The 72,089-nt window shown below is 44.6% G+C and overlaps 1 long non-coding RNA gene across 1 annotated transcript; it reads left to right on the forward strand.

The window, feature by feature from the left end:
- The first annotated feature begins 5,431 nt into the window (after window positions 1-5,431).
- On the forward strand, window positions 5,432-42,196 carry LOC146833848 (uncharacterized). The gene is made up of 5 exons (XR_014960276.1): window positions 5,432-5,550; window positions 5,648-5,837; window positions 17,739-17,809; window positions 34,680-34,729; window positions 41,074-42,196. It is a non-coding gene; the product is annotated as an uncharacterized LOC146833848 (long non-coding RNA).
- Window positions 42,197-72,089: the final 29,893 nt, after the last annotated feature.

Below are 72,089 nucleotides of genomic sequence, written 5' to 3' on the forward strand. Positions count from 1 at the left end.
AACCTCATCCGGTTCAAGATGGCTGCGGAGCGGAAGTGACGGCTCCAGCTGCGGAGATCTGGGCCACGGAGCACTGCATCGACAAGCGGAGGCAGCAGGCTGAGGCCCCAGGTCAAACAGGATTACTTTAGAAGCCATCCCAGAGTCATTGGATGATCATCCAACTACTGTAGAAGTCATTTTCACATCATCAGACATCATCAAGCTCTGAGTTTAGAAACGTGAGCTCGATGATTCAAGGATGACTTGAAAATGAGTATCTGATGACTTCACAAGGTGTAACTATTCCTGATAACTTAAGGAGGATTTAAAAATCAGTATCTGACGACTTCAAAAGGTGTGACTATTCCTGATAACTTCGGGAGGATTTCAAAATGAGTATCTGATGACTTCACAAGGTGTGACTATTCCTGATGACTTCATGAGATTTAAGAATGAGGATCTGATTACTTCATATGGTCCGGTTGTTCTTGATGATGTGAGGATGATTTGAAAATAAACATCCAAAACTCCACAAATATCATTTCTTTTTAACATGATGAAATTGCTCCTGATGTTTTAAGAATGATTTGCTGATTACCCCAAGAATATACTAATGCAGCCCGGAGGACAAAATTAACATATTCTAACAGCTAATTCATGCACTCATTCATTGGTGGGGCCCATAACACCAACACGCTCGTCACTCAATCAATCTTACTCTAATCTGTAACACAGGAGGGGAAAAGGCGCTGAACATGTGGGTACCTTATTACCTATCAGGATTAATTTGCTTTACATTATATACACATTCTATATACAGCTTAAAAATCCTGACTTTAACATCAAGGCACTCCACTATTTGGTAGATGGACCAACTAGTTGGACTGGTTGATGGTGAATTAGAACCACCTAAAACACAATTAAAGCCTAGTAAACATTTGTTATTTTCTGCAATTAATTTAAGAACCACAGACTCATTTCTTATTATTTCAATGTTATCTTACCGTTAATTAAACTCTTAAATTGTCATTTATTTTCTAGAGCTTGTTATTTGATCGTTAAATTTATTAAAGAGAAAAATATGAACATGCAGAAATTACTCTTCGACATAGATTTTCAGAAAAGTACATTGAAACGTTACCCAATGAAAGACGATGAAAGTTTAGATCAAAGAAGGAGTTATCTGCATTCTCAAATGAAGTCTCCCTAAAACAGGCAGTCCAATCCTCACCAAAGGATCAAACCGGTGTGCGAAATACAGGATACAAAGTAGTAAAGTTCATTATTTCAGCAAAGTCCGAACATCAATCCGGAGCATGGACCAATTCCACACTCAGACTGATAGCAAAGAAATTAAGAAACACAAAGAAATAATCCAAAGGTATATGCAGCCACAACCAAGACCTAATGAATTAATCAACGAACAAAAGCTGTTGCAACCAACCCTTCCAACACCAACTCCCAATTACCAACATAATGATTGACGAGATGATTTTTATATCCTCTTCTGCCTTACTTCATTTTGGATATAGTAACTTTAGGGGCAGACCAAATGTTCTGATTGGACAATTCAGGGTTATCCGCGGGTTATTAAAATGTTTCCCAGCGCAAACTGGTTCTCCATAGAGACTTTTCACAAAGTTCTAAAATCGACACTGTCTGTTCCTTTCCCAGGCGGGGAAACAGTAGTTGTATCCTTTCCCAAGGTAAAAGAGTCCTACAGTTAGGTCCTCTCTTTGGTTTTTTTCTTGACTCCCATTTGGCCACCTTCTGGCTTGCGGTCAAATTAACAACTTTCGGCCTTGGCAGGGAACACAATGTCAAAGGTACTAAACGAGTGTTCTTTAAATACAAATCAGCATACAGTGTGCTTCACAAGACTATGAAAAAAAAGACACAGGTAAATATGTTGATTTTTTAAAATTTTACATCAGTTTTGTTTATAATAATCCGTATTAACAAGCATATTGTAATAAAATGTTCAAAACGTTAATTTTGATTCCACTTGATCTATTGTAGCTAGGGCCAATGGAATTAAGCAGCAATGGAGTACGAAATTATTGGGCATTATTGTCTAAACCATGCAGCTGGGTAAAACATAGTTTGAATTCAAAGAATGCAAATTATACAGCACATTCTGTGAAATTTAGCTACTTGACATTTTAAAAAGGGGTTACAGGCTCGAGCAACTTGGAACTTTACATACTTTTAAAATTGTGTAAAGTGTGATACTACAAAGTAATAAAAGAAATAGCAGCTTCAGCAGAATTCTGCAGCAGTGAGAAACCATTCTTACTATGGCGACTTTTGGTGGGTGGCTGTGGTCTCCAACAGAGACCCTACCTGAAACATGTTTGCTAATCAGATCATGAGTCTAACATTATGCACCATCTCCTGCTACTGAGCTAAGTCACTTGGTCCTACACCCTCATAGACATTGCTTCCAGAGCTGGAGCGTCACCTCAATCTCCACCTTTTCACTGTCAACTGTCCTACATTGGAAAACCAAAGGTTGGAACACCCAGAGGCTGGAAAAAAGTCCAATGTACAAATTTCAGGTTAAGTGGCTAAAACTTTGCCTTGGTGAACCTGGGAAGCGTCAGCATCTTCACAGAGGGTGAAGTTTTCCGACTTTGTGGGTGGAGGGTGAATATTCATCTGCCTCTATTTTCATGACATAGAGAGATGGATACAAAGTGAATCACAGTGCTTTATATAACTATACAACTACTCACCCACCAATTACAAAGCCCTTTACTAATCAAAAGTCAGACTGATTGACTTTATCACTGCTTGCAATTAATACTGCATTTTCTGTCTTTCACATGAAAATAGTCTGTCTAAATCATGTGTATGTACATGTATATAAGGGTGTGTAAAATCTGCATAATTGTTTTTATGATTAAGTACACAAAATTATGGCAAAATTGCACAACATTTTATTAATTACTTGAAATGCAAATCCATAATGTTGTACTATGTTGTGATGTTTTTGGTGCAAGGACGCATTTACACAAATGTACTGTGAGCAACAGCTACTCGCGTTCTGTTGTCCACATCTGTTTGCGGTAAATTTTTACCACAAATTGCACGTTCAATGGTGCATAATTTCATGTAGCAGGCGATAAACTCCATAAATTATGGCAACCTAATTTTTACTTTGCCGAGGTCTAGTGTATATATTTGGTATTTGTATAACGCAAACCTGGGCAAAAGGATGAAAGGCAAAAAATACTGTCAAAAGATTGCATGGGAGGGAAAGAGAGTTTCTGTCAGTATGAAACTGTAACTTATAGAAGACAACATTCCATTATTTATAGGAAAACAGCAGCCTTTACTGAGCACCTGACCTGCATGCAAATATTCTGACGGTGTTTGCCTGGTTTCCTGTTCTAAGTCAGCTCAGTCAGCCCAATGTTTGTTGTAGGGAATTGCAAGTCACTTGTTTGAATTTCTGCACGGTGAATGATTCTTTCATCCTCTTCAGCAAAAACAGGACAAAAATCAGAACCTTGGTTTAATTAACAAGGACAGGTATGAAATAATGGGGAGAGACAATCCAGGTTGTGTGTACTCTACGAGTAGGTCACTCATAATATTAATTGCTTCCAAATGATGTATTCAGTAAAATGTCTAACACCAACAGCAAATCTCATTCTGGAACCATGAACCTACATGGAAGGACAGGGCCCTCAAAACTCCTGTAAAAGCCACAGCGCACAAGGTTCAAAATCTTGAACCTCACTCTCCAGGGCTTCTGGGAACTGTTTGAGGCCACTGAACGTGAAGAGTAGTAACGACCCAAATCCAAAGAGAACTCAATCTCCATAAATATGATGTTGATCTAATTTGAAGCACAGTACAGCCAAGCACGGAGGAGCACCTCCTATTGTAACCCCCACCTTTTGACACTTTGATCTCTTCGGCCAGCAACTATGTGTGAAGCCGTTACGAGATAAAACAGGCAGTTCAGATGGAAGGATCACAGTAGCATACCTTTTCATTACTAAGGTTGCTTTTGTAATCAGTGCAGTGGAACCGAGGCTTGCCATTACATTTGGAAACATTAATAACACTCATATAGCAGTCTAGGGTTATGTGATAGCCCTTTACCATGGAAAGTTTAAACCTTTTAACGAAATTCAAAATACAATTGATTTATGGACAGAATGCTGTACCCACAACTGTACTTAATAATTAAATCTCCCTGTTTTCCGTTTTTACTGATTTTTACAGATAAATACAGACAGAAAACCATTTATTTTCTTGTCTGTATTTATTTTTAAATGTGGATAAAAACGGAAATTAGGTGCTTTTTGAGTGATTCTAAATTCACTTTGCCATGGCTGCCAAGCTAATAACTGGGTCGATTGATAGGTAAGGGGGAAGAAAAAAGAAAGGAACTTTAGTAATGAGGTTTTAACAGCAGTAATTATGCACAAGGCTGATACTGAAATTTGCAGATTTTCATAGAAGTGCATTGATTTATCTTCTGCGGGTGTTCATGTCACTGAAACCTAGCCGGCATTCAAGCATGGCTGCATATTTATTGGTTAAATAAATGTGTAAATATACCAGTTTCAGCTTTATTTTTTTCACAAAAATCATAATAAATATGGACAAGTACAGCTAAAGTAGACGAAAAGAAAATATGGATAGACAGAAATGTCAAAAAACATGAAGACCATAAAACCGAGAGTTCTATTTATAATATTTAAGTGACTGGAAGAATTTGGTACCACATAAAGCGAGAGGCACCAGTTCAATTGCTTTACAAAAGTTTCAGGGTGACTACTACGCACTTGGTACGACGTTCATAAATTAGCAAGTGGCAATGCTATTCTTTTTTGAACAGTCACTGGGAATCTTTATGTTGGGAAGCACGTTACAGTGTTTGAAAAAGAAACATGCTATTCCTGTAGAATATAACTATCTGTGGCTTCACTCACATTTTCTCTTTTCAGAAATGTTTGCTGCATTCTGGGGTTTTGAGTCATTAAAATTGAAACTATCAGTTCCAGACGTAATGTCCTGCACGTAAAAAGTCAGATATGCAGATCTTAATTGGTACATAAACATAATTGCCAATAGACCAGATTCAGGTGGGAAACTCCCGATTTTTTGAAGGCACAAATGACTATATTTTAGTGTCTCATCTCAAATTGACTTTGCTGAAATAGACATTTTTTACTAAAATTCTCTTTCTTTTTTAAAAAAAATATGCATAAATCATCCCTTGTTGCGCACGTATATTAATAAATCGGAGCGCTGGAATTCAAACCTAACTAACAGTTTTCTGAAACTCGATTTCATGCAGCTGCACCACGCACTTATACCTCCACCAACCTAGGGTTCTGAATGACACATGCGTTTCAAGCACGTTTCTAAAGCGCTTCGGGGCGGACATCCAGTGGCGCCGGACGGGACGTCATCCAGGAAGTAACGTCACCTGCCTGACCCGATATTTTGAGGAACATGCGACTGATACTGCCGGAGTCGAAGAGGTATGCGAAATAGAATGATTGCTCGGAATGTCGTATTCAGCCTCTGTTCCCGAATTGCTTTGAGGTAAAAGCGTGGTCAGGAAAATAGGGGGATCGGATTGTAGTCCGAAATGATGGGCACCTGGTAACAATTTTTATTTTTTTGTGCGTCTTTTATATAGCGCGAACTCGACCCGAAGGTATTGGAGCGCTGTACATGATCACCGTATTTACATTACATATTCAGGTACGGGGAGATTAAGTGATTTGCCTAGAATCACAGGATGTGGACGCGACCTCGAGGCTCGACCCCTGGTTTCCTGTCCCACAGAGGGCAGCGCAGCCGACGGACCACATATCCACAATTGAGGGGTACTTGTTATTTTTTATTGTGGCACTGCATCGCTTTTAAAGTATTATTTAATTCTGCAGCTATCTTTTTCCTGGTTTAATTGTGGCCTGACTCTGAACATTCTTTTCGAGATTCGCACTTAAGTTGTATTTTTCCAAATACTAGGCAGCTGCGTATTTGCACATTTAAAATATATGCGTTCCGTTTCCGTGCTCCTAATGCTCATCTGCAACAGCTGACTTGAAGTTTTATCTTTTTTTGCTGAGGCTTAATAAATGCCTCGTGTATCTTTCACTTTTTGGCCTTTCTGGTCCGCATATTAATTGGGTTCCAATCGCTTCGGGTCAATATCTGCTCCATAAAACTGAAAACAAAATACTTTCCTCCTATTAGAGAGGGTATGTTTTTAGACTCTTAATAGGACATGGGTTTCTTTTTTCATTATTATGGAGCAGAACTCGGCCCGAAAGTATTGAAGCGTTTTTACAAGGGCATCCATTATATTACCCAGGGTCAAATGTGTGTTTTCCTTTAGGCATGGGAACCTTACGTTATTTGTAGAGAATCACAGCATGTCGAGCAGATTCCGTACATCGATCCTGGTTCCTCGGTTCTGAAGAAAGTAGCTCTGACCATAATGCCAGATCTTTTCGAGGTACTATGTGGTAGTTTGTGCAGGTATGATGCATGCTTGTCTATGCTACCAATTTATTAGGTATAGACTGCGTATTTGGCAATCCTTGTCCGTATGATTTTCACAATGGAGTCAGTCCTCTTGCTTTTTCTAGGGTATCTTGATCTTCCACGACGTGAGGCTGTCTTTTCGGTAGCACGGCCTTTTTTTCACCTCACATAGGCTATACATTTTGCAAAGCTATTTCTGCAGTCACAGCAGGGGCGAGACATTTTCAACATTAGGAAGCCACCAGTATAATAGTGTCTGTCTTTCCAATCATCCCCTCTACCACTGGTACCTTGATTATTGAAATGCTGTGAATGGCACATTTTTTGCACAAATGTTTTACTAAGTCACACATTGCGACAATAACTGTGCTCCCTACTTGTGCCCTTTGCCTTGGAGATATTTGATTTTCAATCTTGCCCGTGTTAAGGGGCACAGTGGTGTTAGTTAAAAGGTCCCTGCTGTTTGGATCTCCCTAACTCTGCTATCCAGTATTTCAAATGCCAATGTCTGCCATCGTATGCTCAGTAAAAACATATATGTAGATGTCGAAGTAGTTCAAAAGCAGTGTTAGAATTTCTTGGCCTCCTATATGATTGTTTCCGAACCAAGCAGATCTCTGAGTTTCTAAAATCCATGTATGAGTAGCGCAGGTGAGTTATTTTTTGCATTCTGTGCTTTATAGTCATATTTATCAGATTATAAAACTGGCACTATTGGTACAGAATACAGTGGGAAACTGGACCTGGCAAAGCAAATAGGTCTGACATTGCCAGCCAGCTAGTTTAGTATCTTTGTCTTTTGCAAAGCTATATTGTTAGCAGAAGCTGCAGGGATCTTGCTGGTCTAAAAAAAAAAAAAAAAGCTAAGATTTTTTTTTTGTTCTCAGATTGTACACTTGCTATAGCAGTTCCTAAAAGGAACTACGTTGTCTCGCAATGTGTTCCTTATGGAAAGAAGAATCAAGTTAGTCATTCAGCTGAAGTGAGCTGACTGACCCTCTCTGCCCATGCTGAATGCTGCACTGGGTGGGACAAAAATGAACTTGCATTGGCATAGCCAATAGGTCTTGCCTTAGGGACCTTATAGCTGCACAGACATGCGATCAAAAATTATATGAGAGGTGAAAGAACTGGATGCCTTCATTCCACTGAGGTCTGGGCAATCAGGGAGAATATGGGCAGTACAATGTGTGAAAACAAAAGCGCATGCAGTCCTTATTTTACCCCTACACACAGCAGCAACATGAATCTATGAAAACCCATCACACGAGTCTGCAAGTACACGTAATGTATCATGAACATCCAACATCACAGTAGCCTGTAGCAACGCCCCTACCGACTACATACACTTCTTGTGTATGTGAATTCCAAGATCACAAGAACTTCCAGTTTGACATGCACATATGTAATGCCCCTATCTGAAGGCTAACCTTACTGGAGCCTTGGGGAAAGGCAAGAGCAGGGTATATCGACATCTGAAGACAATCACAGGAGCAGCACACAGACACACAGATGTAGCGGCGCAGAATTAGTGAAACCCTCAGCCAGCTAAGGCATGTGGCAGCTTGTGCTATTTAGTTTTCTTTTACATTTTAACAAACGCAGACCTGGAAGAGAGATCTGCATTTGGCATAGTTCTGTGTTTAATGTGCAAGGCTGTGAAAGTCCAGACTTGGAAGCTGCACAAACGCACAGCTTCAACGTTTCTGACAATCAACGAGGAACATGCCAGAAAAAAAACAGACCTGCAGTTCTGATCCCTGGCCTGTAACGTTTAACGTAAATTAGCATAGCGGCCCTAAATTCAGGGACAAAAATAAAAACTGCTGTATTGCAATACATTAAGAACTCTGTTCAACTTAAATGTATCACGCTGCGCTATAAACAGAAAACGTCTTGCTTTTCCCGAAGTAAAGCAGTCTATCTATTCTAACCTAACACCAAAGAGGGTGCGAAAGCTTACCTCAAACAAATGCATCGGGGGACATTTGTGGGTTGCATTACCCTAACGAGGGGAGTGGGAATACTAGCACGACAAAAGAGAGCACTATTCGGCGGGGGGGCTCTCGGGGGAGGGGGGCGTAGAGCGGATACGCTTGCACCACTGAAACTGCATTGTAGGGTAGGGGTGTAGACAACAGGGCCGGTGTGACCCCACTGCCATAATAACATATACAGAACTCCATCGCCACCTCAAATTGGAGAAATCCTGTTACACGTAAAAACACACGCCGTTTTATGCGGCACTGTCCCCAGAAGGGACCCTCGGATCAGTGCACCCGTAAGGTCCCCGGGGGGGGCTGGAGGAGATGTAAGTCAACAGAAGAGAGCAGGGGAGGAAAGTGCGCCACACGAGAGCAAACATCTACCATACAGTGCACAAAAGCAGAGAATGGCTCCCGTGAGCACTTACACCGCCGATGGCCTAGCAGAATGCTTTTTCCAAGCTTCAGCTCCCCACCCCACACACATATTCACTCAAAGGAATGCAACACCTCCCCAGGGAAATGGTATGTCACGCATTTATAGCGCCTGGTGCTGAAGCTGTCTGTCAAAGCAGGCACCCGCTGCTATTAGCACTACTGAGCAAAACAAAGTTCAGTTCTCGCTGCTGTGACTGGCCACTGATTGGCTGCTGCACTGCAGGCTCAGGGCTGGCTGAGCTGTCCTCGCCAGATCCAATCACCGTGGGTGGCAGCATGTGACATAATCGTTACGGTCGGGCACTCCAATGATTTTGCCGAATACCAGGGCCGGTGAGCCAGAGACTGCTGACTATAGGCGGCACTCTAAGTTAAGTTTGGTTGGAGCCCGTCCGCTGCTGCTCGTACCGCAGCTAACTCGTGCTGCCATTTGGTGCCCCCTGTAGCCCCTCGCGTCAAGAGATTAAGCCATGCAGCCCAGCCGCCCGCCTCTCGAGTCCGACGTGCTGCTGCCAGTGCGAGGCTTGTGCCTGTCTGCTCATGATAATACTGTGCGACTCCGGACCGAGCCTGCTGATGAGAGTAACTGGCTTACTAAGCTCTCGGACAACTGATGTCTGAGGTATTTATAAATCCCTTGTATGTAATTTTTTTAGAGCGCTGCGACACTCCTCACAATTCACGACAGACCCAGAGCCCTTGTTTCAGCACATAGGGCTCTGAACTGACTGCAGGCTGCCTTGCTAGCCTGGGGACATCATGGACGGTGTCACAGCGGGCCGGCTGCGCTCTGCAGTGACCACTTGTTAGCCGGTCTCCAAGTGTCGCACATTGTCGTTGAATGTCACGCACATGTACACTGGAAATTGGAACATGTCACACTTAAGCAATCTGAAACTTTGGCAGCTATGAGAGAAGCACGGGATATGTGCAGCCGCAAGGGCCCTCCAATAGTGCCGCCCAGCAGGGGAAGATGCAAAATCTGCGTCCACCCTCGAAAGGGGGGCGTGGCCATGGCATTACAACAGGAGGACAAAAAGGTATTTGCAGGGTTAGACCGACAGCCGTGACGGCGCCTCCATTGTTCAGCTTGTCTGAGGCATGGACGCACTTTATTGTAAAGCAGCAGGGAGTGTGCACCGTGATGTTGCCTCTGTTGTCACGCTACCCAGAAGTCAGAAGGTGATCAACACGACCCAGGGGAGTGGGACACTGTTTTTGCACAGCGCAGTCTTGGCAAGTGTCTCGGCTTCTAGGCGGTGTTCCGAGGATGGTGAGTTCCAGCTGTTTTTGTGTTGTGGATCATTCCAGAAGAAAGTGCAGATGGTGTTGAAGAGTAGGAAGGAAAGAGGAGGGAAGGAATAAGAGATGAAGGAAGCACGAAAAAAACTGGAGAGAGTTTGTGAGTCTGTAAAGAGAAGGAGGCTGGGGAAGGGAATACAATGCGATGGAGAGAGGATAACAAACAAACAAGTACTGACCAGCGGCGACGGCGGGCAGCAAATGGACTGCACAGGCCGGGTAGGCGGAAGTCAGCAAGACTGCTTCATGGCACGCACTCAGCATCTGCGAAGGCACGAGGGAAAAGCAAAAAAAAAAGACACAGCGTCTCCCTTGCGGGGGCACCATCTGTTTGCAAGATAATTACAAATAGATGTCACCAAAGCTTGCTCCCGCAAGGGAAGCGCCAAAGTGCACGCGTTGCAATAGAAAGCAATGCAAAGCTTGCACGTTTTTGGCCAAAATGCTGATCGATGCCAAAAGGTCCCCTCCTTATGCAGCGCATGCGCGATGCATAGGCGAGACCTAAAAATGGCACAACAGGCCAGTGGAAGAAGAGGCCTGACCGAACGTCCTTGCAGTGTAAGTCTATTGCATAAATAATTTTAGTGAAATCACCAGACATAATAAAAACACCTAGTACTTTTTGTCACTCTTTCCTCTCGATTTGTTTCACCATATTTTTAGGTCTCGCCTACGTAGCCCACATGCGCTGCATAGGAGGGGACCTCGTGGAATCGATCAGCTTTTTTGCCTAAAAACGTGTACGCTTTGCATTGCTTTCAATTGCAACGCATGCTCGTTTAGCGTTTCCCTTGCGGTAGTGAGCTTTAACGACCACTATAATTATCTTGGAAACAGATGGTGCTACTGCTCGCTCCCGCAAGGGAAACGCTGTGTGTGTCTGGCAGGCCGTGTCAGTTGCCTTGTAATTTGGTCCTACGCCGCACGTATGCTTTTACGTAGGGACCCCAGGCTCCCACATATAAGGATATTTATGGCAAGTCACCATGTAGTTCCATTTCCTTCTAAAAGAATTCGACCGTGCTGCTATGCTTGTGGAAGTCCTTTGTGATTCCCAATAGCCTTATATTTTAAAACAAACTGAGCTTATATTTAATTATGACTGGGTAGTTCAAACGCACAAAACTTTCATCAAATGGGATGACCTCTGTCGGCGTTAAGTAGAATTGCGGTCATTAGTCTTTCAGAAATCCCCCGAGAGGCCACCGCACACAAGCATCAGCAAAGCCACCATACCCATAATGCATCACTTTCAAGCAAGTACTACATCAAAACACACATTGTGAATCTACCAACATGATTTTTTGTCTTTGCCCTGTAAACTGTGCCCACATAAATCAGCATTTCCTGATCTCGATGGTCACTATAAAAGATGGCGCCCTAATTGTTTTATGGTAAACATTAATCGGCACTCTCCTGAAAGGCTACATTTGATATGGTGTGTGTGTGGGTTTTTTTTTTTTGTAATAAGCCTTTCTTTGCCCAATCTCTCGACTCAGTTGCACCTTGTGTGGCTCTGACGACGCACCTCAGGGAAAGGGTTGTAAATTTTGGAGCATCTCTCTATTTATTTTTTTAATAGAGAGGTTTCGCTACAATGTCCTAAGAGAAGATAAAAGTCAATTATTTTATATTAAGCAGTGATATAGAATAGATAGCTTTACATTATCACGATGTCAAAATAGATTGCAGCGTAAATTGGTTATGCTTGTTGTACCCGTATCCGATAATTCCGAATTAGAAATCTAATATTTAATCACCTGATGCATGTTATCCTCTACTCTTTGGTTACAGTCGAAGCTCCGTTTTATTTGACTATTCTTCTCTACCCCCTCTCATCCAAGGAGACCTGAGCTCTTGCTTGACAAAAACAAAGCTTCGAGCCGAGGAACCGATGAAGGGATTCAGTTCTGTTTAATATGCCCTCAGCAGTGACTATATGAGCCGAAAGCCAGCGGCTCATAGTTGGGGACACTGGTTTTATGCGATTCAGCATCTTGTTTTGCATGCTTATAGATTTGTAACATAATTAACAATCTGCAGAATTTAACAAAAAAATGTGTTTTTGTACCTCAAATAGATCAAAAGTTAGACCATGCCCTTTGAAAAAGTTAACTGGTCATCTTTCATTTGCATAATTATGTATTTGGTTGTTAAACTATTACTAAAGAGGTATCATTTTGTTCCCAGGCAGTACTATCATGTGTAACAAGCATTTGCAAACCTAGTCAGTCTCGGCAATGCAAGACATATTTGCTTTGTCAATGTGTTTCAGCATTGTATAGCCAGATGGTAAGTGTTCACCAGGCAAATGTAGCACACAAGCACCCACAGCAGAAGCACCATTACTCCTTTGTGTAACAGGCATACATGAATAATGCATCCCAAATTAAATTTACCATTTGATAGCCAATAGGTCTCACCTTTGGGACCTTATAAGTGTTTAGCCATGCAACAGTTGATGTTCTTGCACCAAGAATATTGTCTGTATAACTAAACACTTATAAGGTCCCAAAGGCGAGACCTATTGGCTATGCAAATGCTAGTTGTTATTCCTACCATGTTTCATTCTCTTCCTTTCTATATATTTTTTTAATCTACGTAACTAAGCTCCTTTTTAGGTCTCGCCTCGCAGACATGCGCAGTCTCGCTGGCGAGATTTAGTGTTAACAGGTATTTTCTGTAAGGGGCATTAAGCCCCGCCCCTCTTTTCCATTGGCTGGCGTCACCGTTTATGCTAAACGGGGGCCAGCCATTGGAAAAGAGGTGACGTTTTTGCTTGGCTTTTCGAGCCGTCCCATTTGGACGGCCTCGCCTGCTTTGCGTTGGTCGCAAAAGGTTTCTTATCTTTATGGGGCCAAACACATGGCCCCATAAAGACAAGAAACCTTTTGGCAGGCGAGGCGACGGCAGAACAAGCCAAACGGAAACATCATGGCTGCGCTTGTTCCCCCTCTAATAAAGAAAGTACATGTTCACTCTACGAAATCTTCGTCTCCTTAAAAGTGGTGACGAGCGGAACTGCAGAACAGTAACGAAACGACCAACAACGACTTCTTGCGGAACTGTGAAACGAACCTTGCGGACCCTGGAAAACGAGATCGTGAATATGGACTGCTTACTGCTAACCACGGCAGGCTACGAGTACACTCATAGTGAGTAATGCGGTTAATTTGTTTTCGGCGGCATTTCTACACGGCCTAGTATTAATTATATCAGCGAGCCGGCATTCAATGGTTACGGAGAATGACCTCGGAGGAATAATCGAGCCTCGTGCTGTACAGAGCGTGATCATCAGCAGCAAGGCAATCACCTGCACTTACTAGCTTACCCCATGTCACAGTGCACCCCACATCACAGTGCAGCTCATCTCTTGTTTAAATTCCCTCCCATCATTTATTTTTAAACTTGCGTACACCAGACAGAGTTTGGTAAACCCCCCCCCCCTTCGCCCTTTTGATATGTGCAGCAGAGGGCAACCCTTCACGAACTGCGGCCACGGCTTCTCATATGCAACTTTTCCGCCATGAAGCGCTCCTACCTGCGAGCGCCGTCCGCGAGCCGCACTCCCTACTTGTGCCCTCATAGTCCACGAGCTGCAGTTACACCTCGTGCCCACAGAGTCTGCGAGCCACAGTCACACCTCGTGTCCGCGAGCCACGACCGCAGCCTGCCAATCGCAGTCCGTGGAGGGATCGAAATCCGTAAAAGGGCAGGAAAAGTGCCCGTGGACGGGTCAGTCCGTCTGTACCAAAGGCCGCTATGAAGCACACAGTGGCAAGCGAGGCACTGTTCTTCAGCAGTTGAGAATACCAGCTTTTATATAATGACTGCAGGTCTTGTATGCTCGACACTCAACGATAACCCCATAACATGCCCTCTATGCCAGAATGATTCCAATTCGTTTAGCAATTCGCAATAGTACATTAATTCTGGACTTTACTTTTGTGGTAATATGAATCACGATGTGTAGCATTTTACGCGAGTTTGAGCTATTGGCATTATAAATGACAATGCCTTTTATTTAGGTTTTAAAAAAGGGAAACAAAAAAAAGGCATTGTCATTTACAATCTCAATAGCTCAAACTAGCGTAAATGCGAGACCTATTGCATTGCAAATGCTTGTTAGTTGAATACTGACTTAGGAATGCATTCGCCCGTTTCTTACCATTGTCTTTGTGGATTGTAACTTACATTTTCTGGCTTTCTATTTTTTGGCTTCATTTGCTTTAGGCTGTCCAGCTTGAATTCGCCCCTCCTGTTGCCCAAACCTTGTTTACTGTATTCTTACGAATTTGCTATCTGCAAACAGATATTTAAATCTTGTTCTTATCTTATCACATTTGCTGTGCATTCAAGGACAGAGGTCCAATGTCAGGCTTTCTCTTTCAAGGAGCTTGGTGTTTATTTTTCTTTCTCTGACTTCAAAGTGAGAGCATTTATGTGACAGTCCTGCTAAGTACCCATGTAAGCGGAGAGTATGTTGGGAGTTTTTTTCCCTAGCACACTACAAAAACTAACTATGGTGATGTATCAGAATTAGTACAAATGTAATTCTGAAGTGTAGTGGAAACAAATTTGAATATGACACATCAATACACTAGGTGATGACATTAGTACACGTTATCGGTTGTATGCAGTAACGCCATATTTCGGTGCAAATGTAATGGTCATTTCAATTGAAAATGTGTTGTCTGTGATGGTAGTGGGCTACCACACCATTCATACCCCACACTACGCCACTCTACTATGTACACTCCAATCTGTACCACTCCACTCACCCCACTGCACTCTTCCCCAATCTACCCCTACTCTTTCTAGTTCGCAACAATATACCCCACTCAATCTGCCCCGCCCCACACCACTCTAATCTATCCCAATCCACTCAGTTCGATCCAGTCTCCCCTACTCCACTACAATCTAACCCATTCAACCCCACCACCTTCGACTTCAGTCTACCACACTCCATTGTAGATTACCACACTGCTCCAGTCTACTCCAATCCAACCCAATCTAACCCAGTTTAATTTTCCACACTCCATTCCGATTTTCCACCCCAAACTCCACTGCAATCTATCCCACTCCACGCCAGTTGACCCCACTCTACAACACTACCCCAGTACATTCTGCCCAACTCCATTTCAGTCTGCCACATTCAACTCCAATCTGCCCCAATCCACTCCAATCTCCCCTATTCACTCCAATCCAGTCTTTTCCCCTGCAATGTACTGAACCCCCCACTCCACCCTAATGTACCCCACTACACTCCAATCTTCTCCACTCTACCTCGCTCCACTCCAATGTATCCAAATCCGCTCCCCCACTCCAATCTACCCCAATCCACTGCACTCCACTCTTTCCCAAGTCTACCCCAATATATCTGTCTACTACCCCACTCTAATCTACCTCAGTCTACCTTCTGCACTCTACCACACTCCCCCCCCTACCCAAATATACACCACTCAACTCCAATCTACCACACTCTACTCAAATGTACCCAAACTAACCCACGCCAATCTCCCCCAGCTCTACTCCAGTCTACCCCACTTCACCCCACCGCAATCTACTCCACTCCAGTCTAATATACCGTTCTCTAATCTACTCCACGCCTCTCTTCCTCTATGAATCTCAAATCCAATTTATCCAACTCCACTCCACCCCAGTCCTATCCACCCATCTCTTCCCGCACTCTACACCAATTTATCCCGATCCACTCTACCTCAATATAACCCACCCCACACCACCAACTTTTAGCCATGCTGAGCAGCTGCCACACTGGTGGTTAAAACACATTTCCAGGCAAGGCCTATTGGCTTTGCCAATTCTTGTTGCTCTCTAGTTGTGTGCCACTCACTTTTGTTCAAAAGATGCTCTGTTCATTTCTGTAAGAAGGTGATCGATTCAATGTACAGTGGCTACTTTGGCGTCTGCTGTACAGGTGCAATTTAAGTAATGGCAATTTCAAATCTGTATTATATAATGTATGCCTAAATGCTGTACATTGTCGGAAATAGGTAATGTTCATTTATTATAAACTTAATATGCAAATATATTAGTTTTTCAAACCTCAGGCTTATGACAAATTCCTAAATAGAGCACAGATGACTCAAAGCTTCATCCGTTTTACAAAGCTGCATGCAGAAAGTGCTGCACAGGCAGGAGGTCAGAAATACCACTCAATGAATTGACAATACTTAAATCAATATTGCCATTGCACTCAAAGCTAAATTTACTGGCCAGCTTTCATCTTTCTCCCCAGGAGTAGGCATTTTGATAGGTCAGAAGTGGCAGGACTTGCCCATTAGTGCATCCCTAATGATGAGGTCAGAAGTGGCAGGACTTGCCCATTAGTGCATCCCTGATGATGAAAAAAGGAGCAAGTACAGCTAGAGGACACCTTGTGTCTCAGTGCCCCATGCCTATGTTCACATCCAGTGCTGTGCTTACAGGGTCAAACTGGAGGTTACACATCCCTGCCTAAACCCCTTCCTTAAACCCTCTTTAGTTCTTCCTATCTACCCCCCCCTTAGTATTTCCCATTTTCCAACCACTCCCCTCACACATTTACTCCTAATATGTATACTTGCACATGTGGAGAATTAGCTGTCAAAGGAGGGTTTTTTGAGGAGGTAGGAAGAGATCTCTGCACAGAAAACTATAGGAGAGACATAGACACTGCACATAGGTTTATGAATAGCATTTTGTAGTACTTCAAAACGTATTCCAAAATGCAGTTTGTGACTATGCCTGTCAAATGACCTGCCCTACAGTGAAGTTTATGCTGCTGCTGTTATCACTGATGTGCACCATCCCACTCGCCTTTAAGACCAGTTCACAAGCAGTGAGAGTGTGGTGGCCATCGTGTAAGCTGAGATTTATAAGAGTATAATTATACGGAATTGCATAGAATAAGCCTACATGCCTATTCTATTTTGCATGGTGACCAAGGCCTCCTTTTTTAGGACGTAATACTTTCTTGTAATACAGAATAAATGTAGTTCCCTAATTGTCTTGACTGAAAAGAACTTTTAACATAACTTTTAAAAATATGAATGAACTAAAGAGAAGAACTTTATATTATAAACAGTTGCACGGAAGTGGTTTAAAGTTCACTGGTTTCTCTTGTTTTTCAGGACCGGTAATTCTATCATTGTTTGATAACTAAAAGTGCATAATATCACACTGCAATAAAGGCGCTTGCGCCCTAATGAAATTTATGTATGATTTGTCAATCATTAATTGAGAGAACACCTATTCCTATTATTTCATCTCTGCTTGTACGAAAAAGGAGTGAATACTTTTATGAAAAAGAGAGCTGTACAACCTGAGATTGACTGCCTAAAAGGTAAAGGATATTCTGTTTTGACCAGCTGGATGACCACTAATTTTCAGAGATATATATCTCACAACACCCAAATCCATAACTTGTTTCTACCCTCCACTTACAATGCCCAAAATTGTTTGTGTTTCCTTTATCTGCTCACTTGAAATTATTTGTTTCCATTATAGCTCAGGTATGTGGCACATGCTGAAAGGAGATGACTACAAATCATTTGCCGGCAGCAGTCTGTTTTGACAAGGTAAAACATCCTACAAAATATCAACATCGTCAAAAATATTCAATGGATCATTTGCAATACAAAGGGTGAGTTGCTTTATTTTTTCCTCAGAGCTACGGTGCTGGTGAATGAGGAGCTGTCAGAGTGGTTCAACTCCACTAGAGGCACAAGACAGGGGTGCCCACTGTCTCCACTTTTGTTTAATCTTTATATAGAGCCGTTTGCATCCTTGTTTAGACCGGATTCCACCATCTCCCCCTTTAAATCTCCGGGCTTGGTGGCAAAACTGGCTTTGTATGCGGACAATCTCATTCTTTATACTATTAGCCCAGAGGCGGCAATTCCCAACTTAATGGCCAAGACGCAAAGCTTTGGTAAGATTTCAGGTTATGAGGTGAATAGTGGAAAAACCAAAATCATGGAATGGAATCAGGCCAAGCACAGTTTGGGGGCAAAGGTCCAAATGCGGTACTTGGGTATCCAAATAACATAGAAGCTAGAAGATGTGCCCAGAACGAACTGGAAAAAAGTCAGTCAAGAGGTGGGGAGCCTATTGGCCAGGTGGGCTAATCTACCCTTAAATATTAATGGCTGTGTCAATCTTATTAAGGTGATCGTCCTTCCGAAGATCACTTTTATCTTTAACTCAATTCCTTTAGCCTTTTATAAAGAAGATTTAGCTAAGCTCCAGGGAAAGATAGGCAGTTTCATCTGGTCCTCAAAGGGGTCCAGGATATCCTGGAAAGAGTTAAAGAGGATGCTGAAGGGGGGAGGGGGAGGGGGGGGGCGGGGTTGGCTCTTCCAGATCTCCTGGCATACTGCCATGCATTTTGTTTCAAGAACTTTCGTAAGCTTATCAACGAAGTCGATTGGTCTCCCCTGGGATTACTTTTTGGGTCAGTGTTAAAAGATGTGAGCCAAGGGCCCAGACACTTTGTTTAAATATGGAGACCCGAAATTTTAAAAAGAGGGTGAGACTGAAAATCTTGAAGGGGGCCTTAAGAACCTGGATGTACTTTCGAACAAAACTAGGAGTACCTTACTATTCGTCCTGGGCCCCGATCTGGGATTCACCAGGAACCCCCGAATGTTTGAGAGACAAGCTCAGTCTGCCACTAAAATCTGCGGGGTTACTTATCTGGGGAGATCTCAAAACTGCATCTAATCTAGCGAGCTGGGAAGTGTTGAGTAACTACACTATGGGGAATTTACAAGGTTTCATATTACCAAGTCAGTTCCTGGTGGGCTACGCAGGCCTGGCTTGACCAGGCGTTGAGAGTAGGTTTCCTGAAAAAGGAAGTCTACATGTGGTACTGGGTCTTGGTGGAGGCAGATGAGGACTGTATCGTGGAGATCAACAAGCTTTGGGCAGAAGCACTGGAGGTTGGAAATCCAAAGCAAGTTTGGCTTGACTCATTCACTATCTCACAAGCTGTGGTGGTCTAAAGCTACAGGAAATCAGTATGTATGCCCAAGTTGTATGCTCTCATCGGCAGATGGTATCTACGTGTTTGACGTGTCCGGGGATTGCATGTTATTGGACTCAGGTTTGTAATTTCCTGGCGGAGGTAACGGGTAAACAAATCAAGGTAAGCCCTAAACTTGTATTCGTTGGGCTCCCTCAAGATGCTCCAGCTCTAATAAATACTGTTAGTTCTAACTTTGTTTATTTTGCTATACTCCTTGCGAGACAGGAGATTTGTAGACTTTGGAAATCCGGAAGCCCACCTTGCTTCTCTGACTAGCTCAAAAGCATTATTTTGACAAGTCAATCAGATATGGCCTGTGACCCTAAAGTCGGGAGAGAGTGTAGATAATGATGGAGTGGAGTCAGTGCTTTTAGTAGGTCCAATGATTAAGCCAATTGTGCTGTCAGTCCTGGCTCCCTCTGTTTCAGGTCTATCTGAGAAGGGATGAAAGTGGAAACCGCAGTATTCTTATGTGGTAAAGCTCTTCTCCTCGCCTTGGCAAATGCGATGAGTAAGATCAGCAAGAGAGTTGGCAGAATGAAGACAAAAAAAAAGGAAGCTTATGGTTTTGTTCTATTTTGAAGGCAGCACCCTCTTTAACAAAAGATACAAATCTATTATTTAGTTATCTTTCAGAGTTTATGAAATCTGTGTACAAGATAGTTTTGATGAAATTGAATTAAAAAACTTTCTACCAAACAAAAAATAAAAATGTGTTTTTTTCAGTCACTGAATGTCACATGTGATTGGTTGAAGGAACTAATATAGTAAGCATCAGTACTGGCAATCGTGTTGTTCGATGGTTCAGAAAAAGATACCAGCTCCTTGCCGCACTGTGGTGTGTGTGTGTGTGGGTGGTATGCTGGCACAGATGACCAATGAGAGCAACAAACTGAAACTGTGATACAAACTCAGGCATACATCCTCAACGGTATCAGGCGTTGCCCGTGCAGGTAAGAGCGGTTTGGTGGTGGGCCGGAGTTGGGGGAGTCAACAGACGATGAGGGAAAATAGATTTTAAAAAGAGAAACCCACTTACTTACCTTGCACTCGCTGTATCGCTGAGTCAGCGATGCAGCTAGCGCAAGGTAAGTGGTTTTCTTTTTTTAATTTAATTTTTCCTTGTCTGTCGACTCACCCAACCCCACCGCTCTTACCTGCATTGTATATCATGATATATCGCTAGAATATCAAGTTTATATGGTATTCTACAAAATATCATACCCAGAATATTGGCTACCTAAATATTGTGACGGCAGACTAATGTAGATAAATGTACAGTTCTTAAATCAATACTTATCTATATATATACCTGGGTTCATAATATTTTGGTAGTCAATACTTTGGCTATGATGTTTTTGTAGAATGATGTTTCTGTACTCAGACAGTACAGGTACCAATGGCTATCATAGTGAAATCAGTTAGTACTAATTTATCTGGCCTCACTCAAGACACAGCGACAGATTATAGTTTTGATAGATTATTAAATATTGATGGGTCACAGTAAAACTAAGATTACAAAGCCCAGCCTGAAGCAATGCAGCTTTGTTGCATGACACAAGAAGTCAGTGGAGCATATGTACAAGGAGACTGCACCACCGGAACTGATATTGGTGGAGCAGCGCACTGGTCCATATTTTCAAAGTGGCGTTAAACCACATTTTGTGCCTGAAGGCCGCTATGTAAATATGGTGCCTTTCACTCAGGTATCTGCGTGAAAGGGGTATACAATGGATTTGGTGTGGTCATTCCACCGCAACACACATTGATTTTTGATGTAGCCCCAGATTTACAAGGATCTGTAAATCTGAGGAAGCACCACAAACTAACACCATGCAAAAGGAGGCATTAGATTGGGGCAACAAGGAGAAATACTTTTCTCCTCTTTTTGATTTTTCTGTGTGTGCTGCGTTTTGCAGCACACGTAGAGCAAAACGCCATTAATGATGGTTTTGTGCATGAAGGTGTCCCTTTGTGTACAAAAACATTCATTAAAGAATGGTGATTTGCTACTTTTAATTGTGTATGTGCAGGAAGGGGCACCTTCTTGCACATAAACATTCTTTCCTGTAATGCAGACCTCATTGCTCTATGGCGCATGGGTGTGTTTTTGCGCTAGGAAAAACACAAGGGTGCACCGAATTCTTGTAAATACGGTGCATCCCTGCATTTTGGAAATGGCGCGGCACTGCAACATTTTTGTAGCGCCGTGCTGCATTATTTCCTTGTACCTATTCCCCAGTGTCTGTTCCTTCTTTGAATAACATTCTTCCAAACTGCGGAAGGACTGAAGGTTTTGAAAAGTTTTAAAACTGTCTGTTGGCATCCTCACAACTTTTTAAAACCTCTTTCAGTTTTGCTTTCTGGGGAGTTGGTGGGATCTGTTTTTTTTTTTAACACAATAAAAGGAGCCCTGTGCTGTTGTGGGAACATTCTTTCTGCCACACAGGGCTGCTAGAAGTTCCAGGGCAGGGCTCATTCAGCCAGTGGCGTGGGGAAACCGTAGCTGCAACACATGCTGAGAACCCATGCACTCGAGCTGACAAGCTGAAAGGGTCCCCCTTAATGTATAGAGGATAACCCCCCGCAATTTGGGGACGGCAGGGGTGTCCATTACGCCCTTGCCTTCAGCATAGATGAGAAAGTATGATGCTCACCTGTCAGTGTTTTTGTTTTCTCACTGTCACTCAGATTTCAACCCTGTGTGACAAGCCTGAAAACAATTCCATGCAGCCAGGTGTTGGTGTGCATTGACAGCGCTATCTGTAAGTCCTGTTCGAATAGCATTTGTACCAGAGTTCAGAATTGAGTGATATTTTTAGAGCTCTCCCTGGTCCAGATATTGGCAGGTTGTTGGTTGTGGTAGGTTTGTTTTGAGGTGCATACGTGGCGTGTGTGCTGATAGATGAGTGGTGCTGCAAGATTTATTTGAGGTACACCGAATAAATTGTGTTTCGGTCTCATCCAGTGTTACCACCTCTTCACCGAGGAAAAATACCAGCAATCTCTTCATGTTTTAACATTGTGCAAAGTGCTGGAACTGAGTCTTAATTATAACTTTACAATCTTATGATGTTTACTCCATAAAGGATGTACTGATAAGGAAAAAAAGACAGTTTTTAAGTAGTTTTCCTAAACGTTGTATTGGCCAGAACATTCAAATGCTGGTCATGATGTTATAGTAACTGTTCTAAAAATGCTGGTCATGCTGGTGTAAAAAGTGGCCAGGTCGCAACTCTAGTCTCAGTGCTGAAATAACAAGAGATGTAAAGTTTGTCTAGTGTCGTTAACAATGGAAGACATGGGTAATGTGCAACGCACATGTTGGCAGACTCTTTTTAGGTCTCGCCTGAGCCAGCGCACATGCGTTGCTCTGCGAGGCTGTTAGTGAGGACTTGTGCATGTGCTTTTTATTTCATCCCCCGCTATTGGCCTTTGCGTGCTGTCTTTCTAAGAAAGACCGCATGCAATTGGCCAAAGGCGGGTGCATGTCCCGCCATCTCTCTCCCCTGGCCTAGGGAGCTCCGGAGCGAGCAGCAGCGTGGCCGGTGCCATCTGTTTTTTTATTTATTAGCAGCGGCGGCTCGCGGTGTGCCAGATGGAGGGCAGGCTGCATTCCAGTCTCAGGTTACTTGTTTTTTCGGTTTTGCAGTTTTTATGTAGCGCTTCACACGAACACAATTGCATCACGCAAGGACGTTTTTGGCCGGCACAGGGAGACCTGTTTTAGTATGCTTTTATTGTAAAACATGACGCAGGCGGGATTAGACCAGACACCAGAAAGTGGCACTTGCGCAATAATCTACATTTATCAGGACAACAGCCTTTAATTCAACATTACACACAATTCCCTGCCCAGTGTGCCCTCAGCTGAAAGGCTTGCTTCGAGTGTGAGGTTTGCTGCTGTTGTTGCAGGAGTGTTAAGAGCTAACCTAGTTTGTATCTCTTAGTCCAGACATAAACAACATGGCATCTCGCGTCCAGATACGCATGACGCGTCCACTTACCTGCAAGAGTGTGATTAAGGAGCAGGGTTCGCCTGGCAGGGGATTAAGAGGCCCGATGCGGACTCAGCAATACGCAGCTTTGGTTATTGGCGTGCCAACATTCAATAGCGCTGACCGAGGACTTCTGAGCAGCGCTTTTTGGCGCCCGCACTCTTAGTTTTTCAAATTAAGCACCACGCCCACCCCTTTTAACATCTTGTCCAGGACAGCACCTCGGGGCAGGCGGAAGCACGTAGCAGCGAGGATTAAACTGTGACTATGTTCATTTAGTTAGTGTACAAAGGAAGTACAAACAATGCAGCAAGCACAGGTGACCAGTGCAGCATGTTAAGCAATAAAGGCAACATGTGTGGAATATTCGGTGGCAGTGTCCTCTTTCTAATTTGGCATTTTAGCACACCGTAGTACCAAATGGAACCTGATGCTATAGGATCCATATATTTCATCAGAGAGAAGTATGCACGTCCAGCAGAACCTCTTCCGATTGATATCGACCAGGCATGAAGGGTTTTGTCTCGCATCAAAGTGCTGTCCGTTCTCCCTGCCTGAGTAACAGTCTGTGCACAGCAAAAGCCATATTGCACTCCGCAGAAAACAAGCACACATGTACAGACTACTAGCAAAACAATACAGACTACTAACAAAACAGATTAAAACAAGCATTGGCATAGCCAATAGGTCTCGCCTTTAGGACCTTGTAAGTAAAATAAAAAAATAAAACGAGTGTAAGATTTCACGTTTACATTTACTGCATCTTAAATACGAAGTAAATGTGTAGTCTTCTACTTCAGTTTTTTTTTTTACTTACAAGGTCCCAAAGGCGAGACTTATTGGCTATGCCAATGCTTGTTTTATGAATGCTCCCACGTCATCTGGCACGAAAAATCAAGCACCACCCCAGGGGAGACGGGTCCAAACTATGACTTACGAGTTGTAAGAGCTATGTGTTGTCCCCAGTAACGGCATAGTATGGTTTCGGGTTGCCACCTTTTCTAGTGAAGAATACCGGCCCTCAGTTCACTATTTAAAGATTTTGGAAATGTCTGTATTTATTTTAACATGGCCTCTGTCTTTCTTTTTCTTAAATTATCTATCGGGTCATTAGGGGAGCTGAAGAACACATTGTAAAGTGCTTTCTAACATTTATAATGAGGGAGAGGATGTAGCGTTACGGCTAGAGCGGTCGACCTCTCCGCTGAGGAACCGGGTTCAAGTCTCGGCAAAGACTCTCAGCATCCTGTGATTCTGGGCAAATCACTTAATCTCCCTGTGCCTAACAAAAAAATGAATGTGTCCATCTGTAACGAAACCGGTGCTCATGTAAAGTGCTCTGATACCTGATATCTTCGGGTCGAGTTTGCGCTATATAAAACTCTATAAAAAATGTCATGCAAGCAGGGACATTAGACTGCATTCATGCAGCTATAAACCTGGTCACATGGCAACCCTAGCAACAGGTCAATAATGTGGTGCATTGGAAGAGGGGTGTAGTTTTGAGATGGCGCAGGCTCTAGTGACCTAGAATGAGTTGTCTTTGCGGAGCTGAATAGTGGGCCTCAGAGTAGAATAAGGAAGGCATTCTACAGGGCAGGACTGGAATAGTAAGAGCTTGCATATATCTCAGTCAGGATTTGCAAGACTGTGTGTACAAGCAGGAGGTGCCACAAGCCTGATATGAGGGGCAGAGCTTTGTGTGAGGATTCATTACCAGCAAAGCAGGTGGGTCTGGTGTTCAGGACAAGGGGCACATTGATAAAGTTGTGTTCCCAGTAACCGAATGGGAGCAGTAGCCAGAAGATTATTGGGGTGTTGTGGAAGCTCTGGCCTACCTAGGGTTTCTGAAGATCTGGACTGAGGTGCATCAGTAGAGCTGTGTTGCATCCACAAGATTATCAGTGTGTTTTGCCAGCGCTGCCCTCCCTGCTTTTTAATGTTGCAACATCATAAAACTTTATTTCGGTCATACGACCATAAAAGTGCAAGTGCTGTACAACTCATGTGAAATAGGATAAAAGCAAAAAGTCGACATAAATAACATACTAAGAGCATCAGTCAAGCAGTACAGTAAATATATGGATTAACCACTTGGTGCACAATGAAAAAAAAAAAGACTGCAAAAACCTCTGCCTATTCTGAAGGAAGCAACATAGTCCGCTATGCTGCCTGCGTTCTTAGAGTGTACTGCACTCAAGACCTTAAGGTGGCATCAATAGAATATGAGCTAACACTAAGATTAAAACAGATAAAACTGATAAAAAGGATGGGAGTATAAGGAGTTAGCTCATGTTTTTAGCGATTTCCTCCTAATTGCCCACATATAACCCGGGAATTTTGCTACTGAGCAAGCAGTCACTGGTTCGGGGTCTGATCTAAGGATACGGAGAGCTTCACCATGAATACGTGTTCCGGCTGCTTCCAAATGGGTTTGAGCTATTTGGCTCTCGGGAGAAATTACACTGGACAGGCAAAAAATACATGGGCAGTTGTCTCTGCTGTAAAAGTACAACTGGGGCAAAGCTGAGAGGTAGTGTGAGGATGGTGCCAAAGGCCCGTGAGGGAGTTCAGGGGAAGAGAGCTGCATATAGAGTTTCCTATCTTGAGGTGACTCGATAATGTCTAGATCTTGTTCTAGCAAATTAGTCAATTTAAAATGCATGAACTCCATAGTTAGACATCCCCATGATGGATTGATAAGTGAAGCGTGTGCTACCCAGTTCCAATACTGCTTTATGACAGAATCTTTACTAGAAGCAGTGTTGGGTCCTTAACCCCTTCGCTGCCAGGCCTTTTCCCCTCCTGTGCCACGCCCTTTTTTTGGCTATTTGGGGTAGTGCGCGCTGAGGCCCCTGTAACTTTTTGACCACATAAGGTATCCACGCCAAATTTGCGTCCTTTTCTTCCAACATCATGGGGATTCTGAAGGTACTCAGGGTTTGTGGATTCCCCTGGAGGGGTCACAGAAATGAGCCAAAATACAGCAAATGTTTTTTTTTTTTTTTTGGGGAAAATGGGAAAGCCGGGCTGCAAATGAAAGCTTCTGGGTTTTTCCCTGCAAGTGTTATCAAAAAAGGGTTTGTGGGGCTGAAATCACCATTTTCCCAGCTTTTAGGGGATACCAGACTTTTGTCAGAAACCCAACATTTTTTACACAGTTTTGGCATTTTTCTGGGACATAGCCTATTTTTGCTATTTTTTGGTGCTTTCGACCTCCTTCCAGTTAATGGTAGAAATGGGTACAAAAGCAATAATGGATCCTGGGAAGCTATACATTTTAGAGAAGTAGACAACATTCTGAATTCAGCAAGGGGTCATTTGTGTAGATCCATCAAGGTTTCTTTATAGAAACTAACAGTTAAATATAGGATAAATTGAAAATTTGTTGCAAAAAAGCGCCTTTTGTGCCAACGTTTTCACCTGTAACTTCTTGTAATTATGACAGCTCTTTGAAAGCAATGTACCGTTACATCCGCTGGACATTACTGGTTGTGGGGATATATAGGACTTGTAGGTTCACCAAGAACCCGACGAACCCAGAGCCAAAAACTGAGCAGCAACTTTCAATGGTTTTTTATTATGTACCGGGTATATAGTAATTATTCTGTAAAAATGTGTACATGGAAAAATCGGTATGAAAGACACCTATGTATTTCTGAAATGGGAACAAAATATAGAGTTTAGAAACAGTAGATATTTGCACATTTCCGAATTTGGGAATACTCCTACTAGCATGAGAATTATCAGTCATTTTTTAGAATGAATTCTTTTTTACACAATGTCTTTCATTTGGAAGGCAGAAATGCATCGAAAGTCAATAGGTAATAACAGTTCCTTTACAAACCTAAATTACCCTAAGTCTCCCGATAAAAATGGTACCTCACTTGTAGGGGTAGGCATAGTGCCCACAACAGGAAATGGCTCAAAACCCAACGTGAACACACGACATTTTCACAATGCAAAATTACCCTTTTTTAGCAAAGTGCCTAGCTGTAGTTTTTTAACCCTAGCTCTGCCGGCACCTAGGGAAACCTAGCAAACCTATACATTTTTGAAAACTAGACCCCAGGGGAATCCAGGATGGGGTGACGTGACTGCCTCCCACCAGGTTCTGTTACCCAGAATCCCTTTCAAACCTAAAAAATTGCCAAAGAAACGTATTTTCCCCACATTTCTCTGGTGGAAAGTTCTGGAATCTGCGTGGATCCACAAATTTCCACACACCCCGCGTTCCCCAAAGTCTTCAGAGAAAAATGGTACCTCACTTGGTGGGTCAGCCTAGTGCCCGCGACAGGAAACGGCGCAAAACGTAACGTGGACACACCTCAATTTTGTAGCGAAAAATGTCCCTTTTTTGGCAAAGTGCCTAGCTGTAGTTTTTTAACCCTAGCTCTGCCGGCACCTAGGGAAACCTACCAGACCCACACATTTCTGAAAACTAGACACCCGGGGGATTCCATGGAGGTATGGCTTGCGTGGCTCCCCCAACGTTTCCTTACCCAGAATGCCCTGCAAACCTCAAATATAGCTGAAAAAATCACCCTTTTCACACATTTATGTGTGGGAAAGTTGTGGCATCACCGGGCTGACACAAATTTCCTACCACCCAGCGGTCCCCCGGGTCTCCCGATAAAAACGGTGCCTCACTCGTGTGGGAGGCCCAAGTACCCGCAACAGGCAAGGGCCCAAAACGTATTGAGGCGACATGAAAATTGCCCACATCAAAACGACCTGGTTTTACAAGGGGGGTCACCTGGGTTTTTGGCCCGGTGCTCGGCGGCCACCTAGGGGAATGTTAGAAATGGGGGTCTCTAGTTGGCACAGGTATGTACTTACGACAAGCAGCGACTCTCAATTCTAAGTCAGAGTAAGGGGATCACCTTTTCAAATAACCCCTGCTCACCCTTTAGGTAGTGTGGCGCAAGCAGTCAAGACTATTCTCAGGGCGTCATAGGTTAAGCATTTGTGAACACATACAGTAATACAATGACACACCACAAATGGACACCAGTCAAGGTTATATCAAAAATAGGTTTCTTTATATAAGGCTTAGCACAAGACCAGAAATGACCACAGTATTATTTCAAAGTTCAATGTTCTTGCAAAAAGGCTTAAAATGCAAAAATAGGCTTCTTTTACTCAATTCTGCTTCTTTTCAGGCTTTGTACGGTTCGTACCTGAGTGTACTACTCGTCCGCAGTAAAAACAAAGAAAGTACGAGTTAAACAATCGGTGCGGACTCCGGGGTCCGGGACGGGCACACGGCGTTGCGAACTGAACAAAGTACCTTTAGTTCGTGGGGTCCGCGACGGACAGTGCGGGACAAGTTGATGGGTCCAGGTCGTAGTTCGGCAGCGTACTCGGTCTGGTCCAGTCGCGGCGTCGGGACGTGACGTTGGTACGGGTGGATGAGCCGGATCAGCTTGCAGAGTCCGTGGCGTCGGCGTTCGGGCCGTACCTTCGGTGCGGATCAGCGGCGACACTTCTCGGCGCCGTACAGCGTACGGGGAGGATCAGCGTACTGCGGCTTCTCGGCTCTGAGTACGGCACGGTGCAGTACGTTGGCAGCGTATGGACTGTACCTGCGAGACAGCGAAGCTTGAGTCCGGCGTACAGGGTTCGGCAGCCAGGGATGTACGTCTCGAATCGGCGGGGAAGGTGAGGTGCAATGCAGCCGGGAGGGATACGGTGCGTACTAACGCTTATTGGTTCAGCGTAGACACACTGTGACATGGCTTCGCGGCTGATGTAGTACGAGGCGTACTGGGGCCAAATCCAGCGGGAAACAAGAAAGAATTGTCCAGGCAACTTTTTGAAGGCAGATGAGTCCAATGGTCCTGGGACTCAGTTTAGGGGGCAAGCTCTTCTTCCAAGCCCTTGGAGATAGTTGAAAAACAAAGTGCAAAGTCTCTTTCAGTCTTTTCCTCTCCTTTCTCAGCAAGGCACCAACTGCAGGCCAATCCCCCAGGTCAGGGAAAGTTACTCCTCCTTCAGCTTCTTCCAGGTCCTTCTAGTCAGGCAGAGTTCCTTCGTAGTTCAATCGGGATCTGATTTCTTAGGAGCAGGGCTCCTACATTTATACTCAGTTTCTTTTGTCTTTACAGGCCAGGGGGGCCTTTGCATAATCCCAATCCAGTTTTTTTCAGTGAGGAGCACTTTGTTGTTGAGACTCTGGCTTCTTCTTTCAGCAGGCAGGGCAGAGACATCAGACGCTCCCCAGGGGGTGGAGCCAGCATTGTGGAGGCAGAGCACTGTCCTATTCAGAGTCAAGGTGCACTCCTCCCACCCATCCTGGTGTAATCTTTCTATTCACCCCCTGGCAGCCCCAGCCTGTCTCCTGGAACTTCCCAGCCCTGTCACTCAAGCTACACACAAAGAAGATAGCCCTCCCCTCCAGAGGCGGACTGAAATGGTTAAGCCAGCAAATGCTAACTTTCTAAAAGTAGCATTTGCAAACACAGGATATTAAAATTAACTTTACTAAAAGATGTATTTTATTATTCTGAGTTCAGGCATACTAAACACAAATTTCTACCATGCTTCATGAGCCTGCTAGGATTATAGAGTGTTATAATCTAGCAGCCCATTCTGGCCTATGGAGAGTAGCCTTACAATAGTGAAAAACGAAAATGGCTGTAATTCACTATTAGGACATGCCACACACCTCAGGGCATGTCCTACCTTATCCTTACAATGCACCCTGCCCTAGGGCCTACCTTAGGGGTGACTAATATGAAGGTAAGGGAAGGTTTAGGGACTGGCAAGTGGGGACACTTGCCCAGTCAGCATGACAGTACCAGACTGCATGCAGGTTCTGCAATGGCAGACCTTAGACGCATTTTACCAGGCTGCTTCTGTGGGTGGCACAACCAGTGCTGCAAGCCCACTAGCAACATTTGGATATACAAGCCCTTGGCACCCCTGGTGCACTCTACTAGGGACTGATAGTAAACCAAATAAGCCAAACATGGAAGTCAATTGACATAATACATTTTACCATAGGGAGAGCATATGCACCTTAGCACTGATCAGCAGTGGTAAGGTGCCCAGAGTCATAAAACAGCCAACACCAGGTCAGAAAAAATACAGGAGGAAAGCAAAAAGTTTAGGGATGACCCTGCAAAAAGGGCCAAGTCCAACAGGGAACCTACCAAACCCACACATTTCTGAAAACTAGACACCCGGGGGATTCCAGGGAGGTATGGCTTGCGTGGATCCCCCAACGTTTCCTTACCCAGAACGCCCAGCAAACCTCAAATTTAGCTGAAAAAATCACCTTTTTCACACATTTTTGTGTGGGAAAGTTGTGGCATCACCGGGCTGACACAAATTTCCTACCCCGCGTCTCCCGATAAAAACAGTGCCTCACTCGTGTGGGAGGCCCAAGTACCAGCGACAGGCAAGGGCCCCCACCCCTATTTTTTTTTTTTACAATTCCCTGGTGTCTAGTGGTCTTTTTGCCCCCCCCCCCCCCCGGGGGGCAGAAAGGCTGTAATGGTGGTGGGTGGGTGGGGGCATTGGCGTGCCTGTTTCGGGCAGCCCCCACCCTAAAAAAAAAGAAATTAAATCCCTGGTGTATAGTGGGCTTTCTGCCCCCCGAAGGGGCAGATTAGGGGCCAATGCCCCATCTGCCCCCCGGGGGGGGGGGGCAGAAAGACTGATTATTGTGGGGTGGGGGCCCCCACCCCTATTTTTATTTTTTTGAAAATTCCCTGGTGTCTAGTGGGCTTTTTGCCTCCCCGGGGGGGCAGATTGGGGGCTACTGCCCCCCAGGGGGGGCAAAAAGACTAAATAATGCCCAAATTATTTGGGGGGAGCAAAGGCCCTTGCCCAAGGGAATGCTCCCCCCTCCCTGGTGTCTAGTGGGTGGATCCCTGCTTGGGGATCGCCCTCCTGTGGCGATCCCCAAGCAGGGATCCACTGGAAACCTGAAATGAACCTCTTGGCTCATTTCAGTTTCACTTTCACTGTAATGACGTCGGCGCGACGTGCGCGCCGATCGTCATTACAGTGAAAGGGGGGGGCCTCGGGAGCTGGGGAAGCAGCTCCCGAGGCTATTTGCAGTAAAAGGGAAGCCCGCACCAGAGGGATTCCCCAGTGAATGCCTCATGACGAGCTGGACTTGTCATGGGCACAGCGCGACTGTGCTCCATGACGAGTCCAGCTCGTCATGGGCACACAAGGGGTTAACATCCCAAAGACCCTCTAGTCTAATTGCGGCTAGCAAGGATTTCATACTTCGTATCCAGCCTATCTTTTTAAAATAATCGAGTGCACTAACTTCCATAAGGGCATTGGCGTACGGGAGCCACTCAGGAGTAGACGAGGCAAAACAGGAGAGGGCGTAGCTTAGGCTTATCTGTAATTGGGACTCTACCCAAGTCCAACCTTAATGGATCAGGTCATCTATCCCTTCAAAGCCCCACAGTTCAGCTCCATAGAGGGCTGAGCTTACTGCTTTGGAATCATAGATCTGGAGGGAGGCTGCCACTGGTTTACTGAATGAGGTTATCTGTTCTTTAATCGAGGCCTGACTAGTTGCCTATGCTTCAAGGACATCTTGGTCATGAGGGGCTTCCAAGACCTATATCTTCTGTAAGTGTGATATCTAGATAATCAATGGTGCTAACCCTTTCCATAGGAATACCTCCCAATAATAATTTACCTCTATAGGATTTGGGAGGATTAAGCAATAAAAGCTTTGTCTTTGATGTAATGACCTCTAATCCTAGTGTTTTGGAAACTAATAATGATCATCAGCAAACAATGTCACAACTAGGCCCGGGCGGTAAATTCCATTCTGCTCGTGGAATTTGGGTAATTTTGCATTACGCGGAGAACACGGAATTGCCAAAAATTCTGCGATCCGCGTCTTCGTGGAATTTTTTGCTTGTTCACTCTTTTTCAAAATGCGTGTTCGCGTGATATTTCTCCCTGAGCACGCACACAGCGTTCGCGAACAAGAAAAAGCATCCCGAACAGGTGGAACAAGCAATTACGCATGTTCGTGGAACTTTTGCTTGCTCGTGGAGATTTTTACCGCTTCGCCGAGCTTTGTATAGCGCAACTACGCAAATTCCGCCCACCCCTAGTCACAACTACCCTCCCCCCCCACACACACACACACACACACACACACACACACACACACACACAGTAAGGGCATCTGCTGGATTTTGAGAAAGCTACAGGGCAACACCATTCCCAAAGAGGGAAAAGGGTGTGGGTGCCAGGACACAGCCTGAACGTGTTCCCTTGCCAACATCAATTGGGTCAGTAAGCTGACCTTGGCCACCCCAGCATACCCTGGCAAAATTAGTCCCTTTGGTGTAGACATTAAAAACGTCGCGGGGGACGCCATTCTGGCCTTTGAGTTTGATACCTAAAATATCTGGGCTGCTAGATGGAAGTCTGCAAATTATACAATGGAGTGCAATGCCAACCCAGATTAACAACCCCCACGCAGGGCGACAAAGATCATGAAAATATGCTGGGCCATGGAACGTTACATAGCCTGGGGCATACACAGGGGATGTGCTCCAGCTTTCCTGGAGAATACAGATGTCAAAGGATTCAATATATTAGATCCAATCTAGAAGGCCATTTCCGACTTCACCCCGGCCACATTCCAGTACACCATTTGGAGTATACTAGGAGCCTTCTTCATGTTTAAAGAAATTGATCTCGACCCAACCTGAAGGTTTCCTACCTTGGCATAAGTCTGTGCTAGGCAAGCAGATGGTGCTCCTCTAGGCGACATTACTTTGATGTCCGATGGTTCCCATTCATGCGAGGCTCCAAGGGACAAAGAGGTATTAATATAGCCCTCAATCACTTGACTAAAATAATTCTGCAATCGTAAGAGACTCGGCAGGTTGGAACGGAAATGTACTGATAGAGCGGTGCTTCGATTGATGTATTAGAAAGACAGCTGCAGTCAGGGGATTATTAGAAAGACACCTGCCGTAAGGAGATTATTAGAAAGACACCTGCATTCAGGAGATTATTAGAAAGACAGCTGAAGTCAGGGGATTATTGGAAAGACAGCTGCAGTCAGGAGATTATTAGAAAGACAGCTGCAGTCAGGGGATTATTAGAAAAACAGCTGCAGTCAGGAGATTATTAGAAAGACAGCTGCAGTCAGGGGATTATTAGAAAGACACCTGCCGTAAGGAGATTATTAGAAAGACACCTGCATTCAGGAGATTATTAGAAAAACACCTGCATTCAGAAGATTATTAGAAAGACGGCTGCAGTCAGGAGATTATTTGAAAAACAGCTGCAGTCAGGAGATTATTCGAAAAACAGCTGCAGTCAGGAGATTATTAGAAAAACAGCTGCAGTCAAGAGATTATTAAAAAGACGGCTGCAGTCAGGAGATTATTAGAAAAATAGCTACAGTCAGGAGATTATTAGAAAAACAGCTGCAGTCAGGAGATTATTAGAAAAACAGCTGCAGTCAAGAGATTATTAGAAAGACGGCTGCAGTCAGGTGATTATTAGAAGTACAGCTGTAGTCATGAGATTATCAGTGGTTTTGGCAGTGCTGGCCTAAAGAGGCCTGACTGTTGCAATGGGAAGGGACTCTGCAGGTCAGGACTGAGATCCATTGGTAGAACTGTGTCCTGATTGATGAAACAGAACAGGAGCAAGTACTGGGGCATTACCAGGGAGTTTGGCGCCGATTTCTCTTGGAATTACTAGTGCAATGGCAACAGATTCTGCAGGGTAGATTTGTCATGTTTTGGAAGGGATATACATGCTTCCAATAGGACTGTTCTCTGGTGAGGTTTCAAGTACTGTGGTAGCGTCGTTAAACAGAAGGGTGTGTGATACATAATGCATAAATAGCAGGGACTAATGAAGACCAGTTTTTTTGGGTGCAGTGGGAGAGGATGTTGCAGGGCAGCACTTACGAGCACTGGCAAAACCTGATGTGTTTTTGTACTAGATCAGTCGAGAACTGAACAAAAAGAAATTAATAAAAATATGAATGAGAGATATGGTTCAGCAGATACGCGATGAGGCATAAAGGATATGTATTAAGAGACATAAGAGATGTAAGAGATGCAAGCTAAAAACAAGAGATAAAAGAAACAACATGAGAGTTGAGAAACAAAAATGATGAGAAAGGAGAGCTAAGTGGAAGCCATATCAGAGCGAACAGTGAGATAAACAAATATATGAGATATAAGAGGTAGGAGATAAGAGGTGAGAGGTAAGAGTAGTGATATCATTACTGATACCACAACAGATACTATAACAAACAAAATCTGCTAACAGATGAGATAATAAATACCGTAACAAGATAAGATAATTAACACCCTGACAGATGAGATAAGCTAATAAATACCGGATGGGATAAGATAAGATATTGATCATGCTTTCTTCCCCTATAAATCTTTTATTTCTTGTTTTTAGGAGCTTCTTCTGCCTGCCATCAGTGACTCACTACTTGTACCCCAGCCGTGGTACGTCTCATTTCTTCAGTCTGTTTCCCTATGTTCTTGAGCTGTGTTTGTGCTGGGTGGAGATGGGCAATATCAGTGGGGACCAGTAGGAATGAGGTGGAGAACATGGAGGTGTGACTGGTGGGTTGTGACCACAAGAAGTGCTGATGGAAGCAATGCTTCAAGCATGTTGTAAATATTGAGAGATAAGGATGGTGCACAATATAGCACAAATTACGTAGTTTCGGTCTTGTAACACAATCTTTATTTTCTTTTTACAGTACGGCACAGCCAACGCGTTTCGTTCCTACGGAACTTCGTCAGGGCTGAAAAGAATATATATACACACATAAAAACCTTTACAGTAGGTAGGACATACAAACATTACAACTGTTAGACATGTATATTTTAACATATATATGAACACATATATAAAACTCTAGACAATGCATAACATCACGATGGTTAAAACACATACACCATAACAAACGTAAACTTCTTCACATATTGGAAAAACATAATTTGCAGCACAAAAAAAAAAAAGAAAAAAAAATTAATAAAAGACTAAATACACAATCTCAAACACATATCACAACACATTTTGGAAGGAACCAATATTTTTACCTGTAAAATTACCAAAAGGGCACAAACATGTACAACCTCAAAGAACATGTAAAAATACATTAAAAGACATATACAAAAAATCCCAAGGATATGAAGACCAAAAAAGTTGCAGGTAGGTGTATATAAAGTGAGAATCTAAACAGTGTACCATGAGGACCTATCTACATACATAGAGAACACCTGCAAAAATTGGACCTCCAACATCCCATCTTATTGGTATAATACAAAATAAAGCGATCATTTGGTTAAGAGAAGGAGGCCATATGACCCTCTAAATACAAAAACGATATCATCATTATGGCAAATTGCAGCAACGTAAGAAAGCCTCAAATATCCTAACACAAGGACATCAATACTCGGTAATAGTCTCACCTTTTATTGCATCCGTTTAAGAAAGATCCTATATGTCCATTTCATTCTAACTTCCTGATATTGAAAGCAAAAATTGCGTTGATCTAAAATTAAGCAAAAGTGGGAAAGCAACGAGTCAAAACAAACACGTCAACTTGAGCTTTAAGTACGAGCAAGAGAGCATAAACAAACAAAATCACACGAAGTCAGAGTCTCAGTCCCATCTAGGTATTGGTTTCAATCGCCTCAAAAAAACAAGCCAATAGATAATCGGTAATTGCACATTGTCCTTTCCTAGTGTCAATAAACAAGGAATAGGGACATATTTCTGTCCCTATCCACAAAGAGTCCGAGAAACAAGGTGTTTATAGTAGGCGTCTTATACATTTTTGAGCAACCACCATAGAGCAATGAGACTTAGCATAGGGTACTCGTAGATATCACAATGCAGATCCAATGTAATCGTATTGGTTCAGACACATACCAGGGAAAAAACCCTATCCGTGCTAATATATGCGCACGGACATTGGTCGAACACGATAAATAAATAGTTAAAAAATAACGATGTCCGCTTACCTCCCAGTATAACGAGATAAACGTAATCCTCACGATAGAACGAATATCGGTCCTATCCAATCATAAGTTTCATTTCTAAAGTGTTGCACGCTAAGAGTGCACACCCACGTTCTGTAATAAATAACATCCCATATGGTGAGATGATAAGAATCCGACGCAATTGCAGTGAGGAGGACACATTTAAGACCCACATCAATGACACCATTGGGAGATTCAGTAAACGGGGGTACGAAAAGAAAGTCCTAATGAAGGCGGAACGGAGAATTCATAATGTAAGCAGAAACGATACGTTATTGGACAAGCCTACTAGGGAGGGTACCAACTCTGGAATTAGGTTTGTCACCCAATATACTACACATAGTAGTGCCATCTTCAACATTTTCCGTAGACATTGGTCCCTTTTGACGGAAATTCCGGGACTTAACGAGTCAATTGAGAATAGACCCTCCATTACTTACAGAAGGGGGAGAGCCCTTAAAAGTACACTATGCCCGAGTTATGTTACAACACCCAAAAGTACACTTTCCTGGCTGTCTGAGAAACCAAAGGGTTTCTTTACTTGTGGAATGTGTAATGTTTGCCCGATGGGCAAGAATAAGACGCTTGATTTTTGTTACAATACCAGTAGGAATTATGTGATCAATTACTTCTTGAATTGTAATACTACATATGTGGTTTATGTTCTAGGTTGCAATTGTGGAATCATTTACGTTGGTAGCACTATTCGTAGTCTTAAAATAAGAATGCAGGAACACCGACGTGCAATCAAAACTAAAGATACGAGATATCCCATAACGAACCACTATGCGCAAGAACACCCTTGTGATCAGTCTTTCTGGTTCCATGCCATTGATCATGTCCCGGTACTAACGAGAGGTGGTAATAGGGAACTATTTTTGCGTCAAAAAGAATCAAAATGGATATGTAATCTAAGGGCCACTAGTCTGGGGCATAATACGGATTGTGAAATGCACTACTTTCTTTGTAATTTATCTACTACAATCCCGGATATATGTAGGAGATATATCAAGTAAACACAATGTTTCTGATTATAGTTACATAAGTTGTTTGTTGATTTACTCCACAGCGACTTAACATCTCCCAAAATGATTATGATGTGAGTGAGTTCATTATTTTAATCCTTTGCCCCTGGCAAATTGCTTTCCACACAGATGAGGATTGTCTTCCTATGGTTTTGGTTTCTTTCAGGTCTATGTTTAAGTATCTGTTGTACAGTAGACTTATACACACAGATCTCATTTCTGGTTTAGTAATGTACGTGCGGGTCCTATTTGGAGACTCATACTAGATTTAATCTGTCCCATGATCTCTCGTCTCAGTACTATATATGGTACTTACCTATGAACAACGTTGTCCCTTACAAAAATATAATATTTCCGTTTGTGTTGAGATCATGGTGTGGTGATCGGTTGGAATTATGGATACTTCTCTGGAGTAGTTATTTCCACCAACTTTAATACTCCAATATGGCGCGTGTGTCCACTCTTGGTTTCTATCTGCCATGTCTAGCACACCGGGTTTATGTCTGGGGGTGTGATTGTTCTTTTTTAAATCGTGATCACCATAATTTTTAATATATTCTAATATATCAGACGTATAATTGGTTCGGAGATTTTTTTCTAAAATATAAACCTTTTACGTATCGGTTCTCTAAATATAAAGTGTGCCAATGAAATATCGCTTTATGACTTTATTATGTCTGTCGTCATTTGGCTAACATTTTAAATGATTGTACTTGCCGTATATTTGATTTAGAATAATATGGTAGACGTTTATTCATCAATATTGAGCTTACTGTGAGCTCCTGATACTATTACAATATGGCGCACTATTTGCGCTTGTATTTATCAATGGTCGACGTGGTGTGACATGTGACCTGGGGAGAGGCATGGCGGGTAATCTGAGGGATTTTAGAACGCGAAAGCGGCAATGGCGGGTTACTCAAATTTGCTTGAAACACTACGAGTGGACCGTTATTATGGTCGGCATGGAGACTTTCCAGGTTAGGACATGGTTTTCTTTGTGTTGTATTGTTTATTTATCCGGAAGATGAAACTATTGCCTAACGTAATTTTGTCGTGTTTGGGGTGATACCATGTATTTATTATCTCTTTGGTTTGGCACTTTAGAAATGAAACTTATGATTGGATAGGACCGATATTCGTTCTATCGTGAGGATTACGTTTATCTCGTTATACTGGGAGGTAAGCGGACATCGTTATTTTTTAACTATTTATTTATCGTGTTCGACCAATGTCCGTGCGCATATATTAGCACAGATAGGGTTTTTTCCCTGGTATGTGTCTGAACCAATACGATTACATTGGATCTGCATTGTGATATCTACGAGTACCCTATGCTAAGTCTCTTTGCTCTATGATGGTTGCTCAAATATGTATAAGACGCCTACTATAAACACCCTGTTTCTCGGACTCTTTGTGGATAGGGACAGAAATATGTCCCTATTCCTTGTTTATTGACACTAGGAAAGGACAATGTGCAATTACCGATTATCTATTGGCTTGTTTTTTTGAGGCGATTGAAACCAATACCTAGATGGGACTGAGACTCTGACTTCGTGTGATTTCGTTTGTTTATGCTCTCTTGCTCGTACTTAAAGCTCAAGTTGACGTGTTTGTTTTGACTCGTTGCTTTCCCACTTTTGCTTAATTTTAGATCAACGCAATTTTTGCTTTCAATATCAGGAAGTTAGAATGAAATGGACACATAGGATCTTTCTTAAACGGATGCAATAAAAGGTGAGACTATTACCGAGTATTGATGTCCTTGTGTTAGGATATTTGAGGCCTTCTTACGTTGCTGCACTTTGCCACAATGATGATCTCGTTTTTGTATTTAGAGGGTCATATGGCCTCCTTCTCTTAACCAAATGATCGCTTTATTTTGTATTATACCAATAAGATGGGATGTTGGAGGTCCAATTTTTGCAGGTGTTCTCTATGTATGTAGATAGGTCCTCATGGTACACTGTTTAGATTCTCACTTTATATACACCTACCTGCAACTTTTTTGGTCTTCATATCCTTGGGATTTTTTGTATATGTCTTTTAATGTATTTTTACATGTTCTTTGAGGTTGTACATGTTTGTGCCCTTTTGGTAATTTTACAGGTAAAAATATTGGTTCCTTCCAAAATGTGTTGTGATATGTGTTTGAGATTGTGTATTTAGTCTTTTATTAATTTTTTTTTTCTTTTTTTTTTGTGCTGCAAATTATGTTTTTCCAATATGTGAAGAAGTTTACGTTTGTTATGGTGTATGTGTTTTAACCATCCTGATGTTATGCATTGTCTAGAGTTTTATATATGTGTTCATATATATGTTAAAATATACATGTCTAACAGTTGTAATGTTTGTATGTCCTACCTACTGTAAAGGTTTTTATGTGTATATATATTCTTTTCAGCCCTGACGAAGTTCCGTAGGAACGAAACGCGTTGGCTGTGCCGTACTGTAAAAAGAAAATAAAGATTGTGTCACAAGACCGAAACTACGTAATTTGTGCTATATTGTGCACCGTCCTTATCTCTCAACATTTTGTATCTGCGATTGCAGTGGACCAAAGTGTAGCACGCTCCGGACGTCGTGTGCACAAATCAAGACTTCACCAAGTGACTCAGAAACGGGGTGTGCTTAGCCATGGTCAGCTACACTGTCTTTTTTTATTCATGTTGTAAATATGCTATGGGTCTAGCAAATATCCAATTAGAAGGAAGGCAGTTATATTGTGATTTTATTCCGTCCAGTGATAGGGTTATTTTTTTTAAATAACTATTTTTCTTTCTCATCAAGATCACAATGTAATGATTAAGTGTGATTTCTTGCTGGTTTGATATCATTACAGTGAATCTAAACTTTAATATTCCCCAGTCATATGCTTTGTTGAGATCGATTAATATTTTAATGCTGTAGCCTAGCTACTGTCTCATTGTTGGTGATGCAACACCCCGTGCCGCTTCCTCTCTGAAAATTTACAGCCAAGAAGTTACAGCTTCAATGTTTTTCAACAAGGCTGCAAGCGGCTGCTAAAGCTGCCAACATATATTGCAACACTGCAGTGCTGCAGATCATAGCGGCGTTGCAGACCATAGTGGCGGGCAGCAGGGTTGACCAGTGCCTGATTTGCACAGCTTGGAGCCTGGAGCAGTTCAGGAGTAGTTTGGAAGCAGTTTAGAGCTAAGACTGGCACAGTCAAAGATGATGTGTGGTGAATTGCAGTGGCCTTTAACGAGCAGTACCCCGCCGGAAATCTGCCAAAAAGCCTGCCAGAAACCAATCCAGAGCAACTGGGTCGTCAGGGTGTCCCACTACAAGTATTAAGCACATTTAAAATCCTGGCCACCCTGGCAAAAAAAGATTGTTTATCTGCTCTGCTAACTTTGCCAGCTTAGGCTGCTTTACTTGAATTGTGTATCATGCTACAATCTGAATGGCCAGGAAGGCCTACTGTTGATGCATCACTAGTACTAGCTGCTGTACTGTGACTGATACACAATCATACCAGAAGTTACCATTGCCTAGGTTAACCAGACATCCAAAATTTTCCTGGTTCTTTCTGCTGTTTTACCATCTGTCCTGGAAGATTAGGGCAAATTTGGTTCATCTGGTTTTTGGATAGGGTCGACTGAAAACAATGGGAGGCATGTTTATATGTGATACAAAGTAGTGTTTGTTAGCAGCAGTTATAGGAAAGCAATTTAATTAAAATGTATTTTGTTGGTTTAAAAAAATTGCATTTTGTTTATTTGCTTAATATCTCTTCTGTGATTCTAGATTACTGAGCGCTGTCATGCTGTGTCTCCCAGTTGCTGTTAGATTGGATATACTGTTTTGTGCTACTACAGCCAGAACACCAGTGCAGAGTTACAATTTCAACGCTCAAACTGATTGAATGCTTCAAAGTCATACCTCTCTGATCTTTAAGTGGAGAATCATCCTTTTTGCCTTTTCCTATTAAAACACCACCCAATGAACTTGAACCAAAAAACCCATGCTGAGGATCTCATCTGACTCTTTCCCTCCTGATGATGAAGATTTCAACAGTATGGAGCCACATAATACCGCTGCCACTTCTCAGACATCCATGCATAGTAGAGAGTTGTTCTGGGTGAACCCATTTGGAGGAAGTCTTTCAAAGACTATCACGGTACCAGTTGAGAGTTGAAAGAGCAAGTACATCTGGGATAGTCCAAGAAGGGTGTACTCATGAAATTGCTGTATAGGCATGACCTATCCTGTGAAGGCAAAAGGGAACACTTAACAATTAAATGACTGAGTTCCATAGATATTCCCATTAGTTTTCAATCATCCTCATTGTATACCATAAACATATGTGCAGATTCTTGGACCAGAGGCAAAGGAGTAGTGATGTTTTCCTGGGAATACAAAAGCATGAAGGTTTAAAGGACATTGAGGAGGTGCTAAATGTAGCTAGCTAAAACGTAAATCTGTATGAAGATACAAAAGCTTATATGGACTAAGCTAATAATCATAGCGGAAACGGATACTGCCCACAACTGGCCCAGTTCGCAGCTCAGATTGTGACGGTCATGGTCCATACGATGATTACCAAAGTCTGAAGATGCCAAGGAGAACTGACTGGAAGATTCTCTTGGTTACACAAATATTAAATGATTGTCTCACTGTGCAGATCATTTGTATCAGACCATGCTTGCCAGTATATGAGGCCATTATGGTGGAACAGTTGCTTTACGTTTAAAGGTGAGTTGGTCCAATAGCACCTCACCCTATTCTTAGAAAACTCTACACAGGTGTGGTGTATATTCACCCCCAATAATCTCAAGAAATACCACCAATTTCCTATACAATAAACATTCAGTTTCCGTTATAGTTGTATGTATCCTTTGTTATGCCCAAATAAAGTTACTTGAGTTGACCTTGCTGTTTGTGTTTATGATCTGTGTCTCATCATCTGCTGTGTATCTATTTGTAATATAATGTCATGCAAAGGGCGATCTAAAAGATTGAGTGGGTGCTGGTGCTGTTTAACCAGCAGGGGGAAGCGGATTGTCAGAGACACCACTGTCACACTTACTGATGTTGTGAAAGGTAAGCTCATGTGCTAAAATGTAATGCCACCATCACATCACAGTAGAATACTCTATGTCACTAACCACTCTCCCATAAGGGGCCTGATTTGAATCTGGTGGAGCGGTATCCCTGGGAGGGAGATTACCCTGCCTGGCTTAGTGCTCCTGTACCTGAAGTTCTCAGGTGTGGAGGATTTGATTTTACCTGCTGACCAGTAAAACTAAATGAGGTTGTGGCTGCAACAGCTGTCATGTCTTGTCTTGGTTCTAGTTAACTGCACATCCCTGAGTTGGCGAGTCTTATAGTTTGCACAAAGTGAACAAGAGCCAAGTCTGGCAGATGCTACAACAGACTACACCTTCTCTTCCCATAAGTGCAGTTGGAGTAATGGCCAGAGCATCACTGACTAAAAATGTTTGTCTGGAGCACAGGAGGAATATTAATAGTACAAAGAGTAACTCAAGGTTTGTTTTGTTAAATCATAAAGATAATCCTCCATATTTATAAGGTACCAATATTTGTCTTCTTCCAACCAGTAGGGGTGTACAGTATGTTAGATATAAATAGGTGAATAGCGCAACCAAGAAACAGGAATGTGATATCCAGTATCTAACAGAAATCGCTGCTATCATTTTATGAGATGAGGAGTTGCAAAGATCAGATACAGCCGACAACGTGTTTTGCCACCGAGACCTTTTCGAGGCCGGAAAATAAGTGTTGAAAAGTAGATGAAGCTTGAGCACCATAGCACTGAAACGGAAATGAGCCAATCGGCTCATTTCAGTTTCACTTTCAATGTAATGACGTTAGTGTGCCATATGCTCGATCATCATTATATTGAAAAAAAATGCATTGGGAGGTTGGGGCAGCTCTTCCTCACCCCGAGTCTAAGAAAATGAAAAGGAAATCCCTTTAGCCTTGCGGTCCCCTGAGAAACGGGAACTCTCCGAAGTTCGGGTAAGAATGGATGCATGTGTGTACTTTTAATATACCTCTGCATATGTGTCTATAACAATCGCACATGTTCTCAGTTGCTATGTTCATTCACAGATACGGCTTGAGTGTTGTATGAGAGCGAGATACGGAGAGCTTTTACTTTGATAGTACGCACCAACTGGCATGAATCATCAGTCAGTATGCGAGCAAAATCGCCACCGCACGATATATCTGTCACGTTGATTAATTGTGTACAGATACAGATATGAGTGGCACATGTCTGGATAGAGCTGTACACCACAATGTCATAGACTCACTTGGCACATGTAGGTGTCGTTCTCTTTCCTAAGCACGATTAAGGGACATTACTTTGGAACTACCACGGAGCAAGCTTACAAGTATAAGTTGTTTGTTTTGTTTTCTATGTTCTCTTTTACAGATGGTGCACGACGCATGACAGATTAATTAATCAGTCTCTCACACAAGGAGCAGCTACTCTGCCCTTGCCTCACAGACAGGATAGGGAAACCCCTCTTCTGCTATCCAGGGTGGACTCCTTTGCCCTGAAGAAAGTCCTGGACCTTTACGGCCTTACACGGACTGAAACATGTTGGCACTAGGGTCTTAGGACCATAACACTCCCAAGAAGACCCATACTTTTAAATTAGAAATTTTATTAACCCAGACAGACCCGAAAATAAAGGGAAACTGGGGATCTGCCTGAGGTTTTTTAATCTTTCAGCCCCCCTGGTCTCCAATATCTTCAAAGAGCTCCCAACACTGTGGTTGGGGGAACAACCTTTACAACGCAACTTTTACAACGCACTACCATTACAACGAAACTGTTACAACGCAAATGCATTGACAACGCATGCCATTACAACGCAAGTCTTTACATCGACTTGCACTAGATGGCGTGCTAACATTAAAAATAGTGTAGTTTACTATCCAAACACCTTCCCTACTGTTACATGGACTGGAGTTAGAATAGTAAATTACACTTTTTTAATGTTAGCACGCCATCTAGTGCAAGTCGATGTAAAGACTTGCGTTGTAAAGACTTGCGTTGTCACTGCATTTGCGTTGTAAAAATTTTGTTGTAACAGCATGCGTTGTAAAAGCATGCGTTGTAACATCATACATCCCTGTGGTTGAGCCCACCCCGACTTGTAGGCATCGGGGTGACCCGATGATGAAGCATGACACCACTAGGGTGTGTGAGGGTAACTAAACCAAAAGGAAGTGCTTCCTTGCTCACCCATTGGTGAAGTTTAATTTTCCCTTACCATATCCTTCACATCTTTCCATCTAAGTGCACCGACCACTGGATGGTCAGTTAGAGTAATTTTTGTGTGATTGATTATATTGGGAGGAATTACTCTGACCCAGAATCCTCTCCACCCTCTAGGCAATGAAAAAATATTTCAATAGCCCTTTGTGTATATTTGTTGAAAGGTTCAACAGGACCCTAAAAGGCATGATAATGGGCCTACCAGAACCCATGAGACATAAGTGGGACATCCTCCTGCCATGCCTTTTGTTTGCCCACAGGGGTATCACAGAAGGGGGTTGGTTTCAGTCCCTTTGAACTTCTCTATGGGCACCATGTAAGACGACTTTTCAGTCTGGTGAAAGAGGGTTGGGAGCAAGCTCCCAAGAAGCTAGCCCAGGACGTAGTTAGCTACATGCTGGTGTTCCCAAACTAGATTGTGCGCTTCTGGGAACTCACACAGGAGAATCTCAAAGCCAGCCAGGAGGACATGAAACACTGATATGACCACAATTGGTGAGTTTTAGCCTGGCCAAACCATGTGTGTGATGGAGCCTGTTGAGCCCAGGGCCCTACAAGACTGCTGGTCTGGGCCTTATTAAAGGAAGCAACGCAAGAGTAATGTTACCTACTTGGTGGACCTCAAGACTCCAAGCAATCCTTTATGGGTCCTTCATGTCAATTGCCTCAGGCCATACTTTGAAAGGTCCGAGCTTACCATGCTCCTGGCTACTGATGGGTTGGAAGAAGAGAGTGAAAATCTCCTGACCTTTTCTTCCAAGGAGCAGGATGGGCCAGTGGAGGGTGTCAGCCTCTCCCCTACACTAACCCCCAGTTTGCTTCTCTCTCCCTTACCCCAGGAATCACTATATGGTATACCCATGATGTTGATACTGGAGACAGCATGCATGTGAAGAACAACATTTACAGGCTATCTGACAAGGTTAGAGCTAGCATTAAGGAAGAGGTCTCTAAGATGCTGGTGTTGGGTATTATTGGGCCCTCAAACAGCCCTTGGTCCAGCCCAGTTGCGCTGGACCAAGGCTGTACCTCCACATACCACACCTTCACTTCGGTTCTGTGTGGACTATTATGGAATGTAACAATAGGTAGAGGAAGACAAGGATCAATTGTGATCCAGTAGGGCATTAATTACCATTCACAAGAGAAGGGAATGGAAGGTCCGGCCACAGTCGTAGCCCCAGATATGAAAGCAACATAAAGAGATGACTGGGCTGTTCCTTAGGAAAGGAAAGAGGAAAGGATCACTAGGAAAAAAGGGGTTAGTGCTCAATGGAGGACAACCCCTGGGTATCCAATTTGTTGGATATAATGGCCTCACACACCCTTGCGAGTGTCATGCTTCATCATCGGCAATGCTCCACGTCGGGCAGGCGGTGCAATGCCCAACGGGCTCACCTCTAAGAGGGGCTCTTTATCGGAGATCTTTTATCCAACTGCCTATGGGTGAAGTGGGGGTGAGGGGCCAGGACAGAGTAGATAGTGTGGGTGAGGATAAAATGTGGCCTAAGGTACCGGAAAGCAATTTGTATTCTGGTGGTCCTCTGCCACAAGTAAAATCAAGGATAGCCGGTGCTCATGGGGACTATGGTTTCCCGGAATGGACCAGGGCTAGAGTGCAAATGGTGTGGTCAACATGTTTCTCGCTTCTAGTACAATGACTGCGATTCTTCAGGACCTAGTAAAAAACTACAATCTACAAAACATGACCTAATGATTAGTATCAGTTTAAATACAGCACATAAGTTGTACTACCTGTATGACACTGCTCCTACCTAAGGGTTAGAGTTATAGGGTGTCAACAGTACCCGGTGGATCTGACATCAAGAGAGAAGCCATAAAATTTCAGGTTTCTACTGCTCGTGTCAGGGCCAGTCAAGCCTACCCATCTCCGGTGAGATGGGTAGGAGCAGTGTCATACAGGTAGTACAACTTATGTGCTGCATCTCTTTTTGTTGCTTGGACTATTATGGACTCAATGTGGTCACCAAGCGTGAAGAGCACCCGATCCCCAGATCTGATGAGCTCATAGATCGGTTTCGAGCTGCCAAGTTCCTCCGCATGTTTGACTTAACATATGGGTACTGACAGATTGACTTGACCATGGGGGCTAAAGAGAAGTCTGCTATCTTTACACCAGATTGGCACTAGTAGTTTTGAGTCATGCTCTTTGCGTTAAGGAAAGCCCTTGCCACCTTCCAGAGGTTGGTTAACCAGGTCCTGGCTGGGTTGGAGAACTTCAGTGCCGCCTACCTAGACAACATTGCAGTCTTTAGTTCTAGCTGGGATGGCCACCTCCAGGAAGTGGTTTGGGCTTTGCAGAGTGCAGGCCTGACTTTCAAGGCCAGTAAGAGCCAGATAGGGCAGCTTTTAGAGGTCTACTTAGGACCCCAAGTAGGAGGAGACAAGGAGCAGCCCCTCCAGCCCAAAATTGAAACCATTCTGGCTTCGGAACCCCACGAGACACAGATAGAGCCTTCTTAGGCCTCCCTGGTTACTAGAAGAGATTTTGTCAAGGGATATGGCACCATTGTTGCTCCCTTGACAGAGCTGACTTCCAAGAATCAGCCACATCAAGTGATATGGACAGAGGTGTGCTATAAAGCTTTTGACACCCTAAAGGAGGCCCCATACTTCCCACAATACTTTGTTGTGCAGACAGACGCCTCAGAGCATGGCATAGGGGCCCTGCTCTCACAGCTAAGTTAAAAAAAAAAAAAGGGCTTGGATCATCCTGTAGCCTACATCATTAGGAGACAGCTTCCCAGGGAACAGGTGGTGCACAATAGAGAGGGAAGCTTTTATTGTGGACCATACCTGTTTGGTACTCACTTCCGGTTCAGACAGAGCACAGACCCCTCAGATGATAATTCCAAACTGTTGAGTTGGTCCATCTCCCTACAGGGAATGGCATTTATGGTGGAACACCGTCTTGGAACCAACCAAGCCAATGCTGATGGTCTCTCCAGGTTCTAACGCCTTAGTGAAGACAATGCCCGAGGGATTGAGTAGCTCGGCCAACTTTCTTCTGGGGGGTGGGGGTGGGGGGGGACACGTGTTAGACCTGGTATCCTTGACATGGTTTTCCCTGAATTTTTGCCTTCAGGCCTCCTATTTTTGCTTACTTCGTATTTTCTGGCTTTAGGACTCTGGGCACTTTACCACTGCTAACCAGTGCTAAAGTGCATGTGCTCTCTGCTTTAAACATGGTAACATTGGCTTATCCACAATTGGCATGTTGAATTTTTCATACAAGTCCCTAGTAAAGTACACTACATGCACCTAGGGCCTGTAAATTAAAAGCTACTAGTGGGCCTGCAAATTCTGAACAATGTCAAACATTCAAGCCAGTACAGAGATCTGCACATTAATCCATTGTTGTTTTGCTCCCCATGCCTTTCCAATTTAAACCTATCCATATGCAAATCAATCTTTAACCTACTCCCCATGAGAACATTCTAACCTGAACAGCCAGGCTAAGTCCTCCCTGGACTTGAAACAAGCATCCTTCGACCGGTTTCAGGGTTTCACCCCTCATCAGCCAGACTAGCTTGACTCTTGTGGCATAGAGAGCACGGTCCCATATCTGGGCATACCTGTCCTTCTTGAGGTGACAATGCAAAAACAACAAATGATGAACAGATTGCTGAACAACGTCAAACATTCGCCTCAGGCCATTTCAGTTTAAACCCAGCCATACGCGAATCAGACTTGACTATGCTCCCCATGGCACCAGTCCAGCCAAACTGCCAGGCCAGGTCCTCCCTGGACCGGAAACGAGCATCCTGGGATTGGTTTCAGGGTGTAACCCCTCAGCCAAGCTAGCTTGACTCCATGGGTATGGAGAATGGCACACATGTCTGGGCATACCTGTCCCACTCTGGGTGACAATGCAAAAAAATAATTGATGGACAGAATGCTGAACAATGTCAAACATTCACCCAGTACATAGATCTGGGCCTAAATTCATTATTTGTTTTGCTCCCAATGCCATTCCAGTTTAAACCCAGCAATATGCAAATCAGTCTTGACCCTGCTTCTCATGGGAACAGTCCAGCACAAACTGACAGGCCAGGTCCCTATCTGGATCGAAAACAAGCATCCTGGGACAGATTTGAGTTTCTCCCCTCATCAGCCAGGCTAGCTTGACTCCAGTGTCATGGAGAGCATGGGGCCCACGTCTGGGAATACCTTTCCCAGTCATGGTGACAATGCAAAAAGAACATTTTCTGGACAGTAAGCTGAACAATGTCAAATATTTACCCCAGTACAGAGATCCTGGGCTGCAACATTTCATAAGTGGGATGGGTATGCCCTGATGTGGGGCCCTTGCTTGCTGTGCCACTCGATACAAGCTATCCTGGGTGATGAGGGGTGTTCTTGAGAAACTTGTCCCAGGATGCTTGTTTTCGGTCCAGGGAGGACTTGGCTTTGCTGTTCGGGATGGACCGTTACCATGAGAAGCAGGGTCAAGACTGACTTGTATATGGCGGGGTCCAAACTGGGATGGCGTAGTGAGCAAAAGAATGATGGATTTAACTCAGATCTGGGAGTGAATGTTTGATTCATTCAGCCTTCCGTCCATCATTTGTTGCTGCAGCACTAATGGGCCTGCAACAGTGACTGTTCCACCCACTCCAGTAGCCCTTTAAACATGTCTCAGGCCTGCCATTGCAGAGGCTGTGTGTGCAGTTTTTAACTGCCATGTCGACCTGGCAAGTTATCACTCTTGGCAGGCCCAAACCCTCCTTTTTAATACATATATGTCCTATGGGAGGCCCTGGACAGCCCAAGGGTAGGGTGCAGTGAATTTAAAACATTCAACATGCTCTTCTAAGTTTTACATGTCCTGATAGTGAAAAACCCTTCAATTCATTTTTCACTACTGCAAGGCCTATTATGGGATTGCCTTATTACATTTTATAATTGTAATTTTCAATTGGAAAGAGATTGGACCCCCAAATTTGGTCTCTCTTGAATCACAATTTAAAAACACTATTGATGGTGAAGTTGGATTTTAAATTGCAATTCTGCAAATGTCCTGTCTAAAAAGTTCGTCAATATATAGGGTCAATGAGACCCAACCTCTGCGCACTGTAGCTATGGGTAGAACATACCTATTAGTATGTCAACATGAGTTTCACAATCATAAACTGGTGAATTTCCAACATAAATCAAATCCACATCGGACTCGGAAATTGTTCAAATATATTTACAATGAAGTCATCAAATATCAGTTCAAAACAATGTCCATAAATCCATCAAACCAGAAGTTTTTCCAATTAGATACATTCACATTGAATCAAGAATTTTCTGGATGCCCAATGCATTTCGAGCCGGATTGGCTCTTCTTCAGGGGCTTGAATTCTGGAAAAAAAATAAACATGAACGATATACAACAGGTATGCCACAAACATCTGACAGGTCAAAGCAGCAACAATTCGCTACAGTACAATGTACCAGAAAATTAAGTGTCAAGACGTGTGCTCATGAAAAAATGAATAGAATCAAGTAAAAAAATAAAAATGAAATAAAAGAAAGACAAGCAATCCTTCACCAGAATGTGCCACTTTCACAAACAGAACAAATCGACAAAAATGAGTGTGTTGAAGACTCTCGTACATCAATGCTGATGCACAACCACTACTCTTTGTTAAATGGGCCACCCGTGAGACTCCCACCATGAATGAAAGCAAAAGAATGGATACCTTGTTCATCACAATAAAGGCGCTGAAAAGCGAACAGCTGGAAGCAGAGAAACAAACTGATGCTCAAACCCTCCGGAGAGAAGCAAAATCATAATCTCATGGACTCAACTCTTACACACAATAATAATAACATGTTACCAGGTAAGAAGGCTGGAACACTTCGAAGATCCGGAACCCTCCCGGTTGGCGACGAGGCGGACTCGGGAATGCTTTACCACGTCCCCGCCAGAACTAAATACAAACCCGCCGATACACGGAAGTACGCGGTCATTTCAACAAAACTGAAAACAGACACAAGTCCGGTCTGAATGAGCGCTTAGGAAACAAAAAACGGACCAACAAATGTACGAACCACGGAAGACTAAGTAACCGCCATATTACCACGGGTACATCGGTATGCTCGCGATTGAAACAAGGTGAAAAAACACATACAACACACGTAACATGTGTGAAGAAATTAGGAAAAAGTGAGATGTTAAAATGATGTGAGAAAATTAGACTCAAATTAGAAAGAAGCAAATTAAAAAGAAAATATGAGCACATCAGAATTCTTCATTAAAATACCAGCAGTCAGCACGCAAAAACATGCCAGTTACAGTGAATTAAATCCAGATTACAAATAACATGAATAGTCAATTCGATCATTAATTCCCTTGTCTATCAGGGTGTCAAGACGTCTAATCCAAAATGTTTCTCTTTGAAGGAGAGCTCTAGTGATGTCCATATCAGACTGGTGTATTACTCTTTCTAACACTGAAAATTGGAGTTGGGCTATGCTATGTCTTTCCTCCTGCCAATGAGTAGCTAAGCTGCTGCTTTTATTTTGTGTCCTTATAGTGCTCTTGTGTTCTGAAATTCGAACTTTGATCTTACGTTCAGTCTTACCAACATATAGTTTCCCACATGGACACTTGATGTAATGATTCAGTTTCTCAGAATTACAATCGGAGTTATGAAACAGTTTGATTATTTCTCCTGAGGTTGGATGGTGTAACACATTGCCTACAATGACGTTGTTACAGTGGATACAATTCTGACATTTTTTCATCCCTTTAAAATTGGTAATGAGTGGTTTTTTAGGAGAATGAATCAGTTCTTTCAAATTCTTTGAACGAGTGTAGGCAAACAATGGTGGATCATTGAAGATGTTGTTAAAATCAGGTTCATTCTGCAGTATTTCCCACCTTTTGATGATGATGTTTTTCACCTTCTTGGAACTAGTGGAAAATTTTGAGACAAAAACTTGTCTGGACTTTTGACTTTTGAAGTTGAGGTTGGAATAAGCACTTTCTCGTGAATTTTTGAGTACGTGACTTTGCATGCTCAATAACTTCGAGAGGATACCCTCTGTTGAGATACAGTTCCTGTTGTAGAGAAAAATGATTGCTCATGTCATCAGGTTCAGAACAAATTCTTTTTATCCGCAGAAACTGTGAGTAAGGTAAGTTCTGTTTTAAATTGGGGGGATGAAAACTTTGGAAGTGCAAAGAATTGTTGACATCAGTGGGTTTCCTATGTACTTGTGTCTGGATCGACTTATCCCTAATGGTAAGAGTCACATCGAGATATGCAATCATCGTCTGGCTTATTTCATGAGTGAATTGGATGTGATCGTCAACTGCATTAAGAAGTTGGATTTTTTTAAACAAGAGCTCCTGGGTATTGGTCCAAAAAATAAAGATATTTTCTATATACCTACAATAAAGCAGGGAGTTCCTGGTCCAATCATCATCATTATAAATATGGTCATACTCAAATTTTGCCATGAATGTATTAGCATATGCAGGAGCCCCTGCAAAACCCATTGAAGTTCCTTGTTGTTGGAGGAAAAAAATGTTGTCCCAATAAAAATAACTGTGGTACAGAAAAAAATGCAAAAGTTCAAGTAAGAAAACTTTGTCAGCCCTTAATGAGGTTTGACGCAACAGGGCCCACTCGACAGCTTCCATGCCAGCAATGTGTGGTATGGAAGTATAAAGAGATTTGACATCAATCGTGCAAAATAGAACTTCTTCGGTAAGAGCTAAAGCTTCAAGTTTAGATAAGAAGTCTTTGGTGTCTTTAATGTAGGATGGCCAATTTTGGACAAAGGGTTGTAAAAAATGGTCAATATAATGACCAAGTGGTTCAAAAATGGTTCCACATCCTGTGACAATAGGTCGCATGGGAGGGTTGTACAAATCCTTGTGGATTTTAGGCAACATGTATAGAAGAGGTTTGCGAGGATAATCCACGGTCAGAAATTGTTTGGTGGCAATCGTGATCCAGCCCATCTCAAAAGCATGTTCTAAAATGCACTTGAGTGTGGTTTTAAGTTCATGAATGGGGTCTCCATCTAGCAGCAAGTATGTCTGTGAATCTGCGACATGATCACGTACTGAAGAAAAGTAAAAAGATCTGTCCATTATGACAATGGCACCTCCTTTGTCCGCTTTTTGTACATGTATGTCATCATCATTTTGGATGGAACGCAACATTCGGATTTCATGTTTAGATAAATTGGTCTTTATTGATTTGTTGAAATGCAGGTGATGAAAATCTTTTCTGACCAAATTCTCAAACGAATCCAATGTTTTATGAGAAATAGGAGCCTGCATAGTACTGTTTTGACCAGGATTATTGAGTGTGTGCCTCTCCAAATTATACTGTCTAAAAAGTTGCCATTTTCTTATTGTAACCATTTGGTGCCTTCTGCCTGTCTATGAATAAATACCTAGGTGAGTGACAGCTGGCTTTGTGCAGTCCCTTCTGACTACCACACAAAGGGAGCATAGGTGTGGCTGATGGGCCAACCACATCCTGATGGGCCAACCTGGGCAAGAAGGGAGGGAGACGCTGCAACTTACCTCTGAATAGGCTGTGTCAATCCCCTCACAAAGAGCTGCATACCCCCCTGTAGTTAATATTGAGCTAAGTAGGAAGGACAGTTACTCCATGCACGTCAAAGCATCTCTTAGATGTCTCCCCCACATTGAAGGCACAACTGGCTATAAGTACTGGACCTCTGACACAACAAATTCAGTACACTTCTGTGCCTATGGACATTCTGCCTTGAAGACAGACAGCTGTGCTGCTGAAAATACTGTCACTCTGCTGGACCCATGCTCTGTTGTGCTGTCCTGCTGCCTGCCGCCCTCCTTGCCAGGGAGTGAGAAGGACTGGGCCTGCATCTTTCCAACCCAGAACCTAAGCGACTACAAGATCTTGCTGGCTTGTCTCCTGTTCTAAGTCTCAGGCATATCAAAGACGTCACATCATCCTGCAACAGCACCTGGACTTTGCTTGCTAAAAGTCTTGGCCTGCCAAGTGGTGCCAATTCAATTTTATTTTATTGATTTAGATCTCTTACGAGATCAACATTTATATTTGATACATAATTCCATCTCTTTCTGTAAAATTCTTCCACACACATTTTAAAAAGCTCATTTTAAAACATGATTAAAATAGATTTCATAAATGTATACAATGTATAAACAAACAGATTAATTCGGTGAACTTAAAAAAAAAAAAAAAATCAGATCAGTGGTGGAGAAGAGGTTATGTCTAAAAACAATAGGTTTTATAAAAACTATTTCTAGCCTCTACTACCTCCTTTTTGTAACATAAACATAAAACATGTGTTAAATCCTGAGTTCCGTGATTGCATTTGTCACAAACCCCACTATCTATATCTAGGTTACTCCAACTTCTTGCATTAACTTTTAGAGGGAGTATACCTAGTCGTAGCATGATGATACATCGCCTGATCCTTTGCTCCAAAGTAAATCTTACATATTGTTGAGGGATCCCAAACTCAATAGTAGAGGTGAAAGATTTATAATGAGATAGTTGAAGATAGTGTGCCTTATCAAGCTCATAGCTTCATCGGGGAGACATAGTTTTCAAAACGTGTTTCAAGTGTACTGGAGACCAGGATTAAAGGGTGGTTTCCATTCATTGATAATTTTCTAAAGCTGTTTTAAGATCTGTTTTGGAAGTATCATATTTTTTCCCTCACTTGAAAGTTTTGTGTTTTTTAATAAGGCGCTTAAAGAGCCTTCTTTGGCGTGTACTAGATTAAAAGCCCATCTGATTATGTTGGCTAGAGCTATTGAGAATGCATTTACTATTGTGAGTTCCAAGAGAAGGATCTGTACTGAAACAGTCTGACTCAATAGGGTTATTTGCCGTAATAATTTGCCTTCGCTGTTCTTCAGTACATTCCATCTAGCATTGGGAATCTACTCCGTAGCATAGATTATGGTTGGAAGAATTTCCTTAGTGCATTTGTATGTGCTACTGCTTTGTGGTTCATCTGATGTCGGTGGGAATGGACTTCTAGGGCAAGACCCTCCCGAGATAAGTATAAGGTTTTGCTACCTCATTTATTCTATCACCTAATTTCCATTAGTATCGTTATTGGTGTTTTCTATCCCTAATTGGGACTACCTTAATCTTCGAGATATTCACCTTTAGGTGATTTGTTTCTGAATATTTTATAAGGACATCAACATTTCTGTCTAAGCCCAACTTGTAATGTCGAAGAGTACCACATTGTTGGCATACATTATCACCTGTATATTTTCTGAAGCTACTTTAGGAGGGAAATTATTTTACATTTTGGAAATCTCGGGTAGATCACTTATATAAACTGAGAACAAGAGGGGAGCTAATAGGTAACCCTGCTTTAGACCATTAAGAGCGGAGATCTTGTGAGTCAGCCTTTGTCATCTTCCATCTGGACTTTACACCACATTGAAGTGTGTAAGGTGACTATCAGCCTCAAAAGTAAAACCGGCATCGCTGTTTCCTTAAGTTTCCTCCAGAGAGATGGTCTATCGACCCTATAAAAAGCTGTCGAGGTTGACAAAAAGGATATACGTTACTTGAGACGTACTTATCAATAATTGACTGTAGTATTATAGATCACAGAATGATTGGCCCGAAAACCTGCTTGGAACTTCGGGATGATGCCCCTGGAGAAAGCCCAGTCTCTTAGATGCTCAAGAGTACTTGTGGCAAATGTTTTCCCTGTGGCGTCCAGAAGTGTAATTTGCCAAAAGTTCTCGGGTTATAAGTCAAGAGACCTTTTTCAGTATTGTAATGATGATACTCCCAATCCATGCATAAGAAATTTGAGCAGTGGCATCACAATGTTGAAAAAGGGGGCTGAAACACATTTCACTTCACCAGGTTGCGTTGCAAAACTTTTATTGGTATCATGTCCAGACCCATGGCTGCTGAAGTTCTAGCCTTCTTGATATAAAGCTCAATTTGTTTTCCTGAGGAAGAGGGTAAATATTGTACACTCCCATCAAAAGATCTTATATTGGATGTTTTCCTACAACCGGAATGCTCTATAGTTGATTTTATAAAGTTCTGCCAAGGGGTGCCAATCCAGTCCTGGGCCCTTGGAAGTGTGTATAAAGTGCTGCCACAGCCAAAAGCCATATATCGACAATGTTTCACTGATTGGAACTGATTCATCTCTCTCTGCGCATCACTGCTGCTGCACGGACAGCGAGTCTTGCATGGACTACAGGCTTTGAAGCATCTTCGACATTGTGCAGCTCGGCATATATCCATCGCTTCATGCTGTTTGCATCACCACTTACTCAGCAGTTTGGTGCCAATGCATTGCTTCTGTGCTTCTCGCCCCTGACCCGCAATGCATCTTCAATGTTGTGCAACTCAAGACTAAAGTATCTCTTCCGCTGCTCACCGCATCATCTTCGGCATCTACGCATCTAAGGTACTGTTTCAGCGGGCCAAGGCTGGTCACTGTATCCATCGTAGTCGGCCTGAACTTTTGAATTTGATTTGGTCTAGCGTGACTTATTTATTTATAAGCATTACAGAACAGTTTATTCTTTAAAAAAGTATATCTCGAGTTCTATTTATTGGATTACTGTCATTTGGTCTTGTCTGGTTCATAACAATATAGGCTATTATTCAGTGGGTAGTCTTTTTGTGTTGTTTTCACTGTGTTACTGTTTGAAGAGTTGCACAAATGTAATACACATTGCCTCTTAAATTAAGCCTGACTGCTCTGTACCAAGCTACCAAAGGGTGAGCACAGGTTAATTTAGGTTGTTATTGAGACTTACCCCAACTAGGATTGTGCAGCAGGTAATTGCTGCCTGCTAGTTGGTACAGGACATTGAACAACCGCAGGCAACCGCTAATCTCCAGGTAACCCAGAGAGAACACGGCAGACCAAAGGTAGTACCTACGGCAACCACTGTGGTTGAAGATATGGACACTAGTGCCCCAAGGACCAGTGTTGAAGGCATCCCCCCAGTGGACACCCCAAAACCCACTCCCAAGCCCAATGGGGAGGCTAGTAAGGCAGCAAGTAAGGTGGACACCCCAAAAGAAAGCACCAGCACTGGGAAGGCTGCCGACCAGAAGGCACCAGGGCCTAAGCAGGGGAAGCCTAAACCCCCCACAGCTGCCAAACCAGGAAGTAAATGTAAGAGTGAGGTGGAGACTAGACTGGGGACCTCCCCCTAACCCTTCAATGGGTACAACCTCACCAGCAGGCATGTCAAGTCATGCGGGGCGATTAAGGATAAGGCAGATCCCAAACTGGACAGAGATCTGTTCCTAAACAAGGTCATCAAGCCAGCAGGGATCCCAGGGGAGGAGGTGCTAATTTGCCAGGCATCAGGATCAGGATGGATCTTCCTTCAGAGTTTCGTCACCCGAATCTGCACAGAAAAAAACTGGGATTTCTTCCAAGGGAAGAAGAAGAATCCATACAGCACCTTCAACCTGAGGACAGGATGGGAGCCAAGGTCAGCAGAGAAGAGGGTAGCGGTGGAGATGAGAAACCCCCACATTCAGGACTGAGACACTGCGTCACTACTCCAGAGATACGGCACCATTGTGAAAGGACCCACCAAGGTCAAAGACAAAAGTGACATGTGGGACATGCCCTGGCAATCAATCATCAACCTCCACAAAGCCTGCAGGAAGAGACGGACTGAGGAATCCACCAGTGAGCTTCTACTTAGGGGCAGATGAGGGCAAGAACATCAGGTAGCTAGGAAAACCTTCACTTGTTTTAGGTGCCAGTCCGTGGGACAAATGAGTAAAGACTGGCCACAGAAGTTCTGCAGAATCTGCAAGAAAACTGGACAGGAAGCAAGTGGATGCACTGGCAAGAAGACGTGCAACTTCTGCTGAGGAGAAGGCCACATCTACTGCCAATGCCCCAAATCCGGGGTCAATACCTACGCAGTGGCAGCAGCGAGAACCCCAGCCCCGTACACCACCACACAGACTCAACCCTGCTTCCAATGCCAAGGTGAACACCCTCCTGAAGGCTGCGAGGAAAGGAACGCCCAAGAAGCCAGAGCCATTCAGGAAGGACACACAGAAGGGACCGACCCGGAAGGATTCAACACCCTCAGGACCAGGTCCAGCAAAGGCAAAGAGCCCAACAAAGCCGAACTGGCCACAGTGGAGGGACCAGCATCCCTGACTGAGACGGCCCAAGCAGCTGAAGTCCCACACCCGAGGGAGGAGTACCACAATCTGCCCAACCAACAGTGACCCGGGGGTAGCCAGACCCAGTGCCTGAAGCTGAGACCAAGGAGAGATAGGAGACAAAGGCAAGGCAAAGGAGAAAAAGAAAGAGAAGAAGGGGCAGTATCCCAAAAAGAAGGGCAGCAGCGGGGATAAGGAGGAGATAATGGAGGAGTGGGCACAAGTAAGGATGAATGATAAGTACAGGAAAGAGAAAGAGGAGAAGGAAGGACAGCAACAGGCCACAACCAAGACAAATCAGGCACCTCCACTGTAAGTACAGCAACCTGCACCCAAACAGGGAAAAAAGATGGGGAAGGAACAAGCAGACACAGGCCTCCAGATGCCCGCAGAGAGGAGTTCTGCTCCAACAAGTAGCTCCACACCGCCCAGGACGAGCAACAAGAGGATGAACCCATCTTCATCGACTTAGCCACCGAAGCTGATGATGATGAAGACTCAGGGGGAACCACCCCAGGAGAACCAGACCTGACCATTCAGTCAGCACTCTAGGTGCTACGCCAGCAACTGGCCATGATGGAGGTCACCGTAGCCCCCAGTGAAGAGGCACAGTGGACAAGTGTTCCAGAAGTGATCACTGAGGCCCTCATCAAGATGCTGCAGAATTTGAAGAAGGAAGCAAGGGCCAGCAGGCAGCTCAACACACCCAGTAGAGCCGCCCAATGCACTCATCCCCAAAAGTGGTTTATAACCCAGACACTGACAGATAGAGCTGAGACAATTGCTATATCATTGTTTACCCTAAACATCATGAGTGTGAGGGATCAGGTCAGGCGGGTTAGTAGATTATGCTTCCTGGCTGTCCAGAACCAAGATATCTGCTTTCTGCAGGAATGCGGGATTAAGTACACCCAGTGGTTTAGCCAGCTCGGATGGCAGTGGACAAATGGCTATCGATTTTGGGGGTGAACAATTGCAAATCATCTGGAGTCACCATTCTGATCAAGGGGAGGCATTTCATCACCGGCAGGGTTACCAAGCTGGTCAACGGCAGAGTACTGGTTGTGGATGGCTCGTGGGCCAGTGCGCCTGTTAGGCTCATCAATGTCTATGCCCCCCAGAGAAGAATGAGCAGCTTGAGATGTTCAGGGTGCACAGAATGCAACTTGTGACCTCCAGGATCATACTGATGGGTGGTGATTTCAATTGCACAGTAGCGATAGATGGAAGCACTGGGTCAAACCCTGAGAGATGGATGTGATGTCCAGGCTGTTGGTGGTGATGATAGGTGGGGCATCCTAGCAGGATGTCATCGGAAGCATGGGCCTATTCATCTCCCCAACGGTAAATCCTGGGCGAAGCTCCGTGGTCACCATCCACTTCTCTGACCAAAGAGCAGTCAGTTCCGAGGGGGAACTTATAGGGAAGTTCCCCCCTGGACCAGGATCATGGAAGCTGAACTGCTCGTTGCTGGAAAATGTGGGTTTAGTGGAAAACTTCAGTCGTGTATGTACATTGAAGGGACATAAGGGACCTCTTTCACTTTGTCAGCAAGTGGTGGAAATGTGTGAAGGACAGGTTCTGGAGATTCTTCCAGGATGCAAGCAGAACTGCTGCACAGGTAAAGAGGATTCCTTCAGGAGACTGCAAATCAAGCTGCAGCAACTGTAAAAACTCAAGCTCAGGGAATGGGATGTGGATGACGAACTGGAAGAATTGCAAAAAGGGCTTACAGAGCACTTCAGGGAGGAATCCAAGCAAACCATCTTCCAGACCAGGATCGAGAACCTTGACAGGGGTGACAAATGCAGCCTGTTTTTCTTCAAGAAACTTCACTCGGCTCACACACCACTGGTTAGATCTTTGAGACTCAGAAGGTAGCCTCCAAAGTAAAAAAGAGCACATCATGAGAGTTGTAACTGACTTTTATGGACAGCTTTACTCACAGAAGTCATAAGAGAGATCACAGGCAGGCAGTTTCCTGGAGGGCATCTCGAAGACACTGGGTCCAGAAGAGAGATAGCACCTGAATGAGCCCATCATCCTGGAAGAGCTGCACTTAGCAGCTACAACCTCCAAGAGAGGCAAGATGCCTGGAAATGACGGTCTCCCACTGGAACTTTTTGTTAAATTGTGAAACCTGATCGGGCCGGACTTGCTGGACCTCTACTGAGAAATAGTGGGCAGTGGCAGTATGTTGGAATCCCTGCATCAATACGTGATACCGCTTTTGTGCAAGTAGAAGGGAGAAAGAGAGGACCTCAACAACTGGAGGCCCATCTCGCTCCTCAGTGTGGACCACCAAATACTAGCAAAAGTAATGGCCAAGTGCCTAAGGAAAGAGACAGCGAGGATAGTTCACCCTGACAAGCCTGTGGGATACTCGGTTGGCAAATTGAGGACTGTCTGGCGTCAGGAGCAAAAATCAACAGTGCCAAGTAGGAAACCCTACTCTTCAGCCACTGGACCCCACCAGAGACCCAGTGCCATTCCCCATCAAGACGGATTTCCTGAAGATCCTTGGAGTCTAGTTAAGCAGAGAAAGTGTGGTGGAGAAGACATTAGAAGATAGACTGGCAAAGATGAAGCAGAAGCTGGGACTCTGGAGCTTCCAGAAGCTGACGATCGAAGGGAAGTCTTTGGTCCTGCAGAACAAGACCCTGCCAGTGCTCCAGTACGTCGGTCAAGTGTGGCCAGTGCAGCCTCGAACAGCTAAGGCCATCACAAGAATGATCTTCAACTCCATCTGGAGCTTCACGATGGACAGAGTGAAGAGGGAGGAGATGTTCAAGACCCAAAGCAAGGCAGGCGCAGGAGCGCAATACATCATCACCATCTTGAGGGGAATCTATGGGGTATATTCCCAAGAACGTGTGATAACTACCGCAAGCGTAGCTTATCGCAACTCACCACATTGCAGTCCATCGCGGGAAAATAACTCTGTGTCAATGTGGTATTCCCAAACTGGCGGCAACATGCGATAGTCTCACGACAACACGTCAAACTAATGCGTAAAAACCAACGCGACACCGCAAAAATACGAAACACCAACGCCTAAAAAGTGGCGATGACGCGATACAAAAATCAGCGAAAACCAGCCACAGGTCTGCAATCCCCACGTGATGTGGGAAAATGCACTACAAAAGGTGAAAAAAAACACATACAAAAGCCAAACAGTGAAGCACAATGGAGTCAGCCAGAGTGGAGGACAACCAAAACCCCACAAGCCCCCCGGAGGACCAGCCTGGTACTTTGGGGTCAGGGAAGGGCAAGGAGAAGAAGAATAGGAAGAAAAGGTTCAGTCCGCAGGAAAACAGGATCCTGATAATGGAGGTGATAGAACACCATCAACTACTGTTCTTCACCTCCACTGTGTCACTGGGAACTAAAAATAGAATATGGCAGACCATCGTGGACAAGGTGAATGCAGTCAGAGTGCTGAAGAGGACAATGAACGAGGTCAAGTGGCACTGGAATGATATCAAGCGGGAAACCAAGCAGAAGCTCGCAAACAACAGGAAGGCAGCAATGCAGACTGGAGGTGGCAGTCCAGCGCCACAGGAGGAGCTGGACGAGATGGAGGTAATGGTCTCCACAGTCATCAGTGGGGAGACGGTGGCAGGAGTTGAGGGCCCAGAAACTGCTCAACAGGACCGGACAACACAGCAACAGGGTGAGTAATGACCAGGTACTTGGGGGACAGGGGGAGATAGGCACAATGGCACACATGCACAAGTAAGCACAGCACATCTGCAGACAAACCATGCCCCAGACCCCCAACTCCCACCAAGATACCCATGCACCCAGGAATGCCACATCCCAGCACTGTATAAGCACAGAAGGCAGAGGCACACCGCATGTAAGGGATCAGGGGCAGCCAACTCAGAGCTGCAGGTGCGACTCCCCCAAAATGAGGCACACACATCACATGCAGAGCACAACAACATTGACAACGATGTGGCACAATCTGCAATATGTCCACAACAGAGCAGGGGACACAACTGGTCCCGTTTGTGTGCAGTAACTGGCCAACCTCACATGGCATCGCAGGGAAATGTGAGTTGACAATGTACAAGTACAAACACACATCCGTGAAGTGGTTGAAATGTCCACTGTCCCACATCACATAGGCAGCTACCCACAAACAGTCACGATGTACACTGTCATTCAGTCTGCATGTAAACATGTTCAATGTGTCAACATACATGTGAAAACAATGTTAAACTGCATCTCCCCTTCACATTGCAGAGGGAAATACACCTCCTGCAGAGCAGTCCCCACCTCTCTTCTCTGATGACGAAGAGGATAACCAGACCTTCAACTCCGACACCCTCCAACAGCTCATGGAGAGCCTCCGGAGCCCACTTCCAGGAGCAAGGCAGCCCAGCTGCTATGAGGAGAACCCACCCCCTGCTCAGTATACACAGCAGCCAGCACCCACCACCATGGCTGACTCCCAGGAACCCCACGACCAACACATCGCCTTCCAACTCCGTGATGTTGGGGTGCCAGGAGAAGCTGGCCGAACAGGTGCAGGTGGGATTCGACTGCATGGCAGACAAACTAGACGCCATAAGTGGGTGTCTAAGTGCCATCAGGGACCACTCACAGTCCTTCTCAGACACCGACAGTCTGCTCCATGCTCTCCAACGAACCATGTCCGACATCGCCAGAGTCCTGACTTAGAGGCAAGAACGACTGTCCAGTCATAGTGGCTCCAGCGAGCTTGTCCGGGAGTTGGGACTCATGCGGAGGCACATGGAGGACAGGGGGTGTCAGCGTGTGGAAACAGTGGCTGACACGGCTGCACACCAGCGAAAGTTGGCTGGGTCCCTCAATGCCATAAAGACAATCCTTATGGCATTGCTGCCACAAGGTCTGGCGTCGATGCATGCTGCTGCTACCACTCCATCCACGTCTCCGGCCACTGATGTGTCAGTGCCACACAGTGCTGAGGACAGAACAACACCACCCACATGTGAGGCACCTGAAACAGCAAAGGACGAAGATGCGGATGAATCTGGCCTCGTGGTCATAAGGAAGCGGTAGCATCCATTTCCGTCATATGGCCTGTTAATGCTTGGTTCTGGCCTCAGCATCATCCCCTTCGTGTCCCCCAATGCATTCTGCGACACTCGCCTTGGACCTTGACATGGACTGCCATATTCTGTCTGGTCACCCATGACACAGATATCAGACTGCGGACTGAATTCCTCCACTACTGAGGAACATGCCATTCACAGTAGGACTCTGGATGGCCCACCATGGGCCGACTCTGCAAGGTGGGCTTTGCATGGCCCAGTACTGCTCCGCATACAACACTCCATTGAATGTGCATTAAACATTCATTTTCACAACGATGTGTCATGTCTATGATCTTTCAAGTGTGGCAGCATGAATGCATGTAGGGTCATTCATTGCACCTTATGTCCATGTTGCTTATGTTGTGGGTCACAGGGTGACACATTGCCGATTGCATGCCGGGTGGTGCCGACACTAGAACGGGAAAACACGCATTCATTACTTCCTTGTCCAGGCCAGAACGGAACCACGCACACAGCCCCGGGGTCATTGTTCACCCACCTATGCTGGACTGGCATACGCCAGGCCAGTCCACTCTGCTCACGGGGGGGGACACACAACACTACATGTCCCAGGTCTTCCTTGTAGGGATCTGCTGCTCACAGGTCTAGTTGTCCGCATGCCACAGCCACACCCTCATGGCTGGTTCACACCCACACCACACCCATTCTGCACCGGCGTCACAGGACATGTCAATAAAAAGGGCCTAGCGCACGAGCTGTATGCCATTTCAACTCTCCATATAGGTGTCTCCGTGTGGGTATCCTTTATGCATGAGGGCCTAGGGCCCTGCCACATCACATTGCCCAGTGCCGGTGGTGACATGATGGCGTCCACACCACGTGACTCAATCATAAAGGGTCCATGGCTAGCGGTGCACTGACTTGGTGCCACTGGATAGACTTCGGCAGGCACAAGCACACGGCCACAGAACCGTGTCTTTCGGTGCACTGAGATAGGGGAACCTTCAGTGCTGAGCGGGTATGCAGACTGCGATGATGCGCCGTCCGGGCGTTCCGGAAGGGTGGCATTGGTGTGAGCCCTGCTGGACCGCAGTGTAGGCCTGAGCCAGTGGGCAGTGCGTGCCTCCTGCCACGTGGTGTCGCCTCACAGTTCACAGAGTTAGTGGCACCTATTGGGCTGAGCGGGTGTGCAGTCTGCGATAATGCCCTGTGCATTGATGTGTTCTGTGCCATTGCGAAATCAGGCCCAGAATCGTGTGTGATCCGGTGGCCCGCAGTGCGTGGCTGCATGATGTGGAAGGTGGCATAGTCGTGGGTCATGGACTTTGAGATCCAACCGGCACGTGGTGGGCCCTCTTGGAGACACGCCGGTGGCGGAAGGTAAGCAGTGAGGTCTGGTCGCGCAGGGGCGGGCCGTTTCCACAGGGCGGCGGGAGGAGCTGGGGTGCAGCAGCCTGTGTGCGCAGGGGCAAGCGGTAATGGCGTGTGCTACTGTATGGACTCTGCCATTCATGTCTCTGGCAACTGTTTTAGATGAGTGACTTGGGGGACTGCAGTGTGTGCCGGCACGTAGTTGGAGACACACCGGTGGCTGCAGGTGAGCAGTGGTGACCTTGGTCCGCAGTGTCGGCACTCTCTCTTTCTATCTCCCTCTCAACCTCTCTCTTTCTCTCTCCCTCTCTCTCTCCCTGTCTCTTTCTATCTCCCTCTGTCTTTCTCTCTCCCTCTCCCTCTCTCTTTCTCTCTCCCTCTCTTTTCTCTCTCTCTCTCTCTCTGTCACTCTCCCTCTCTGTCCTTTGATGGGCCCATGACACACCTTCTTATCTGTCTTTCTGTTTTGCATGCTGTGACTTACGGAATGCCCGGAGAAGACATGCAGTGCCTCTTCATGACTGTTTTTATTTTTTTCAACTGTAATAAAGGTTTTGTTTTGGTTATATGATGTGGATGTGTGTTTCAATTTTTGTGGCCACACCTGTCTGTTAGGTGTTGTGGTTGTGCGACTTCAGACGATTTCTTTGGGTCATGGTTTTGTGGGGTTGATATGCATTCTCCTTGTCAGGAGGGAGGGGTGGGTTCCAGAGTGGGGGTGGGTTATGTGTTGTTGCCCTCTTGGTGCTCCGGCCTGCATGTTCAGTTGCTCGGGGGCATCTGTTGTTCTTCATGCTTGGCTATGGACTGTGCACCCAGGTGTTAATTTCCTGCTGCTTACGCGCCTTATCGCCTGTTTTGTGTTCTGATCGTAGATCAGGCAGGTTGTTGAGAATGTTTTGGAGTGGTAGTGTTGCGGCTTTTTGCTCGGGAACGCCTGCTCTGCATCTCATTAGCGATAGTTGCCAGGGTCATACGTGACAATGTTTTTTGAGGATGCTATCACGGGAAAACTGGTGGTATCCGCAGTTGCACCGACTTGTGAATGGGTCGATGGATTTATCTCGACTTTGGCTGCGCTAAAGTGCCATTAACTCGGCGATAGCTCCTTGAGATTATGCCCCTATGTGTATCACTGCATGAGAATGAACCTGAGGACCAAAGATGAAAGCAATGCTGGCTTTCTGATGGCATGCTTCTTCCTGTTGCTAACGTGGAGGCCACTCATATGGACAGAGTGGATGAGCACTGTCCCCTACAACTGGGATACCCCACAGTTCTACAAGGAAGTGAAAAAGTTTGTCAAGGAATTTGATCTGGAGTTTGCCGCCTATGCCGAGTGGACTCTAAAGATCGTCCAATGCTAGATATGTGTAAGGGATGTTAATGAACAGATAAGCGACCTCCCCTCAGACACAGTGGACGACGTGTGGGAGAACGTCACCTCCAAGCACCTGACCAACCACCACAAGGACATCACCTGGATGGTCTGCCAGTGAGAGCCTTCATGCATGCAAGAGGGCTCAAACGATACACGTCCTCCCCAAGACAATGCATCGCAGACGATACAAGTTACCATCTCTTCTGGGGTGCACGTATGTACAGGACTTGCTGAATTCCCTAGCAAACACAACAAAATGATGGACAGAGTGCTGAAACTTTTCAACCACTCGCCCCCAGTTAAGAGAGCTGGGTTTAATCCATCGTTCTTTTGCTCACTATGCCACCCCAGTTTGGACCCACCCATATGCAAATCAGTTTTGACCCTGCTCCTCATGGGAATGTAGCTTAGTGCCTGTGTACCAACATCATGCATTACAGCATACTCGATGGTGTATGGTCTGTTTCCGGGGACACACGCACTTGAAGACCTCCAGTACTGCTGGATGCTCCTGTGCTGCATTAAAAATGCTGTTCTGTTTATCAGAAACTTCCTGGTAGTAGGGAAGAAGGAGACATCGACCCTGGTCTGCTGGAAGATGGTCCACAGTCTCCTGCATGACTACACTGGACGGACCACGATGAAGCAAAGACAAAACCTGTGGACCCAAAGGGTCCCCTTGTACTCTCACATGGGGGACCCTGGAAGGCTCAGGCAATGAAAAAGACAACACCAGAGGTCTCAAAAGAGTCCTCATGTCCTTACCTGTGGGTGGCCCTGGAGGGTCCACTGACCTCTTTGTCTCTTTTTCTCTTTAACCCAGAATCTGGATGGCGACCGGGGAGAGGAGGATGCGGATGAAGGTAGGTGTAGTAAATGTAAAGTGATTTACTGTACTGTATTTGACTAACAAGACCTTTTTCCTTAATAGGTAAAAGGTCAATGGGTTAACTTGCGTACTTGTTGTCAAGTTTGTTACCTATGACTTACAAATAATAGAATTTATGAAAGGTGACTATATATGTATCTGAACCAAACACAAAATCCTGACAAAAACGCCACCACAGGCCTTCCCCCTGAATTAACTCTCACTGCGGATGCTGGGGAAGTCCGCCGTCTGCCCCGGCAGACCGCAAATGCATAGTTTGTGATTGTGATCCCTGAACCTCTTCCTTTTGCCAATGGCTGGGCCTGGTAGGCTTGATCAGGTTGGGTAATTTGGACCACCACAGGTTCCAAACTTAAAATGTCTTCTCCCCCCCACAAAGTACCTTTTCGACCTTGACCTTTTGTGGACTTGGAGATCAGACTGGCTACCAACGGAGATTCTTCAACATACCCCTCTACTGTGGACATTTACACTCCTAATCAGGACAATTGGATATCTTTTTTGGCACGATCTTGTGGGGAAACCACAGCTTGGCTGCTCCTGCTGCCCAGTACAGGGCTGGCTGGCCAGGGACTACTTGATGCTGGACCATGGGTAGTGCATCTGAGAGTCAAAGAAGTATAATCCAGCCTCCCCGATATTATAGATAAATGATGATCATGGTGGCCAAGGGAATCGGAGTCATCAAAGATGGCCATCTGAATACATTTGTGAAACTACTTGCAGTGCCATAGCTCTCCTCAGAACAGAATAGGAAGGAGGCGATGGTAACAGCATTTGTGTCCATGGACCCCTCTGACTTCATGGATATGAAACTCGAGGCCATCGGGCCTTCCAGCAAGCCTTGGAATCACAAACAGGGTTGGTGGGCATAGCAGTCACTATACTCTGTCAGGACTTGAAGATTGTAGCTGGCTGCGTATTGGAGGCAGAAAGCCACACTTCAGTGTTTGGAGGACTCAGTATATGCATTGACTACCACTGTGCAAATATTAAAAGCCACTAATGATGAAATATGCCAAAGAGTGGAGGGGCAGAGGGGTAATCATTCTGCAATAACCTAAGTTTTGGGGGAGGATATCCCGATGAGGTCGAAGGGAGCGCACTGGAATGATTTTTGGGAGGGCGATTTAGTGATCGCCTCTCTTCAGACAGACTCTCACCCTGTTTCTTAATTGTACGTGCCTATAGAGTGCTGGGGCAGCGACCTCCTCTGGTGGCCCCATCCCCGGGCTCTGATTTTATAGAGACCGGGATGCCATCCTGCAGTTTGCCAGGGCACAGGGAGAGATGCTTTATAAGTCAAAGAAAATCCTAATTTTCCCAGACTACATCCACACGGCGCAGTAACAATGTAGAACATCTGCTATATGCTGCTGTTTCTGGCTAAGTTAAAAGTTATTCATGACAATAGATCCTCATTTTTCAAGACACTGGAAGAAGCCTTGTCATAGGCTGAAAAACATCCAAAATATTTACATAATCAACCGGCTCAGCCTAATGCCCCTGATGATCTTGCGAACTGGAGGGACACTAGGAGCCTCAAAAACAGGAGTAGGAGGACTTTGCTTGAGGGGTTCCCAGCCAACCGCTCAGTCAGAAGATCTGGAGCACCACCAGGCTTCTACGTATGATTTATCAAACTTGGAGAGCCCTCTGTAACTATGCTCTCCTGAGGACACGGGGGGACGTTCGGTCTCTGATTCCCACACGGCTGGGCCAACACTAAATGGGCTCGATAAGTGGTGGAACCCCTCTTCCCTTACTTGGGAGGATACAGACACAATGGTGGTAACTGTGGATATGCGGAGTCTTCCTTTGTAGCTACCCTGGTGGTGTCAGCGGCAGGCTCCCACCTGACACTGACATTGGAATGCACAGCGGGTGCTCCCAACAGCATACGTGGTTGTATTACTTCTTGTTTGAATATTGTTCTGTTTTTCTTTGTTTTTGTTTTTTATTTGATGTGACAGATGCTTCTGGGGTGGAAGTTGGGGTAGAGGGGAATTGGGGTTGAAAGTGTTCTTGGGGCAGTCCTGTGGTTGCCTAGTTTGTAATTCACAGGAAGAGATATATATCCAGGTCTTACACTACATCAAATGTTAGTGCAGGACGTTCATGGAAGAAATTATAGGCTATACCGGCATGAGAATACTTTTTGGAAGCGTCAGTGGGCTCAATAATCAAATTAAGCGGGCAGCAGTACTGTTGTAAATTAAGAAAGAAAACCAGATATAGTGCAATTGCAAAAAAACTCCGCTATTGGGCACCAACTGCATTTTTTTTGAACGACATGGCTACCCTCTGGATTTACCCAGGGTTCCCATGGGGTTGCTATCCTTCTTCATTAATAGTATCCACTGGTGGTGAGGACTCTTGAACCAGACTCCCTTGGTAGGTGTATAGTAATAATTGGATCACTGGAAGCTGAGCCTTGGACATTGGCATGCAGTCATCGAAGATACCTTTCAGGCTCTCATACTGGAGCTGGCACAATCTCCGAGAGGATATAGTGATTTGGAGGGACTTTAACTTGGTGATGGACCCCTCCTTAGATACTCGCAACCCTAACCCATGCACAAGACATACCCGTGTTCGGCAGTGGGAGGCATCATTAGGATTGATAGACATATGGCATAGGATGCATGCATTAGACCGACATTACACACATTAATCCTCTTCCCACGCCTCACATTCTAGGATAGACTATTTATTTCTCCCAACTATAGATGCACGATGGATGTACTCAACGCATATTCTACTGCACTGGTTCTTGGATCATTCCCCAGTGGAATTAACTTTTCCTTTCAGCATCTCAAGTCCAATGAGGAATCTGCAGGCTAAATACCTGGAGCCAGTTTTATTAATAAATCACACAGCACAATGCAATGCAGCAAGACAACTTGCTGCGCTGTGTGAAAGGGAGAGCACAGGAATGTGCCATATTTACCAATATATGGCACATTCCTGCTCTCTGCCTGTGCTGGCGACAATCTGCCTGCTTAGCACCAATGTAGCCACCCTTGCATCATGGTGCAAGGATGCCTGCATTGCAGGCAGAATTCCTTATGTGCAGTAAGGCACACATTTCTGCACAAAACAATCCTTAGATTCCTTTTCCTCTTTCTAAGTGGGCTGCATCGAGGAGAAATAAAGATATTTCTCTTCTTTTCAGTGGAAAGGTGTAGCATTTTGATGTATTCCCAGGTTTATCAGTCTGAGTAAACCTTGGAATGTACCAAAATCCATGAGTGGATGGGTGGGAACACCCACACTCCACCGATGGAATGCTTTCCTAGGGCAGAATAGAGCAAGGCACCGACTAACGCTACTCGAGATTTACCAAACAATGCAGGGCCTCACCGGGTGGCGTTGCGTCGCTTGGTAAATCTGACTTTAGTATTGTGTTGTCCTTGTGACACCATGCGTGACACAAAGGCAAAGCGATACATTGATAAATCTGGCCCCTGATGGCTGCTAGATGGTAATTTTTTACAGATATCATCCAAGAGAGCGTTGTTGAGTATTTTGGCATTAATCAGAAATTAGTCTGCTCCCAGAATAATCTTTGGGAGGCCTTTAAAGTAGTCCTCAGAGGGTGGGCCATGACTTATATCAAAGGACAGCCCGTCTCTGATCCCTGGGCAGAGTTTACAAACAAGTAGATACATGGGGAAGTTGTTATCTGTCTCGCTAATAAGCAATATATATCCTGTCTGTTCCCATGCATTAAACTTCACTCTGATCAAATGGTCTATATACAGCACGGACCATAGCAGATGCATTTGCAGATTACTACCAAGAGCTATATGCTTAGTACGCTACCCCTCAAGTAGAATTAAATAATCCCATTTGGAGAGACTTTCTGGTGCAAACATTTTCTGTGCTGTCCAGCGAGGATTTGGTGGCGCCTATATCTAACAGTGAAATCTAACAGGCCATTAGTTCTGTGCATAATGGTAAAACACCTGGGGGTATATTTACAAGAATCGCCGCTAACTAGCTTTAGCGTTAGTTAGCGTCAGTCAGTTAGCGTTAGTTAGCGATAGTTTCAGGTAGCCATGGTGAAAACTGCCGTTAACACTAGCGTGATGGCGATACAAATTCTGGTGTTAGCAGGCGAAAACTGATGAAAGGCAAATTTGCCGGCAAAAAACTCACGTTAGTCAGCAGAACTTTACCTTTTTTGCCTCTAGAGGCAAAAATAGCCAATAAGTCCACCTGCAATAAAAAAAAAAAGAAAAACAATGGAATGCAGAATGGAGCAGTCAAGGACAAGTGCAGCACAGATCAACAACATCCCCAAACCCCTCAACTGCCAGGATGACCAGCCAGTGTCCCATGGGAAGAGGAAATGCAGAATCAGGGCTACATATATGAAAAGAGGCGTATCGCTGGGGAAAACCTGTGATGCATCACTTTTCATAGCGTCCTCCTTGCAACACCATGGCTGCCAAAACCTTGAAAGCGCAGACCGTTCCCAGGGCTCGGAGGCATCGTTGTGCCTGCGTCTGGGTCCCGGAGTGGGATGCGGAGGTGCTGTAGCGTTGCTGGGCCGTGGCGGTAGACATTGAGGCGTCGGCGATCACCCTTATCTGGTGGTCTGCCAGATCACATGGAGACACGCTGCTGACCTGTGTGAGAAGACCGCCTGGGGCCCCTTGGAGCTGTGAATGGTAGAGGCGTTCCTGCGCACCAACGTAGGGAGGTCTGCATCACATACCACGTGCCACCACTACACTGGGGTGCACGAAAGGTATTACCAATGGTGGGCCGCACCTCTCTGCATCACAGGTCGGAGGATGTAGCACTGGCCAGGCGCAGTGGAGGGTGAGGCCCCTGAGCTGCGCCGATCTTCTGTGGCGGGAGCGCTGCAACTTCACGCATAAGGGGGTCCTGTTGCATCACCTGCATTGGGAGGTTCCCCAGCGGACTTGGCAGTGAATGCTGTACCCAAGCTTGTGAAAACCCACCTGGCTGATGCTCCTGCTGGCTGAGTCACAGATTTGTAGAGGGTGCAGCGGATTGCACCGCAGTGTCAATGTCCAGGTGAGGAGAATCTGGGATGCGTAGCGGAGGAGTCCCGGGGGTTGAGTCAGGCCTAGTCCTAACGCCTATAGGAGACGCACCCCCAGTGGCGGCTCCTCCGCTATGGCGGAAGAGCATCGCCTCACTGCTTTTAAGCAGAGCAAGAAGAGGAAACTTAACATAATGATAACTTTCTGATATTCTCATGCTATGTTTCCTTTGCATGTGGGAGGGTGGGTGGGGCTGTTCTACTCACGGAGCACGGCAGAGGCGGAGTGGTATGCCCACTCAAGTGGGCAATGACTGTTTGGTCGGCCCTCTCAGGCCACCGAAGCAGTCATGTGAACTTCCTTGTTCACAATGCAGGCTGCATTACAGCCTGCATTGGAGAACAAGCCTACCCCTCCAGCCCCTGGCTGAACGCCTTGTCACGGCACTCAAGAGCAATCACAACACTGCAAGCAGAGTTGTGATTGGTTAGGGGAGGGAGCCTGACTACCTGCTTCCTGTTCCTGGAAGCAGACTCAGGAGAGCACGAGCACAGAAGACGCGGGAGCCGGCCTCGAGGTAAGATTTGAAAAAATATATATTTACAACCCCCACTCCCCCTGCGTTCCGC

This window comes from Triturus cristatus, chromosome 4_2, assembly GCF_964204655.1.
Source record: "Triturus cristatus chromosome 4_2, aTriCri1.1, whole genome shotgun sequence".
In the NCBI taxonomy this organism is placed as follows: Eukaryota; Metazoa; Chordata; class Amphibia; order Caudata; family Salamandridae; genus Triturus; species Triturus cristatus.